The 72,089-nt window shown below is 36.5% G+C and overlaps 1 long non-coding RNA gene across 2 annotated transcripts; it reads right to left on the reverse strand.

Moving 5' to 3' along the window:
• Positions 1-1,608: 1,608 nt before the first annotated feature.
• On the reverse strand, positions 1,609-55,706 carry LOC117076853. 2 transcript variants are annotated; one of them, XR_004434497.1, is made up of 5 exons: positions 55,421-55,706; positions 53,172-53,326; positions 50,767-50,814; positions 24,538-24,646; positions 1,609-1,757 (listed from the first exon to the last, which is right to left on the reverse strand). It is a non-coding gene; the product is annotated as an uncharacterized LOC117076853 (long non-coding RNA). The 2 variants fall into 2 exon arrangements; XR_004434496.1 differs by lacking the exons at positions 1,609-1,757; positions 24,538-24,646 and adding an exon at positions 44,221-44,463.
• Between the last annotated feature and the right edge of the window lie 16,383 nt (positions 55,707-72,089).

A 72,089-nucleotide genomic window follows, 5' to 3' on the forward strand; every position in this document is an offset into this window, starting at 1 on the left:
CCTAACAGAGCACAGAAGATCTTATGCAACTTATTTCTAACCTATTTCTTCAGCCTCACCTTGATTTCTCCCCAGGCTTTTACTAAATAGATTTATCTTTCTTTGTAGAATGACAAGATGCCTTGACCAGAGTTCTCTGTCTGGAATACCTTTAACAGTCTCACCTTCGTAGCTCATTCTGAGCCATTTTCTGAAGCCTGCCGTGAATACCTTTTCTCTGACACCAACAACAGAACTAATTTTTACTCTTTTGTAATCTCATGCTATATTCTGTACATTTCTCCCTTTGTCATTCATTCAATTGTTACATGATATTACCCATGATTGAAAAAAGCAACTTGAAGAAAGATCCCAGTTGTATTCAATTTTGTATCCCCAGTACCTAGTTCTTAGTAAGTGTTCATAAACCCTATTGAGGTAAATTGAACTATTTTTATAAAATAGTCAGTGCTGTTGTTAGTCTTCTTTAGCAATACATTTCAATCCACCATGGATGTATCGCACAATTAAAATATGAACTTTAAAATTCACTACATATTTATAAGGATGATAATTATAACTTATTTTCATATTTTCATTAGCATGTCAAGGTATCTTCCTAATAAATAATTACAAAAAGTTTTAAAAATCCTCCTCATCAAGGATGAAGAGATTATCCACTATTAGCTAAAATATGACTTTGACTTGTATTTAAAATTAACAGCAGGTATATTGGCATAATTAATATGATGGTATTTAAAATACTTAAAATAGATATTGTTTTCCATACCAAGAAATAGATTGCATCATGCATCTATAATTTTTTCTGTAAATTATATTAAAATATGACTTTGTGAATATCCATAAATTATAATAATTGTATATTACTAGCAAGATACAGAGGACAGACAGAAGAGTCACAGCGATGGTCTACGCATTTGTAGGATGAACTCCTTTGAGGCTCTGTGGGATGAATGCAAAGACACCCTCTATACATTTGTATTTATTTTGTATAAACAAATCCGGAAACCAATTCCAAATGTATGCTCTAAACTATTTTCTGTATATCTTGTATGCTTGTGCATTTTTCTGGAGACACGCATGGGGACTAAATAAAATTATTCAAAACCCTTAACTCTACACTTATTATATGAGGTTATAATGACCGAGGCTCACTTTTCACACACTTCAAGCCCCTTGTAGTATTCTATATCCATTAGAAGTATACTGCAATTCATGAGTAACACTAGAATTTTAACACATTCTTAGAATCTTCACACACTTAGTTTCATTAATTTTGTGTTTTTTCTTTTTTCTTTTTGATTCTAATTATGCTGGTAACTAGACCATTCTTTGACATACATATTTCTAAAACTTTTCTCCCTATTCTTTCTTCTATCTTTCAGTCTCAGTATAATAAGTTCAATTGAATTTATTCCAATTGGATTTTTTTTTCTCTTTTGGTCCGTGTGGATTTAGTTGTCTATGTAACTCTGGAAAATTGCCTGAGAGAGGACTGCATCATTAGTAAAAACAGGTGGAGTGGTTTACCGAAGGAATGCATTATTTCTAATCTCCTCCATTGTGTGTCAAGCAACATCTTGACTGATGTTGCTGGATTACCTTTAACAAGACCATTTGCAGTTGCAATTTGAAAGTGATGTATTCCATGAAGTTCCTGATACTGCTAAGAGCAGAGGCTGGGTTTCTGTGGCCATGATGATTGTTAGCCAAACACTTGAATTACTGAACTTCATCAATGTATCATTCTGTAAAATCTGAGGAAAGAAAAAACAACTTAAGAAGATAGCTACATGTACTTTTAGGAAACATTGGACCTTGACAAATCATTTCAAAGACATCTCAAATTAATTAAAGTCTCTTAGTTCAAACCTCAAGAATACTATATTCCTTTATGTGTTAGATTATAGGAAAAGCCTAAAAATGCTGATCTAACTCTAAAGTGGTAGAAAGTAAATCTTTAAATAGAAAACAAACAGTAAAAAATCTCAAAACACTATTTTGAATTTCATTTAAAAATATAATAGTATGCTTCAACAATAAGATTTTTAAGCACTTCAGTCAAACAAATGGTAAAATACACTTCCCTTTTCACTTTTTCACTAGAAGCAGAACAATAAAAGTAATTATAATTAGTTCTTTGCATATGTGGACTACAGTGATGTCATTCATGGGTTAAGGATTTTAACTTTCTCTGCTGTGTTTATCCATTTCGCATGAACTATCCAGCACCTAAGCCAGAGATATTGGTTCCTTTTCCTTCATGATCGCTGGCCTTACAGGTATGTCTAGTTCCTGAGGAAAGATTCCTCTACAAGTCCAGAGATAGAAATGCTCTGTCTCACATCATAGAGTAGAAGCTTTATTGCTTTGCCCTCATTTTACCATAGCTGTGAGATGTCCAAAGCTAAATTTTATTCTCCATTATCCTTTGCTCTTGGATTTTTAAAGATAATTTTCTTTGTTTCTTAAATGATTCTTATATTTTTATCTAAATTTTAATTGTTTTATCTTTAAGCCATTCCGTGAAAACCATCTTAAATCATTTTTGAAAACTTGGTTATTACAAATAATTTAATAAATTTGCAGGAAAAAGAAGTAGGAGAGCCTGCCTCTGTTAAGCTACAAGCGAGATTTCGAAGAGCTGTCTGCACAGAATATTTTCTCTAGTGACATTCAAAATTCCACTCTTGTTAAAAAAAGGTAACAAAGAAAAATAACATTCTTTCTTCAGCCATTCTCTGTATATGAGTTCATCAAATTCATCTCCTTAAGTGACTAACAGAATCAGGCAGCCAATGAAGTGTCTTTGATGAGATAGGCCGAAGTGCAAAACCCAGACCAAATTAAACCAAACCAAAGCACAAATCATGGAATAGTGGCCCCTGAAAAGAGAGGAATACAGAAGAAGGAAGACATACTCTTTTCTTTTTTTTTTCTAAGATTGTCGCCTCCCTTCCATTACTACATAGTAGTTTCTAGAAAGTACAGAAAGAATAACTTACTGAGATTTTTTAAAAAAGAAAGAAACCATCGTACATTGTGGGATAAATAGAAGGATAATCACAAACTACCGCCATGTAGGGACTTCAGCCTTACATAATCATCTTATCTTCATGAAGGAAGATTCCACGACTTTCAAACTCCATGTTACATTATGCAAACTCTATTTCAGACCAATAGGTTAATTTGTTAATAATTTTTATTGGTGGTGACACATCTTTAAAAATGTTCCTTGAGGACTCACATGCATGTTTATTTTAGTATTCAAAAGGGCTAGGTATGGGAAAAGCCTTAAAATTTGGTCAGCTTATTATGAAATTTAAATCATTGATCCTAAATGTAAAAGGTATTTATTTCCTATCTTTTGTTTATAAATCTATATTATATTTTTACTCTTGGCCTTAGAAAACTTTATTAATGTAATAATGCTATGGTCTCATGTATATAAAAATGTTTTCTCCAAGTTGCTGTTGGCTGTAGCCTGCTTTTCTTTCTAAGTTCCTTTATCTCTGTAGTTTGGATTCAAAATTTACAGGTAAAATCAGATTACTCGTTCAACTTCCATTTCCCTAGTAAAAAATTGACCCTGTACAACTAAAACTAATTATTTACCGGGCATTTCCTTGAGCTAAGCAATGTGAAGTACTAACTCAGGCCCCAGAGTACCATATCACACAGTGAAACACTCACTTTGCTTAATGCCCTAGTGAATTGAAGAATTAATACATTGCTTAAGTGCCAAATATAATCCCATGTGTTAGATCATGTTTTGGGGGAATGTAGTTCAATTTGAGAAAAACAACTTGGTATTGGCACATAAAATAAGTAGTTTGTGAAAAATAGAAATAAAATATATCCCTAAGCAAAAAATTTATTATTTCCAAGAGAAGTTTGTTGAATAATAGTGACAATTTATCAATTATAGTATGCTCTAGGGCTAGTTTCATACTTATTGTTAAGAAAAGTATTGGGCCCTTCCAAGATGGCTGAATAAGAACAGCTCCGGTCTGCCGCTCCCAGCGAGATCAATGCAGAAGATGGGTGATTTCTGCATTTCCAAACTGAGGTACTTAATTCATCTCACTGGGACTGGTTGGACAGTGGGTGCAGCCCATGAAGGGCAAGCCAAAGCAGGATGGGGCATCGCCTCACCAGGGAAGCACAAGGGGTCAGGGGATTTCCCTTTCCTAGCCAAGGGAAGCTATACCTGGAGGAATGGTACACTTCTGCCCAAATACTGTGCTTTTCCCACAGTTTTAGCAACCAGCAGATCAGGAGATTACTTCCCGTGCCTGGCTCGGTGAGTCCCATGCCCACGGAACCTTGCTCACTGCTGGTGCAGTAGTCTGGGATCAACCTGGGAGGCTGAAGCCTGGCCGGGGGAGGGGTGTGAGCCATTGTTGAGTCTTGAGTAGGTAAACAAAGTGGTTGGGAAGTTCATACTGGGCAGAGCCCACTGCAGTTCAGCAAGGCCTACTGCCTCTCTAGACTCCACCTCCATGGGCAGGGCATAGATGAACAAAAGGAAGCAGACAAATTCTCCAGACTTAAAGGTCCCTGTCTGACAGCTCTGAAGAGAGTAGTGGTTCTCCCAGCATGACATTCAAGCTCTGAGAATGGGCAGGCTACCTCCTGACCCCTGTGTAGCTTGACTGGGAAACACCTCCCAGAGGGGCCGACAGACACCTCATACAGGTGGGTGCCCCTCTGAGACAAAGCTTCCAGAGGAAGGATCGGGCAACATTATTTTCCTGTTCTGCAATATTTGCTGTTCTGCAGTCTCTGCTGGTGATACCCAGGCAAACAGGGTCTAGAGTGGACCTCCAGTAAACTCCAACAGACTTGCAGCTGAGGGACCTGACTGTTAGAAGGAAAACTAACAAACAGAAAGGAATAGCATCAACATCAACAAAAAGGACATCCACACCAAACCCCATCTGTAGGTCACCAACATCAAAGACCAAAGGTAGATAAAACCACAAAGATGGGGAGAAACCGGAGCAGAAAAGTTGGAGATTTCAAAAACTAGCGTGCTTCTTCTCCTCCAAAGGATTGCATCTCCTCATCAGCAATGGAATAAAACTGGACGGAGAATGAGTTTGATGAGGTGACAGAAGTGGGCTTCAGGAGGTTGGTAATAACAAACTTCTCTGAGCTAAAGGAGCATGTTCTAACCCATTGCTAGGAAGCTAAAAACCTTGAAAAAAAAGCTTAGATGAATGAATAAATAGAATAAACAGTGTAGAGAAGACCTTAAATGACCTGATGGAGCTGAAAACCACAGCATGAGAACTTCGTGACACATGCACAAGCTTCAATAGCCAATTTGATCAAGTGGAAGAAAGGATATCAGTGATTGAAGAACAAATAAATGAAATAAATCGAGAAGACCAGTTTAGAGAAAAAAAGAGTAAAAAGAAACAAAGCCTCCAAGAAATATGGGACTATGTGAAAAGACCAAATCTATATTTGTTTGGTGTACCCAAAATTGACGAGGAGAATGGAACCAAGTTAGAAAACGCTCTTCAGGATATTATCCAGGAGAACTTCCCCGACCTAGCAAAGCAGGCCAACATTCAAATTCAGGAAATACAAAGAACACCAAGAAGATACTCCTTGAGAAAAGCAACCCCAAGACACATAATTGCCAGATTCGCCAAGGTTGAAATGAAGGAAAAAATGTTAAGAGCAGCCAGAGAGAAAGTTCAGGTTACCCACAAAGGGAAGTCCTTCAGACTAACAGCAGATCTCTCAGCAGAAACCCTTCAAGCCAGAAGACAGTGAGGGTCAATATTCAACATTCTTAAAGAAAAGAATTTTCTACCCAGAATCCCATATACAGCCAAACTAAGCTTCATAAGTGAAGGAAAAATAAAATCTTTACAGAAAAACAAGATCAAACAAATTCAACAGTTAGCAGAAGTCAAGAAATAACTAAGATCAGAGCAGAACTGAAGGAGATCAAGACAGAAAAAACCCTTCAAAAAAATCAATGAATCCAGGAGCTTCTTTTTTGAGAAGATCAACAAAATAGATAGACTGCTAGAAAGCCTAATAAAGAAGAAAAGAGAGAAGAATGAAATAGATACAATAAAAAATGATAAAGGGGACATCACCACCGATCCCACAGAAATACAGACTACTATCAGAGAATACTATAACACCTTTACACAAATAAACTAGAAAATCTAGAAGAAATAGTTAATTCCTGGTCACAACACCCCCCCAAGACTAAACCAGGAAGAAATTGAATCTCTGAATAGACCAATAACAGGTTCTGAAATTGAGGCAATATTTGATAGCCTACCAACCAACAAACGTCCAGGACCAGATGGATTCACAGTCGAATTCTACTAGAGGTACAAAGAGGAGCTGATGCCATTCCTTCTGAAGTTGTTCCAATAAATAGAAAAAGAGGGACTCCTCCCTAACTCATTTTATGAGGCCAGCATCATCCTGACACCCTGGCAGCGACACAACAAAAAAAAAGAGAGTTTTAGACCAATATCCCTGATGAACGTCGATGCAAAAATCCTCAATAAAATACTGGCAAACTGAATCCAGCAGCACATCAAACAGTTTATCCACCATGATCAAGTGGGGTTCATCCCTGGGATGCAAGGCTGGTTCAATATACGCAAATCAATAAATGTAATCCATCACATAAACAGAACCAAAGATAAAAACCGCATGATTATCTCGATAGATGCAGAAAACATCTTCAATAAAATTCAACAATCCTTCATGTTAAAAACTCTCAATAAACTAGGTATTGATGGAATGTATCTCAAAATCATAAGAGCTACTTCTGACAAACCCACAACCAATATTATACTGAATGGGCAAAAACTGGAAGCATTCCCTTTGAAAACTGGTGCCAGACAAGGATGCCCTCTCTCACCATTCCTATTCAACATAATGTTGTAAGTTCTGACCAGGGTAATCAGGCAAGAAAAAGAAATAAAGGAAAAGAGGAAGTCAAATTGTCCCTGTTTGCAAATGACATGATTGTATACTTAGAAAGCCCCGTTTTCTCAGCCCAAAATCTCCTTAAGTTGATAAGCAACTTCAGCAGAGTTTCAGGATACAAAATCAATATGCAAAAATTACAAGCATTTTTGTACACCAATAACAGACCACCAGAGAGCCAAATCATGAGTGAACTCACATTCAATTGCTAAAATGAGAATAAAATACTTAGGAATCCAACTTACAAGGAATGTGAAGGACCTCTTCAAGGAGAACTACAAAGCACTGCTCAACAAAATAGAAGAGGGCACAAATGGAAGAACATTCCATGCTCATGGATAGTAAGAATCAATATGGTGAAAATGACCATACGGCCCAAGGTAATTTATAGATTCAATGCCATTCACATCAAGTTACCACTGATTTTCTTCAGAGAATTAGAAAAAAAGTACTTTAAAACTCATATGGAACCAAAAAAGAGCCCTCATAGCCAACATAGTCCTAAGCAAAAAGAACAAAGCTGGAAACATCATGCTACCTGACTTCAAACTATACTACACGGCTACAATAACCAAAATAGCATGGTACTGGCACCAAAACAGATATATAGACCAATGGAACAGAACAAAGGCCTCAGAAATAACACTACACATCTACAACCATCTGATCTTTGACAAACCTGACAAATACAAGAAATGGGGAAAGGGTTCTTTATGTAATAAATGATGCTGGGAAAACTGGCTTACTTGTGTGGAAAGCTGAAACTGGATCCCTTCCTTACACCTTATACAAAAATTAACTCAAGATGAGTTAAAGACTTAAATGTAAGACCTCAAACCATAAAAAACTCTCGAAGAAAACCTAGGCAATAACATTCAGGAGATAGGCATGGGCAAGAATTTCCTGACTAAAGCACCAAAAGCAATGGCAACAAACACCAAAATAGACAAATGGGATCTAATTAAACTAAAGAGATTCTGCACAGCAAAAGAAACTATCATCAGAGTGAACAGGCAACCTACAGAATGGGAGAAAATTTTTGCAGTCTACCATCTGACAAAGGGCTAATATCCAGAATCTACAAAGAACTTAAAGAAATTTACAAGAAAAAAACAAACAAACAACCCCATCAAAAAGTGAGCAAAGGGTATGAACAGACGTTTCTCAAAAGAAGACACTTATGCAGCCAACAGACACATGAAAAAATGCTCATCATCACTGGTCATTAGAAAAATGTGAATCAAAAGCACAATGAGATGCCATCACACGCCAATTAGAATTACAATCATTAAAAAGTCAGGAAACAACAGATGCTGCAGAGGATTTGGAAAAATAGGGATACTTTTACACTGTTGACGGCACTGTAAATTAGTTCAGCCATCGTGGAGGACAGTATGGTGATTCCTCAAGGATCTGGAACTAGAAATACCATTTGACCCAGTGATCGCATTACTGGGTATATACCCAAAGGATTATAAATCGTGCTACTATAAGACACATGCACACGTATGTTTATTGCAGCACTATTCGCAATAGCAAAGACTTGGAACCAACCCACATGTCCATCAGTGATAGACTGGATTTAAAAAATGTGGCATATATACACCATGGAATACTATGCAGCCATAAAAAAGGATTATTTCATGTCCTTTGCAGGGACATGGATGAAGCTGAAAACCATTATTCTCAGCAAACTATCACAAAGACAGAAAACCAGACATGTCGTGTTCTCACTCATAGGTGGGAGGTGAACAATGAGAACACATGGACACAGGGCAGGAAATATCACACATCAGGGCCTGTCGGGGAGGGGGCTGAGGGAAAGATAGTATTAGGAGAAATACATCATGTAAAGGACTAGTTGATGGATGCAGCAAACCAACATGGCACATGTATACCTATGTAACAAACCTGCATATTGTGCACATGTACCCTAGAATTTAAAGGATAATAGAAAAAAAAAGTTTTTACAAACTACAATTTTAAAAAGTGATATGCAATTTATTTTAAAGAGACAAATGAAGCACAGTTGATTATTACTTAAGTCCTCTCTGTTGCATACCAATATGTCAGATTGTAAGCATGGCTCCCCAAACTTCTTGAGGAACAAGTAATGAGTTCTGCTATGAAACCAGAAAGTGGAGACCGTGTACAATGTTAAGCAGATGATTTTATACGTTTTTGATGAAAACGGTATCAATCTACACCAATTCTGTAATTTCTTCACAATAGAAAATATCTTGCTAGGATGATCTCTATTTAAAAACATAAACAGGTTCAAGCTCAAATATGACATCATGAGTCACTCATCAACAAAACTGGCCCATCAATACAAAGCAATTAGTAACACTGATTTTTTAAACTGATTTCTATTAACTGCACAGACCTAACTGGAAATTAAAGGGTATACTCCAGATAATTGCTTTGTTCACAGAACCTTTGCTCTAATAAAGACATCTGTCTTATTTTTTCTCTAGTATTTCCTGTACTTCCTATAAACCAAAATTATTATTAATCCTAAAGTATTATAGTTTTCTATATATGCAACAGACATCCACCTGAAGCTTCAGTGGAAAATAACAAAAATTAAATTAATACAAACCCATATACTATCTGTCAAACAAGAATAATGAGCTAATGGTTAATTAAGAGTTTATTTTTTAAAAAGATGAGGGGAGTTTGGATTGTTGGGGGGAAACTGACCTTGAGTGACATCTAGTGGACTGCTGCAAAATGACATTTTTAAAGGTTCCTTTATTTTTTAATAATTTCAACTTTTATTTTAGATTCAGAGGGTACACATTTTTTAAAGTTGAAGCTACTACAGATAGAGTAGCTGTAGCACCTTAACACTTTGCATTTGTGCAAGTAAAATAATAATCTACTCAAACTTTATGTAAGCCATAAAATTATTCTCAAAGGGAAATTACAGATGACTCAGAAAAACTATAAATGGAAAAAAGAAAATCTTAAATTTTAAAAATTTCCTATATGTATAATTGCTTATGTTGTAATATACTATTATTGGAAAAATGTTTTTAATACTTTTGAGTGCCACTAATAGCTAAGATCTCTATTTTAAGTAAATAAAAATATATACTCTATATTTTTACTCTAAAACCTCAATCTTGGGATCTTTAAATTTTTGTTTTATTGATAAATTAAGAAGCTAATTTGTTTTACCAGAAACATTTATTTTTGCTGTATAATTTCACTTGTGATTATTTGAAATGCAAAGTTGTAGTCTTTTGTTAATAGTGGAACATTGGCATATTTTCTCATTGTTCCTTGACTATCCTTTTTCAGTAATATATAGCATAAGAATATTATGTCTGATTTCCATTGCTTTATTTCTATTTAGCTCTTTGCCTTTGAGGCCACACTGACCTTATATTGTGTTTTGTCATCTCCATTCATAGTATATCTATTGGTAAGAGATTTGGTGCTTGACCTTCATTTTGTTTCAGTATCACTTTGTAAAATTTCCTCTCAATTCTGTTTTTTGTATGCCTTCTACAACCCTGTTCATCTCATCGGAATTTTCCTTTCTGTGTCGTTTAGTTCATGTACCTTCTGATGTATTCTAAACTGCCTTGCATTATTCTTATCACCTTAATACGGTCTCTGTCTGTTTAAATGTTTGCCACTAATCCTAACACTCTCACAAGAGAGAATAAGTTGTGAGCTTTCATTATTTTCCTTAATAAATCCTTTTCTCTCTATTCAAACATTGTTTACTCATTTGTCATATCCACTTTCCTGCGGTTCCTAAGGTGATAATTGAGTAATTAAAAAATTAATTTTAATACTTCACTTTAAGAATATTGACATTCGCTGAAGGGAATTTCCTTAACTAGCTTTATCACCATGTCTGAAATTAGCAAATTCAAGTTCTTTTAGGGTTACTGAGGAAATATAGCTTGTTGTCTATGCCCTGAAATGATTAATCTAATGATATCACATGTGAAGCAACAACAGAGAAGATAATAAATAATCAAGTGCTAAATTTTGTAGTATTAACATAAGTGTTATGTTAAACATTTAGAGAAGGTAGAGAACAAGAAGGAAAGAGTGGTATTAAGGAACTCATGGAAAGAGTAGAACTTACTTGCTATCATTTTAATGTTTGTATCCTCCTTAAATTTCTATGTTGAAATCCTAAGCCCTAAGGTGATTGCATTAGGAAGCAGGGAGACTCTTGGAAAATGCCCAGACCATGAAGGTGAAATTCTCATGAATAGAATGAATTTCTTTATAAAGAGGCCCCAGAAGGCTTCCTTATCTCTTTCACCATGTTTCTACACAGCAAGAAAGTGCCCTTTTTAAACAAGAAAATGGGCTCTCACTAGAAACCAAATGTGCGGGCACCTTGATCTTGGACTTCCTGGCCTTTGCAACTGCAAGAAATAAATTTATATTATACAAAGCTATCCAATTTACAACGTTTTATTATAGCAGCTAGCAATCTAAATGGACAAAGTCTTTAAATCACTTGAAAATAGAAATAAAACATGTATAATTCATTTGTTTTTCATAGTTACCTACATTTTCTTATAAATAAATGCTTTCCCCCATAAATCCTACTTCCATAGTATTAATTTTATGTCTTTTAATATATAAATAAGAGATGAACAATAAACTTGTATTTAAGAATATTTTATCGTAAAAATAATTAAGAAAGAATTAAGCAAAGTTCATTGTCATTTTCTAGCATTCTAAACATTTGATGTGATTTTAATATTCCTTGTCTTAGACTACATAAAACAATAATATAAATTTTAGATGTGTTGATAATTAGGTTCTCATTTTTAAAAGTTTGAATATCTGAATAGTGATTGGAGAGAAGTGAAGAAATCAGTGAACTCACAGAGAAAAGAGAGGAAACTAGTGAGCTCATAGAATTCAGGACAAACATAAGACCAAGGGGAGAAGAAAATAGAATGTGCCTGAAGAAAGGTGTAGCAAACAACTTAATTAAACCCAGAAGCATATATGGGGAGTAAAAAACAAAAAAAGCAAAACAGGCAAACAAATAACAGGAAAGTCCTTGAAACGATGAAAATTTTAGCATCAGGAGAAAAAAAAAATCATCTCATAAGTAGTAAATGTGGTCATTATTATTTTTACCAAGGAGCCACTAACAGTTTTTAGAAGGTGGAATAACTTGATCAAAGTACTATTAAATGCAATAAAGCTGATCATGGTACTTATTGGAGAAAATAAACCAATAGATTGGGAGATCATTAAGCAAGCATCACACAGGCCCAGGTCTGAAATCCTGGTGAGCCTTGTCTAAGATGCAGAGTGGTCAGTTTAGAGAAGGAAGGATAGAAAACAGACATTTCAAGAAGAAGCTTAATAAAACTCTAAGATTAGTTGCAATTCTATCAACATAGGTTTTTATTTGAAATCGCAAAATGAAATTATCGCTGATTAATTAGTCAAGAGTTAATTAAACTGCTTCTGTGTAGCTCACAGGATCATTTAGAAACCTGGAAGTAGACTCAATCCAAAGCTTCCAGGAGCAATATCTAAAAAAATGGTGTTTGAAGAAATCATTACTACTGGTGTTACTCTGTGAGCACTGGAGAACACAGCTTGCTATGTTGCCTTTCTCCAGCAAAATGTGTACATTACACTATTTTATTTCATAATGTGGATTTCCAAATTAAGGTTTCACGTGGACAAGTCTGACTGGCAAAGTCTTCATCACATGCTTATAGGTTATTTGTAAAATAGACTGGGGAAGTGAGATGAGATTCATAAAGGTTGTCACTGATCAAACAGCAAAAATACTCAGAACAAGCTGTTCTTAGTATCTTCTTCTAGTGATAGTGAAGTATATCGTTTTGAACCAAACTTCTTACTGAGAACAACTAGAAAATATGGAGAAGATTCAACAAAAGTTATTGTTTGAGGGTCAGTTTACAGGATTGGAACCTGAGCAGAAGTTTGACATATGTCAAAAGAAAAATCGGCCAGGCTTGGTGGCTCAGGCCTCTAATCCCAATACTTAGATCATCAGACGTCAGGAGTTTGAGACCAGCCTGGCCAATTTGGTGAAACCCTGTCTCTACCAAAAAATACAAAAATTCGCTGGGCATGGTAGTGTGCATCTGTAATCCCAGTTACTCAGGAGGCTGAGACGGGAGAATTGCTTGAACCTAGGAGGCGGAGGTTGCGGTGAGCTGAGATCGTACCACAGCACACTAGCATAGGTGACAGAGTGAGATCCTATCTCGAAATGAATAAATAAATAAATAAATAAAAAAGGAAAGAAAAGGAAAATCAAAATTTGATATCTTCCTAAAAGGAAGAAAAGATTACATTCTACAGAGTCTTAAATTACCTCTGTAACTTTCAATCTACAGTATCTTCTGTTCATTGAAGTACATAGAAATATAAGTTAAAAACTAGATAAACTTTCAATAAAAATTAAGAGAAAACTTATATAATAGGAGAGGACCAGGAGTAGGGCAAGATATTTAAGTTATCTGAGACAGTATTTAAAATTAAATGTTCAAATAATTAAATAGGAAGATAGAGAATTGGGGGAAAAATGGAAACTCTAGAAATATCAAACAAAATCTAGAAATAAAAAGTACAGTAGCTGAAATTAAAACAGGATAAATGGCTTCAGTAGCAGATTCGATATAGTATAAAATATGTAAAAACAAAATAGCAGAAGCATAATGAAACAAAGAAATACAGAACAAATAAAATAGTATATGCAGCATATGGGTGAAAATATTTAACACATATGCAAATAGAGTCCTAGAAGGGAGGACTAGAAGAGAAGCAGTCAATATTTAAAGAAAAGACTGAGAATTATTTTTTTTTAACTAAACTGTTTTTTAAAATGTATGTGGGTACATAGGTGTGTATATTTATGGTGTACATGAGATGATTTGATACAGTCAAGCAATGTGAAATAAACATATATGGAGAGTGAAGTAGCCATCCCCCCAAGCATATGCCCTTTGAGTTACAAACAATCCAATTACACTCTTTATTTTAGAATGTACAATTAAGCTATTACTGATTATATTCACCCTATTGTGCTATCCAATAGCAGGTCTTACTCGTTCTTTCTAGCTTTTTTTTTTTTTGGTACCCTTTAACCATCCCCACTTCCCCTCCAACCCTCTGCTACTTTTCCCAGCCTCTGGTAACTGTTCTTCTACTCTCTATTAATATGTACATGAGTTCAATTGTTTTGACTTTTATATCCCACAAGTGAGTGAGAACATGTGTTTGTCTTTTTGTGCCTGGTTTACTTCACTTAATATCTCCAGTTCCATCCCTGTTGTGGCAAATGGCTGGATCTCATTCTTTTTTATGACTGAATAGTACTCCATTGTGTGTACATGTACTACATTCTCTTGATTCATTCATCTGTTGATGGACACATATGCTGCTTTCAAATCTTGGCTATTGTAAACAGTGCTGTAGCAAGCAGCAGTGCAGTTATCTCTTTGATATACTGATTTCCTTTATTTGGGGTATATACTCAGCAGTGGGATTGCTGAATCATATGGGAGCTTAATTTTCAGTGTTTTGAGGAACCTCTAAACTGTTCTCCCTAGTGGTTTTACTAATTTATATTTCCATCAACAATGTACAGGGGTTCCATTTTCTCCCACATCCTCGCCTGCATTTGTTATTGTCTGTCTTTTGGATATAAGCCATTTTAACAAGGGTGAGGTTGTCTGATTGTGTTTGTGTTTCATTGTGTTTGATTTGCATTTCTCAGATGATCCAGTGATGCTGAGCACCTTTTCATATGCCTCTTTGCTATTTGCATGTCTTATTTTGAGAAATGTCAATTCAAATCTTTTGCCCATTTGTTAATTGGATAATTAGATTTTTTTCCTAAAGAGTTGTTTGAGGTCCTTATATATTCTGGTTATTAATCCCTTGTCAGATGTGTAGTTTTCAAATATCTTCTCCCATTCTGTGCATTGTCTCTTCACTTTGTTGATTGTATCCTTTGCTACACAGTTGTTTTTTAACTTGATGTGATCCCCTTTGCCCATTCTTGTTTTGGTTGCCTGTGCTTGTTGGTCCTTGCCCAGACCAATGTGCTAGAGAGTTTCTTCAATGTCTTCTTGCAGAAGTTTCATAGTTTGAGGTCTTAGATTTAAGTCTTTAATCCATTTTGATTTGATTTTTGTAGATAGTGAGAGACTGGGGTCTAGGGTCATTCTTTTGTATACGGCTATCATTTTTTTCAGCACCATTTATTGAAGAGCCAGTCTTTTCCCTAGTTTACGTTTTTGGCACCTTTGGCAAAAACGAGTTCACTGTAAGTGTGTGGATTTGTTTCTAGGTTCTCTGTTCTGTTCCAGAAAGTGATTCTGCGAGGAGGTGCTAGCCAGGCTTCCTGAGTCGAGTAGGGGCCTAGAAACTGTGAAACTTCTTGCATCAGGATTTCTTTCGGTCCTGGATAAATAATATTAAAGACACATGCTTCAAATATTCTTAACACTGGGATTTGTGCATGTGTTTTCTTTCTCAAAAAAGCTATAAACAGCGAAAATGTTGCTGTAAGCTTCCCTGTGTCCTCTCCCCTTCTCTCCCTTCCCCCTCCCTTGAAAGGAAAGCATGTTAAATGACCGTTTCTCTGTGATCAGCGGACCTTATCTATGCTTCCAATTCCAATTCCAATTCCTTAAAAACATGCTTTGCGAAGTCCTGTAAGATCCTGTCTCCTTTGCCATGTCGCTGTAAATCATAAAGTAGATAACACCTAAGTTGTAATTCCAGTTTTCCTCAAAATCTAAGACGTGTCACAAAATAATGTACTGCCTTTATTTCTCGCTCTAGTAACATTTTCCTGCCCCACATATTTCCCGCCTTAAAGAGTGTAAAAGGCAATGACCCAAACCAACAGTGGCTACCTGCTCAGGACCCCTTCCATGCTGTAGAAGCTTTGTACTGTCACTCTGCTCACTAAGCCTACAGCTTTTTTTTCTCTTAGTCCCTATCTCCATCACTTGCCCCAAGCAGCTGCCACACCAATTCTTTGGCATGGCTAGGGCAAGAACCTTTAGTGTTACAATTTGGCAAGCCAGCCAGGAGATCCAGGAAAGGCATCTAGATCGTCACACGGTGAGTAAAATTGAACCTCTTTCGCTTGCTATTCTGTCCTGTCCTTCCTTCGCATGAACAGGCTAAATACCAGGCACCTGACGACCATTTAAAGGCGATTAGCATGGCCACCCGACTAAAGATACAGGTGTCAGGCTGTCTGGAAAAGGGCTTTCTAGCAACCCCTGACCCTTCCGGTTAGGAGCATTAGTTAGCCTGGACCCAGTTCTAACTCTTTCACGTTCCGAGGTACACTCTGAAGTGATCAGGGGACATCTTAGTCTCCTAGAGATCCTGGCGGAGACCATGGCCCCACAGGAGGCTCCCCCTGCAGGGGTTGCTGAGCCTAAGGCAGCCACAGCTCTGACCCCTGCCTCCTAGGTCCTAATGTCCGCCAGTTAGACTTCTTTTCTCATCTGATAAGCAAGATTCTTCCCGCTAGGCAGGATCGAGATTCCCTATTTAGAAGTCTTAAATTCTACAGGTGGCAAGCAGAAGATCCCTGTTCATGGTGCCCTCTAGGCAAGTGTGGCCATTGGATGGCTATTTTGAAGGGTCAGTTCCCCACCATCGTGTATGGTCCCCCACATCAGGACAATTTAACGACAGGTCTGTAGTTTTCATGTGGACAGTAGAAGCCTTAAGGCATTTCCTCCACTGCTGGCCAGATAGACTTTCCCCTTCCTTGGGCCCTCTCAAGTACAATCTGTGGTGCATGGGGACATCGTACAGCCGTTAAATTGTTATTTCAATTATTCAACAATTAGTATTGGAAGGAAGAAAATACAGTCAGTTAGTATACAGTCCCTCACTAGCCTAGAAAGTTCCCCTCTGAAAGACACCACAGCTGAAAGGCCCCTTCTTCACCCCTAACCTGCAGGAAGTAGCCAGAACGACTGCCGCCCAGTTCCCAACATCAGTTAAGGTGTTCTGTTTAGAAGGGGGACTGAGAGGAGGTGCTAGCTGGGCTCCCATGGTCGAGTAGGGGCTCAGAAAGCTGTGAAACTCACTCATTTCCTGCATCAGGACTTCCTTTGGTCCTGGAGGAATAATATTGAAGCTACATGCTTAAAGTATTTCTAACACCAGGATTTGTGCATGTGTTTTCTTCCCCAAGGAAGCTATAAACAGCGAATATTTTGCTGTAAGCATCCCTGTGTCCTCTCTCCCTCTCTCCCTTCCCTCTCCCCTGAGACTAAAAACAATGTTAATTGCCCATTTCTCTGTGACCAGCAGACCTTATCTATGCTCCCCATTCCAATTCCTTGTAAACATACTTCCTAAAGTCCTGTAAGATCCTGTCTCCTTTGCCACGCTGCTGCAGTCATAAAGTAAATAAAGCCTAAGTTGCAATTCCAGTTTTCTCCAAAATCCAAGACATGTCACAAAATAATTTACTGCCTTTGTTTCCCATTCTAGTAACATCTTCCCGCCCCCGCACGTATTTCTGCCTTAAAGGATTTAAAAGGCAATCACCCAAAACAAACAGTGGCTACCCGCTCAGGACCCCTTCCATGCTGTAGAAGCTTTGTACTGTCACCCTCCTCAATAAAGCCTACAGATTTTTTTCTTCACCCAAAACAAACAGTGGCTACCCGCTCAGGACCCCTTCCACGCTGTAGAAGCTTTGTACTGTCACTCTGCTCAATAAAGCCTACAGATTTTTTTCTCTTAGTCCATGTCGCCATCACTCACCACGGGCAGCCACCACACCAATTCTTTGGCGTAGCTAATGCAAGAACCTTTACCATTACAATTCTTCAAATTTTGTTCTTTTTGCTTAGGATATGTTTGATTATTCTGGGTCTTTTGAGGTTCCATATACTAAATTTGGTACTAATTTAGTTCCAAATACTAAAATGTATTATTTTTCTATGTTTCTAAAGAATGTCATTGATATTTTGATAGACATTGCATCAAATCCCAAAGATTGTTTTGGGTATTATGAACATTTTAATAATGTTAATTCTTCCAATCCATGAATATAAAATATTTTTCCATTTTTGGTTCCCTCTTCAATTTCCCTTGTTAGTGTTTTATACTTTCCATTATAGATATCTTTCACTTCTTTGGTCAATTCCTAGCTATTTACTTTTATGTGTGGCTATTGTAAATGGGATTACTTTTTTATTTCTTTTTCATGTTGTTTACTGTTAACATATATAGATGGTACTGATTTTTGTATGCCGATTTTGCATCCATAAACTTTACTGAATTTGTCTATCAATCCTTACAGTTTTTCTTGTGGAGTCTTTAGGTTTTTCTAAATGTAAGATCATATCATCTGCAAGCAAGGATAATTTGACTTTTTTCTTTCCAATTTGGATGCCCTTTATTTCCTTCTCTTGTCTGATTGTTCTAGCCAGAACTTCCATTAGTACGTCGAGTAATATTGATGGCAATGGGCATCCTTGTCATGTTCCAGATCTTAGAGAAAAGGCTTTGAGTTTTTCCCCATTCAATATGGTACTACTGGTGGGTCTGTCATATACGGCTTTCACTATGTTGAGACATGTTCCTTCTATCCCTAGTTTCTTGAGGGTATTTTTCATGAAGTTATGTTGAATTTTATCAAATACTTTTTCATCATCAATTAAAATGATCATATGGTTTTTATCCTTATTCTGTTGATACAGCTTTGCTTTTGTTTTTCTAGGTATTTTAGATGCATCACATGGTTTTCATCCTTCATTCTGTTGATATGATGTATCATGTTGATTGATTTGTGCATGTGTAATCACCCTTGCATCCCAGGGATAAATCCCACTTGGTCATGATGGATGCTCTTTCTAGTACATTGTTTAATTTTGTTTGTCAGTACTTTGTTGGGGATTTCTGCATCAATATTCATCAGTGTTATTGCACTGCAGATTTATTTTATACATGTGTCTTTGTCTGTTTTTAGTATTAGGGTAATACAGGCCTCATAAAATGAGTTTGGAAGTGTTCTCTCCATTTTTTGGAATAGTTTGAATCGTATTAGTATTAGATATTTTTTAAACGTTTGGTAGAATTTAGCAATGAAGCCATCAGGTCCTGGGCTTTTCTTTACTGGAAGACTTTTTATCATGGCTTTGATCACGTTACTTGTTACTGGTCTGTTCAGGTTTTGCATTTTTTTTTTTTTTCCTGATTCAGTCTTGGTAGATTGTATATATCTAGGAATTTGTCAATTTCTTCTAGATTTTCCAATTTTTTGGCATATAGTTGCTCACAGTAGCCCGTAATGATCCTTGAATTTCTGCAGTAACATTAGTAATGTCTCCTTTTTCCTTTCCAGTTTTGTTTATTTGGATCTTCTCACTTTTTTTCTTAGTCTGGTTAAAAGTTTGTCACTTTTGTTTAACTTTTCAAAAACCAACTTTTTGTTTCATTAATCTTTTGTATTTTCTTTTCATGTAAATTTCATTTCTTTCACCTTTGATCTTTATTATTTCTTTTCTTCTGCTAATTTTGAGCTTGGTTTGTTGTTGCTTTTCTATATCTTTTAGATGCATCATTGCATTGCTTATTTGAAATTTTTCCTCCTTTTATAGGTAAGCTCTTATACATATAAATTTTCCTCTTATTACTGTTTTTGCTGTATCTCATACATTTTGGTATGTTATGTTTCCATTATCATTTTTCAATTTACTTCTTAATATTTTCATTGACGCACTGCATATTCAGGAGCATATTGTTTGATTTTCATGTATTTGTATATTATCCTAAATTCCTCTTTTAATGATTTCTAGTTTTGTTCCATTGTGGTCAGAGATGATGCCTGATATTACTTCATTTCTTTTAATGTCTTAAGACTTATTTTGTGACCTAACATATAGTCTTCCTTGAGAATAATCTACATGTTGAGAAAAATAATGTGTATTCTGCAACTGTTGGATACATGTTCTGTAAATACCTACTAGATCTGTTTGGTCTATACTGCAGAGAAAGTCCAACATTTCTTTGTTGATTCTTTCTGGAAGATCTGTCCAGTGGTGAAAGTGGGGTGTTGAAGTCTCCAGCTATTATTGTATTGGGACCTGTCTCTCTCTTTAGCTCTAATAATATTTCCTTTACATATCTGGGTGCTCCTGTCTTGGGTGCATATATATTTAAAATTGTTATATCTTTTTGCTGAATTGATACTTTACCAGTATATAGTGACCTTCTTTGTCTCTTCTTGTTGTTTTTGTCTTGTACCCTATTTTGTATAAATATAGTGATTCCTGATCTTCTTTGGTTTTCATTGGCATGGAATACCTTTTTCAATCCCTTCATTTTCAATCTATGTTATCTTTACAAGTGAATTGTATTTCTTGTGGGCAATAGATCAATGAGTCTTGTTATTTTATCCATTCAGCCAGTCTATGTCTCTTGGTTGGAGAATCTAGTCCACTTACAATCAGTTATTAATGATAAGTAAAAGAGCTTACTCTTGCCATTTTGTAATTTGTTTTCTGGTTGTTTTGTGGTCTCCTCTTCCTTCCTTTTCTTTCTATCAAAGTACTCCCTTTAGCATTTCTTGTAGGACTGGTCTGGTATTGATGAAATCCTTCAGTTTGTCTGGGAATCAATTGTTTGTCTGGGAATCAATTGTTTGTCTGGGAAATCCTTTATTTCTCCTTCATATTTGAAAGGTATGTTCACTGGATATACTATTCCAGGGTAAAAGTTTATTTCCTTCAGCACTTTAAATGTATCATGCCACTCTCTCCTGGCCTGTAAGGTTTCTGCTGAAAAGTCTGCTGCCAGACACATTGCAACTCCATTATATGTTATTTGTTTCTTTTCTCTTGCTGCTTTTAGGGTCCTTTCTTTATCCCTGATCTTTCAGATTTTGATTATTAAATGCTTTGAGGTAGTCTTCTTGGGGTGAAATCTGCTTGTTGTTCTATAACCTTCTTGTACTTGGATATTGATATCGTTCTCTAGGTTTGGGAAGTTCTTTTTTTATCTTTTCGAATAAACTTTCTAAATCTATCTCTTTCTCTACCTACTCTTTATGGCCGATAACTCTTAGCTATGCCCATTTGAGGCTACTTTCTGAATCCTGTAGGCATATTTAATTAGTTTTTAGTCTTTTTCTTTTGTCTCCACTGACTGTGTGTTCTCAAATAGCCTGTGTTCAAGCTCAAGCTCACTCATTCTTTCTTTTGCTTGATCCATTCTGCAATTAAAGGACTCTGATACATTCTACAGCATGCCAATTTTCTTTTCAGCTCCAGAATTTATGTTTATTTTTTAAAATTTATTTCTATATCTTTGTTAAATTTGTCTTACAGAATTCTGAATTTCTTCTTTGTGTTATCTTGAATTTTGTTGAGTTTCCTCAATGCAGCTATTTTGAATTATCTGCCAGAAAGGTCACATATCTCTGTTTCTCCAGATTGGTCCCTGGTGTCTTCTTTAGTTCATTTGTTGCTGTTATTTTTTCATCAATGGTGTTGATGTTAGTATATGTTCTTCAGTGTCTGAGCATTGAAGAGTTAGGTGTTTATTGTAGTCTTCTCTGTATGGCCTTATTTGTAGCTATCCTTCTTTTGAAGGCTTTCCAGGTATTTGAAATGACTTAGGTGTTGTGATCTAAGCTATTTCTGCTTTAGAGGGCACCCAAAGCCCAGTAATGCTGTGGTTCTTGCAGACTCATAGAGGTACCTTCTTGATGGTCATGGACAAGACCCAGGAGAATTCTCTAGATTACCACGAAGAGACTCTTGTTCGCTTCTCTTACTTGCTCCCAAGCATTCAGTTTTTGTCTCTGTTCTAAGCCACCTAAAGCTGGGGATGGAGTGACACAAGAGCCCCTGTGGTCATCACTACTATTACTGCACTGGATCAGATCTGAAGCCAGTACAGCCCTGGGTCTCACCCAAGGCCTGCTGTCACCACTCCCTGGCTACTGCCCATGTTTGCTCAAGGCCCTGGGGCTCTACAATCAGCCCCAGGTGGCAAAGCCAACCAAGTCAGTGTTCTTCCCTTTAAGACAGTGAGGTCCCCCCAGGCCCCAGGTTGGCCCAGAAGTGTTGTTCAGGAGTCGGGGACTGTAGTCAAAAATCTTAGAAGCCTACTTGGTGTTCTATTGTACTGCGACTGAACTGACGCTCAAACCAGAAGACGCAGTTCTTCCTACTCTTCTCTCCCCTTTCCAAAGGCAAAGGAGACTTACCCCATATCCACTGCCCTCCCTGGCCATGAGGAGTACTGCCAGACTATATCCATGTTCCCTTAAGGACCAAGGCCTCTCTTATGTCAGGTTGTAGTGAATGTCCTGGGACTCACCATTCAGGGTACTGGGCTTCCCTCTGGCCCACAGCAGGTGCAGAAATGCCATCCAAGTATGAAGTCTTGAAATTGAGAACCCCAGGAGTCTGCTTGGTGTGGTACCCTCCTGTGGCAGTGTTGGTACCCAAAGTGCAATACAAAGTCCCTTTAACTTTTCCATCTGCTCTTCCGAAGCAGAAGGAATTTTGCCTATAGTCCTCACTGCTGGTAATGCTCTGACTCTTATCTGAAGCCAGAAAGTCTCAGAAGCTCACCAAAGCCCTTCATGTAGTACCTGGGTATCACTGATGGTTTTTAGGGCCCAAGGGCTATTCAGGTTAGCAGGTGATAAATGCTACCAAGACTGGGTCCATTCCTTCAAGGCAATGGGTTTCCTTCCGGCCCCGAGTGCGTCTAAAAATGTTGTCTGGGAGCTAGAGAGACTGAGAATTTTCTGAAATTGTCTAATGAATAGTTTTTAAAAGCTGATTTGATACTTAAAGCATTATAAAAGAAACCAACTACCAATACAGGATATTATATCCTTTAACATAGCTTTCTTTCCCCCCTTTCTTTTTTTTTTTTCTTTTTTTTTTGAGACTGAGTCCTACTCTGTCACCCAGGTTGGAGTGCAGTGGCTCTATCTCAGCTCACTACAACCTCTGCTGCCTGGGATCAAGTGATTCCCCTGCCTCAGCCTCCCAAGTAGCTGACATTACAGGCACCTGCCATCGTGCAAAGCTAATTTTTTTTTTTTTTTTTTGTATTTTAGTAGAAATGAGGTTTCACCATCTTGGCCAGGCTGTTCTTGAACTCCTGACCTCGTGATCCACCTGCCTTGGCATCCCAAAGTGCTAACATTACAGGCATGAGCCACACTGCACCAGGCCTAAAATAGCTTTCATAAGTTAAGCTAGTAAATATATTTAAAGAAAATAAGTTGAAAATATGAGAGAAGTTCTCACCAGCTGATGGGCACTAAGGAAGTCTCCAGGCAAAAGGAAAATTATTTATACAAAAAACAAAATTTGTAGAAACAAATGAAAAGCAACTTAAAAGGTAAATAGAAGAGTAAATACGAATTGATGTTAACTGACTATGAAGCCCTAAAGGATAATATTAATATTTCATGTTGTTTAAAATCTATAGAATAAGAAACCTACAAACTATTTTCAAGAGTGGTACTTTTAAGAGTACCACTTTGTTTCCTCCATTAGTGTACAAGCGATACTGTTTCTCTGCATCGCAGTCAACATTGGATGTTATCCCTGTTTTCTACTTTTGTCATTCTGATAGGTATGCAGTAGTATCTCACTGTGGTTTACATTTTATTTCCCTAATGGTAACTGTTATTAAATATCTTTTCATGTGTATTTTTGTTGCCACTTTTATAACTTCTCCACTAAAATGTCTGTTTCTATAATTTGTTATTTTCTAATTGGCTTGTTTATTGTTGAGTTTTGATAATGCTTTAATAAAGTACAAGTCCTTTGCCAATTATGTGATTTTTGCATATTTTTGCCTAGTCTGTCTGTACCTTGTTGTTCTATCATCTTTGCAAGGGTTTTGCAGAAGAAAATTTTTAATTTAGATAGAGTTTAATTTAGATAGGGTCCAAATGTCCCCCCCCCCCTTTTTTTTTTTAAGATGAAGTCTTGCTCTGTCACACAGGCTGGAGTGCAGTGGTGCAATCTCATCTCACTGCAAGCTCTGGCTCCCAGGTTCATGCTCTCCTGCCTCAGCCTCCCGAGTAGCTAAGACTATAGGTGCCTGCCACCATGCCTGGCTAATGTTTTTGTATTTTTAGTAGTGAAGGTATTTCACCATGTTAGCCAAGATGGTCTCAATCTCCTGACCTCATGATTTGCCCACTTCAGCCTCCCAAAGTGTTGGAATTACAGGCATAAGCCACCATGCCTGGCCTAATTTTCTTTTAAGAATCAGTCTTTTGGTGTTAAGTTCAAGATTTCTTCACTAAGTCTTAGTTCCCAAAGATTTTCTTTAGAGTTTTCCTAAAAAGACATGTACTTTAACATTTTAAAATTAAGTCTATGATGAATTTTCAGTTAATTTTTGTGTAGAGTGTGAGGTTGAAGTTAGGGCTCTTTTACAGCTTACCATATGACATAGCAGTTGCATTTTTGCAACTTTTGGCATTATTTCAGTCAGCTTAGGCTGCCATAACAAAATATCAAGGACTTGGTGACTTAATCAAAAGGATTTATTTCTTACTGTTCTGAGGATTGTGAAGTCTACAATCAAGATGCCAGCCACTTCAGATCCCTAGTGGGGCTCTCTTCCTGCCTTACTGGTGACCAGCTTCTTCACATGGCACATGTACCTTCACATGGCACAAAGAGAGAAAGCAAATGCTTTGTTGTCTGTTCTTATAAGAGAACTGATTCTATCATGAGGTATCCATTCTCATGATATGATCTAAACATGATTATGTCTCACAGGTGCCACCTCCTAATATGAACTTTGAGAGGACACAAACATTCAGTCCATAATAAGTATTTTTTTCCAGGAAAATGAAAACTTATGTTTACTTGAAAACTCACATTCAAACGTTCATTGTAGTTTTATTATAAAAGCATCATACTGGAAACAATTCAAATGTCCTTCAGTGGGTGAATGATTAACCAACTCTGCTACATCCATACTACAGAATACTAGTAATAGAAAGGAAAGGACTATTAATATATAAAATGACCTGATAAATCTCAAAGGCTTTGCACCAAGTGACAAAAGTCCATTTTAAAAAATTACATACTGTGTAATTCCATTTATATAACATTCTCGAACTGACAAAATTATAGAGATGCTGAGAAAATTAGTGGTTGCCAGGAACTAAGGACCAAGGGATAGAGGCAAAGATTGATGTGGCTATCAAAAAGAATCCTTGTGAAGATTGTACAGTTCTCTATCTTAACTCAGGCAGTTACATAGATTATACATGTAACAAATTTGTGTAGAACTAAATGTGCATATTCATGCGAGTCAATTTGAGAAAATACTAATAAAGTTGGTGTACTATACCAATGTCGGTTTTCTAATAGTAATATTTTACTATTGCTATGTTGGATGTTAGCACTGGGAAAAACTGTGTAACGAGTACAGGAATCCTCCATGTATTATTTCTCAAAGTTGTGTGTAAATCAATAATTATTTCAAGATAACATAATACACACACAGAATAAAAATACAGAAAAATATAGAAACAAAATATAGAAAGACAATAATTTTAAAAGAGAAAAGCAAACCTTGTGGAAAGATAGAAATGAAAGCAACGTTTACAATAGTGACTGATCAAAAAATAACAGCAACCAGAGCATAACAGAAAGAATCAAAATTAGTAAAAGTTGCTTCTCTGATACACAATGAATTTATAAAATTTTGTTAAGACTGATCAAGAATTTAAAAAAATACAAAGTCAATATTAGGAATTAAAAACAGGAACATTACTACAGATAGTCTAAATGTTAATAATATAATAAAGAGACATAATGAGCAACTTGATGCCACACATTAGTGAAGAAGCATTCTTAGGAAAACTCAACTTACTCAAAATGACACAAGAAGATAATTAAAGAACCTGAATAGTCTTGGATCTAAGAGGAAATTGAAATGTCTAATAAAAAGCCTTTTTTTTTTTTTTTTTTTTTTTTTTTTTTTTGAGACAGAGTCTCGCTTATTTCGCCCAAACTGGAGTGCGGTGGCTGGATCTCAGCTCACTGCAAGCTCTGCCTTTCGGGTTCACGCCATTCTCCTGCCTCAGCCTCCTGAGTAGCTGGGACTACAGGCACCTGCCACCTCGCCTGGCTAGTTTTTTGTATTTTTTAGTAGAGACGGGGTTTCACCTTGTTAGCCAGGATGGTCTCCATCTCCTGACCTTGGATCCGCCCATCTCGGCCTCCTAAAGTGCTGGGATTACAGACTTGAGCCACCGAGCCCGGCCATAAAAAACCTTTTAACAGGTAAAATGTTATGATCAACTGGCTTCACTGATAAATTTGACTGATTATAACATAAAACATAGAAGGAGGGAAAAGATGGCTATGACTAGACACAGACAGGAAGTACTGCTCCAAAAAGAGAGAGCAAAAATTTGAATAAACCAACATAATTTGAATAGATCTTCAGAGAGAAATTGGCAAAAGGAGATGGAGACACAGCATGGACACTGAGGCTAAAGAGGGAGGAAGCCAGGAACCCTCCATGGGGTACCCAAACACTAGGGCTAGTTCCAAGGTCCAAATTCGTAAGGAAGGGGTGAATGAATGAATTGTGGGGCTTCCCATTATTGCCAAGGATTTCTGGGAATCTAGCTAGACATGACTGCATAACCCCAATGGACATTCGATCTGGCTGGAGGATCTTCCGGGAGAGCAGACAAAGACAGGGCTTCAACTGGTGTGGAGCCAGGGGCCTTTGAATCCAGAGGCACCCATCCCCCAGGGTTCCTCATTTCCCTCTAAGAAACTCTAGCCCCAACTAATCGCTAGACCATGAGGAAGTGGGCCTAGTTCCCCCGTGAGACTGCAGCACATTTGTTCTGCAGGCCCTCCTGCTCAGCGTTCTCTCCCAGGGTCCCTGTATGCCTCCCATCAGGAATGTGTGGGCAGGGCAGCCTCTGCCCTGGGATGCAAGGCAAGTTCAACATACACAAATCAATAAATGTGACTCCCCACATGAACAGAATTAAAAGCAAAAATCATATGATCATCTCAATAGACATAGAAAAACCTTTTGATAAAATCCACCATCCATTTATGATTGTACAAAAAAAAAAAACCCTAAACAAACTAGGCATTTAGAAACATATCTTGAAATAATGAGTCATCTATAGCATACCCATAGCCACCATTATACTAAATGAACAAAATCTGGAAACATTCCCCTTGAAAACTGGAACAAGACAAGGATGCCCACTCTCACCATTCTGATTCAACATAGTACTGGAATTACTACCCAGAGAAATCAGGCAAAAGAAAGATATAAAAAGCATCCAATTAGGAAAGAAGAAGTCAAACTATCTCTCTTCATGACTGATACAATTTTATACCTAGAAGACCCAAGAGACTTCAGCAAAAGTCTCCTGGAACGCATAAACAACTATAGTAAAATTTCAGGATACAAAATCAATGTACATAACATCCAGGCTAAGAGTCAAATCAAGGACACAATCTTATTTACAATAGCCACAAAGAAAATAAAATACATAGGAACAGAGCTAACAAAGTAGGTGAAAGATCTCTACAAGGAGAACTATAAGCCACTGTTGAAAGAAATCACAGATGAAGTGGACAAATGGAAAAAACATTTCATGTTCATGGATTGGATGAATCAATACCATTAAAATGGCCATACTACCCAGAGCAATTTATAGATTCAATGCTATTTCTTTCAAACTACCAATGTCATTCTTCACAGAATTAGAAAGACACTATTCTAAAATTCATATGACTCCAAACAGAGCCCAAATAAGCAAAGCAATCCTAAGCAAAAGGAAACAACCTGGAGGCATCACAATACCCAACTTCAAACTATACCATAAAGCTACAGTAACCAAAACAGCATCATAGTGATACAAAAACAGACACATAGACCAATGAAAGAGAGAAAAAAAACCTCACAAATCTCTACACCCACACCCATCCGATCTTCAATAAGACCTAAAAAAAACAAACAGCAGGGTGTTGCAGGAACTCAGGGACCCCAAACAGAGGGACTGGCTGAAGCCATGGCAGAAGAACATAAATTGTGAAGATTTCATGGACATTTATTAGTTCGCCAAATTAACACTTTTAAAATTTGCTACGCCTGTCTTTACTGCAATCTCTGAACATAAATTGTGAAGATTTCATGGACACTTATCACTTCCCAATCAATATTCTTGTGATTCCCTATGCCTGTCTTTACTTTAATCTCTTAATCCCATCATCTTCGTAAGCTGTGGAGATGTGTTAACTGCACACATTGTTTGTAGAGCATGTGTATTTGAACAATATGAAATCTGGGCACCTTGAAAAAAGAACAGGATAACAATGATTTTCAGGGAACAAGGGAGATAACCTTAAAGTCTGGCTGCCTGTGGGCCACATGGAACAAAGCCATATTTCTCTTATTTCAAAAACAAATAGGAGAAATATTGCTGAATTCTTTTTCTCAGCAAGGAACATCCCTGAGAAAGAGAATGCATTCCCAAAGGGAGGCCTCTGAAATAACTGCTTTGGGAACGTCTGTCTTTTATGGCTGCAGGTAAGGGATGAAATAAGCCCCGGTCTCCTGTAGTGCTCATAGGCCTATTAGGACGAAGAAATTCTCATCTAATAAATTTTGGTCAAACTGGTTATCTGCTCTCAAACCCTGTCTCCTGATAAGATGTCATCAGTGACGATGTGTGCCCAAAACTTCATTAGCAATTTTAATTTTCCCCAGTCCTGTGATCTCACCCTGCCTCCATTTGCCTTGTGGTATTTTATTACGTTGTGAAGCATGTGATCTCTGTGACCCACACCCTATTTGTATACTCCCTCCCCTTTGAAAATCACTAATAAAAACTTGCTGGTTTTGCGGCTTGGGGGGCATCATGGAACCTACCAACATGTGATGTCTCTCCCGGACACCCAGCTTTAAAATGTCTCTTTTGTACTCTTTACCTTTATTTCTGAGACCAGCTGACACTTAGAAAAATAGAAAAGAACCTATGTAAAATATCGGGGGCTGGATTCCCCCATATCTGGTGCCTACGTGGTCTTTCTTTTTTCCCAAGTACATGTGGGAACCCGATTCCCTTTGGTAGGTGCGGAGAAACATCATAGATTTGTTCCACAGATATTCGTGTTTGACTCCCTGACGACAGGTGAGTAGTCTCTGTATGGTCCAGTTTAACTATGGGTCACACGGAGTCTAAACATCATGCTTATCTCTGCTATATTAAACTCTGGTTAAAACAGGGTGGTGTTCCAGTGCCTATGCGAAATATGGTCACTCTATTTAGGGCAGTCCTTGGTTTCCTGGAAAAGGAACCTTAGATGTAGAACTATGGGATCATATTGGTGCAACATTCTGGGAACTAGTCTCCACAGGAAATTATATTCCCGTCACTGTTTGGGGTGATTGGGCCTTAGTCCATGCCATCCTGATGACATAACATTCCCATGACCCCCTATAGTTACCACAATTTTCTGAATCTGATAATCCTCCACCTCTTTTTCAACCTTCCTCTCCCGCACAACCTTCTTATCTGATAAGCCTCACCCTTCGGCTACTCCTTCCCCACCTGACGATGTTGAGAATTCAATGTCTAACTCCGGTGACTTTGGATTACCGTCACCCTCTGATGATCTTATTTCTTTTCATGAAGATCCAGTATTTGTAGCTCCAGCAGCCCCGATTCACATAGCCCAGGACCATATATATGCTGATTCTTCTCTTTTCAAACCTCCGAAGTCACCTAATGGCTCAGGGACCAAACTACAATTTACTTATAATTTTTCAGGTGCTCCCCCGTCCACTTCAGCCCCGCACCCTCCTGTCGTTTTGGTTCCTCAATCAGTCACTTTGCCATCAACTCAGCCTGCTTCTCTGTACCCTTCTTCACACATGAACACCAGTAATCACCAGTATGCTTCTGCTCCTTCTGCTCCCCCAACGCCCCTTTCTCACACTCTTATTCCAGTCCGACCCTCTCACCCTCAGTTTCCCTTATCTACACATGCTTTCTTTGTCACTTCTATGCTGACTCCATCTCAGATGCCTGCTCTTGACACTTCAATGCAATGCTTATTACACCAAAACAAAGAAACAAGTGGATTAGATACATGGATTTATCTGGTTGCGCTAGACCCACCTAACTTCCAAGGGGTACAAATGCATCATTATGTACCTCTTAATCTTACCTTTTTAAAAGAATTTAAGGATGTTTGTACTTAGTATGGTCCTGCTTCTCCTTATGTTAAAATGGTATTACAAACTTTTTGTACCGAGGTTACTTTACTTCCTTTAGAGTGGGACCTTTTGGCAAAAGCTGTTCTGACCCCATCTCAGAATTTACAGTTTCGAACTTGGTGGTCAGAAGAGGCTCGTTTGCAGGCTCAGCTAAATCGGACTAATGGCATTCTAGTTACTCAGGCTCAGTTCACAGTCTCTGATAGTTTCTCTGATACTTATGCTCAATTAGGCTTTCATGCGCTTACCACGAAACAAGTAACAAAAGTGTGTATGAGAGTTTAGGATAAATTAACATGCCCCAGGCCAAGCTCCTGCTTCTTTTACTACTGTTAAATAAGGTCACTGATGTTTTTGTTATTTCCTCTAGTTTATGGCCTTCCTCCTGGCTTAAACGCCCTGCTAATATGGCACTAGTAGGTGTTGGAAAAGCCAATGAAGTTTATGAGAGCACATTTATCTTGTCTTACATTGGTCCTGATGGTCAAAAGCGTATGATTCAGCCTTATATCATGCCAATCCCCATTAATCTTTGGGGTAGAGATTTACTGGCACAATGGGGGATGAAGTTAATATTCCACATAACTCTTATAGTGCTTCCAGTCAGCATATTATGTAAAACATGGGGTTTGTTCCTGGGCTCGGCCTTGGTCCAAAGCATGAAGGCATTACTAAACCCCTCCCAATTACTATCAAATAAGACAATAATGGTTTAGGTTATCCTTTTTAGTGGCAACCACTGCCACATCTCCTGATCCTATCCCCTTACAATGGAAATCTGACACACCCATTTAGATTCAGCAGTGGCTGCTTTCTAAAGAAAAACTAGAGGCTTTAACTCAGTTGGTTTCTGAACAGTTACAACTTGGAAATGTGGAACCTTCTCTTTCCGCCTGGAATTCTCCTGTGTTTCCAGTAAAAAAGAAATCAGGCAAGTGGCGGATGGTAACCGATTTAAAGGCCATTAACGCTGAAATTAAACCATTTGCGGCTGTCCAACCCGGCATGCCTGCCCCTGATTTAATACCTAAAAATTGGCCTCTCATAGTTATTGATCTTAAAGATTGTTTTTTCATATTGCTTTACATGAATTGGACTGTAAAAAATTTGCCTTTACTTTATTATCTCTCAATAATCAGGAGCCTGCAGCTCGTTATCAATGGAAAGTACTTCCTCAGGGAATGCTGAAGAGCCCTACAGTCTGCCAGCTTTATGTTGGGCAAGTGCTTTCACCAAATTCCAGCCCAATTTCCCCAGGCCTATATTCTTCATTATATTGATGATATTTTAATTGCTGCCCCCACTAATAAACAATTAATTGACTGTTATCAAATTTTGAGCTGCCGTGTTACAGAGGCTGGATTACACATCACTCAGGATAAAATTCAACAGACCACTCCTATTCAACACTTAGGAATGGTGGTCGATAAACAATGTATTCAACCTCAAAAAGTTCAAATTAGGAGAGATTCTTTGAAAACTTTAAATGACTTCCAAAAACTCTTGGGTAACATTAATTATTTAAGACATACTTTAGGCATTCCGACCTATGCGCTGTCTAACTTGTTTTCTGTGCTGCGGGGAGATCCCGATCTCTGCAGTCCCAGGACTTCGACCCCTGAGGCTTGACTAGAACCGGAATTCATAGAGGAAAAAATCCAGACCGGCCAGTTATCTAGAGTACAGTCATTTCAGCCTTTTCAGCTTCTGGTTTTCGCTTCATTACACTCCCCTGCTGGACTAATAGTTCAACATAATGATTTAGCGGAGTGGTGTTTTCTTCCTCATGCTGTGTCAAAAACTTTGTCTGTTTATCTGGACCAAATATCCCATCTTAATTGGACAGGCTCAGTGTAGAATACTTCAAATTTCCTGATTTGGTCCGAATTTAATTGTAATTCCTTTAAATCGGCTTGAAGTTCAAGCCGCCTTTCAACATTCCATACTGTGACAAATTCACTTGGCTGATTTCACTGGTGTTACTGACAATCATTATCCAAAGAACAAATTGTTTGATTTTATAAAAATGACGTCTTGGGTGGTCCCTCGATTAATCAAAGACCAGTCCATTCCTGAGGCCATTACAGTGTTCACCGATGGCTCCAGTAATGGCAATGCTGGTTATGCAGGTCCTACAGACAAGCTGATTTCTACCTCTTATACCTCTTCTCAAAAGGCAGAGTTAATTGCTCTGATTACTGCCTTACAGGATTTCCCCAAACCTTTAAATATTGTCTCTGATTCTACTTAATGTGGGAAAGAGGATATGCTTGTGTTTCACCAGGAGATCATCAAAAGAAAACCACAGAGAAAAGACGTCCATGTCAGAGACCGCCCTCAGAGATCTGAGGTCAGATCTGTGCCAACTCCTCAGAAGCTGGCACACCAAATCACAATGTGTCTCCTTCAGTCCTCCCTGATGGCAATGGAGACCCATCTAACTCATCCCACATCTCCTGATGACCTTTCTTTTTCTCCTTATGCACCTAAAAATCTCATCATTTCTATTAGCCTGAAAATAACATCCCTCTGCTCTCTTCCTCCTTCACTACTCAATCTCACTTACAATGGGTTTTATTTAATGATTCTCTTCCTTATGCTTCCTGTCTCACCAGTTTCCTCTCAAACCGATGTACCTGCTACACAAAATTATTCTTGTTGGGCTTTTGTGCGTTTTCCTCCACTTATTCAACCTCTCACCTGGATGGATGCTCCTGCAGAAATCTACACTAACGATAGTGTGTGGATGCCTGGAGCTACAGATGACCATTGCCCTGCTCAACTAGGAGAAGAAGGCAGTGCATTTAATGTTACCATGGGTTATAAATACCCTCCTCTGTGCCTTGGACTTGCACCTGGTTGTATCCATGTAGAAACTCAAGTCTGGGCTGCTTATCTTCCGGAGAGATCCACTAGAGAGGAACCTGGACATTTGGTCTCTGGCCTCTCCCTTTCTCCTTCAAAGCAAATGAAAAGGGGGAGTCATGGGAGATACCCCATACTTTCAATGTAAACCTGCAGGAAAACCATGCCCTAAAAATTTTGAGGGTCCATCTAAAACTTTAATTTGGGAAGACTGTGTTAACTCACATGCAGTAATATTAAAAAATGACTCGTATGGTTTAGTAATGGACTGGGCACCAAAGAGCTATTTAAAAAACAATTGCTCCTCTGGTGGAAGGTAATGCCTGGAGGCTAGTTATTGTATTTCTTTTTTATTTTTTATTTTTTTATTTTTATTTTTATTTTTATTTTTTTTGAGGCGGAGTCTCGCTCTGCCGCCCAGGCTGGAGTGCAGTGGCCGGATCTCAGCTCACTGCAAGCTCCGCCTCCCGGGTTCCCGCCATTCTCCTGCCTCAGCCTCCCGAGTAGCTGGGACCACAGGCGCCGCCACCTCGCCCGGCTAGTTTTTTGTATTTTTAGTAGAGACGGGGTTTCACCGTGTTAGCCAGGATGGTCTCGATCTCCTGACCTCGTGATCCGCCCGTCTCGGCCTCCCAAAGTGCTGGGATTACAGGCTTGAGCCACCGCACCCGGCCATAATACGAGAAGGAGAATCATCATTCTACTTTGCAGAGGAGGTTCAGCTCATTCTTTCCTATAAAATGGGAAGATAAGGGCATTACCCCCACCCCGCTTGCCGAGGCCTCGTATGATACTCCCCATTCTGCGCCCAGAACACCCAGAACTCTGGAAATTGGCTATTGCCATGTCTGGACCACGAGTATGGGAAGGGGAAACTATTCTGTCTGTTGTTCCCGCTACCGCCCCGTCTCTCAGTATCAACGTAGATCCAGACATTCTGCTTTACTTACCTCCAACCTGACTGTTCACATACAGAGCTGTGTTAAGCCTCCTTACATGCTGTTAGTGGGAAATACCAAAATTTGGATGAACAATCAAACTGTCCAATGCATTAATTGTCATTTATGCACTTGTATTAACTCCCATATTGACTCCAGGAAAAGTGTAATGTAGGTTTGAGCTCCAGAAGGAATCTGGATTCCAGTAACTTTGCCCAGACCTTGGGAATCCTCCCCCTCGATACATTTAATTAATGAAGTGTTACAGGAATTCTAAAAAGATTTAAGAGATTTGTTTTCACTTTAATTGCTGTGATCTTGGGTCTAATTATAGTCACTGCAATGGCCACCACTGCCGGAATGGCGTTACACCAATCTATTCAAACGGCTCATTTTGTTAATAATTGGCAAGCCAATTCCACGCAAATGTGGAATTCTCAACAAGGCATTCATCAAAATTTGGCTAATCAAATTAATGATTTAAGGCAGTCTGTTATTTGACTTGGAGATCAGGTAGTGAGTCTCGAACATCACACGCAAATGCAGTGCGATTGGAACACTTCAGATTTCTGTGTCACCCCACATTCCTATAACAAGACTGATCATTCATGGGAAACGGTCAAAGGACACCTTCTGGGTAGGGAAGATAATTTATCATTGGACATAACTAAATTAAAGAAAGAAATTTTTGAAGCCTCTCAAGCTCACTTATCCATTGTGCCTGGAGCTGAGGTGTTAGATCAGGTGGCAGAAAATCTTTATGGACTAAACCCCATGACTTGGATTAAGTCTATTGGGAGCTACATTGTACTACATTTTGAAGTTATGTTTCTCTGTTTAATCAGCTTGTTTTTAGTGTGCCAGACCAGTAAAAGAATCCTGTGTCAAAATCGAGAGAATGAACAAATCTTCATTGCCATGGCACATTTATATAAAAGGAAAGGGAGAGATGTTGCGGGAAGTCAGGGACCCTGAATGTAGAGACCAGATGAACATAAATTGTGACGATTTCAGGGACATTTATTAGTTCCCCAAAATAATACTTTTATAATTTGTTATGCCTGTCTTTACTGCAATCTCTGAACATAAATTGTGAAGATTTCATGGACACTAATCACTTCCCCAATCAATACTCTTGTGATTTCCTATGCCTGTCTTTAATCTCTTAATCCCATCATCTTTGTAAGCTGAGGATGAATGTCATTTCAGGACCCTGTGATGATTGCGTTAACTGCACAAATTGTTTGTAGATCATGTGTATTTGAGCAATATGAAATCTAGGCACCATGTAAAAGAACAGGATAACAGAGATTTTCAGGGAACAAGGAGATAACCTTAAAGTCCGGCTGCCTGTGGATCGGGTGGAAGAGAGCCATATTTCTCTTCTTTCAAAAGTAAATAGGAGAAATATCACTAAGTTCTTTTTCTCAGCAAGGAACATCCCTGAGAAAGGAATGTGTTCCTAAGGGGAGGCCTCTGAAATGGACGCTTTGGGAATGTCTGTCTTTTATGGTTGCAGATAAGGGATGAAATAAGCCTCAGTCTCCTGTATCCCTCACAGGTCTATTAGGATGAGGAAATTCTCACCTAATAAATTTTGGTCAAACTGGTTGTCTGCTCTCAAACCCTGTCTCCTGATAAGATTATCAACGACAATGTGTGCCTGAAACTTCATTAGCAATTTCAATTTCACCCTGGTCCTGTGATCTCACCCTTCCTCTATTTGCCTTGTGATATTTTATTACCTTGTGAAACATGTGATCTCTGTGACCCACACCCTATTCGTACACTCCCTCCTCGTTTGAAAATCACTAATAAGAGCTTGCTGGTTTTGTGGCTTAGGGGCATCATGGAACCTGTTGACATGTGATGTCTCCCCTGAACACCCAGCTTTAAAATTTCTCTTTTGCACTCTTTCGTTTTATTTCTCAGACCAGTTGACACTTAGGGAAATAGAAAAAAACCCACATGACATATTGGTGGCTGGTTTCCCCTGACAATAGGGAAAGAACACCCTATTCTATAAATGTCACTGAGATAGCTGGCTAGCCATATGCAGATTGAAACTGGATCCCTACCTTTCACCATATACAGAAATTAACTAAAGATGAATGTCAAATTTAGATGTAGGATCACAAACGAAAAAAATCCTAGAAGAAAACATAGGTAGTATCTTTCCTGACATTGGCCTTGGGAAAGAATTTTTGGCTAAATCCCCAAAGGCAATTGCAACAACACTAAGAATTTACAAGTGAGACTTAATTAAACTAAAGAGCCTCTGCACAGCAAAACTATTAACAAAATAAACAATATAGAATGGAAGAAAATATTTACAAACTTCATATCTGACCAAGGCTTAATATCCAGAATCTATAAGGATCTTAAACAAATCAAGAAGCAAAAAACAATCTTATTAAAAATGGGGCCAGGTGCAGTGGCTCACACCTGTAATCCCAGCACTTAGGGAGACTGAGGCAGGTGGATTACAAGGTCAGGAGTCTAAGACCAGCCTGTTCAATATGGTAAAACACTGTCTCTACTAAAAATACAAAAATAAACTGGGCTTGGTGGTGGGCACCTGTAGTCCCAGCTACTTGGGAGACTGAGGCAGGAGAATTACTTGAACCTGGGAAGTGGAGATTGCAGTTAGCCAAAATTGCACCACTGCACCCCAGCCTGGGTGACAGAGCGAAACTCCATCTCAAAAAACAAACAAACCAAACAAAACAAAATGAAACAAAAAATGGACAAAGGACATGAACAGACACTTTTCAAAAGAAGACGTACAAGAAGCCAAGAAACATGAAAAAATGCCCAACATGACTAATCACCAGAGAAATGCATCAAAACCACATTGAAATACCATCTCATGCCAGTGAGCATGGTTAATCTTAGAAAGTAAAAAACCAACAGTTGCTGAATATGCTGCAGAGAAAAGACAATGCTTACACAGTGTTGTTGGGAATGTATATTAGTCCAGCCACTGTAAAAAGCAGTGCAAAGATGTCTCAAACAATTTAGAACTACCATTCAACTGAGCAATCCCATTACTGAGTATGTACTCAAAGGAAACTAAATCGTTATACCCAAAAAATACATGCATTTGTGTTTTCATGGTAGTGCTATTCACAATAGCAAAGATGTGGAATCAACCTAGGTGCCAATTAATGATGGATTGGATAAAGAAAATGTGATACATATACACCATGAAATACTACACAGTCATGAAATATAAATTGTGTCCTTTTCCAGCAACATTGATGCAGTTAGAGGCTATCATTTTAAACAAACTAATACAGGAACAGAAAACCAAATACCACATGTTCTCATAAGTGGGAGCTAACCATTGAGCACACATGGACATAAACATGGGAATAAGACACTGACGACTCTTGGGGAGAGAGGGAGGTAGAGGTCTGTGGGTTGAAAAATTACCTACTGGGTACTATGCTCACTGCATGGGTTTAGGGATCTGCACCCCAAACCTGAACATCATACAATATACCCATGTAACAAACCTGAACTTGAACCCCCTGTATCTAAAGTAAATTTTAAAGTAAAAGAGAAAGTGTGGTACATATGCACAATAGAATACGATCCAGACACAGAAAACAATGAGATCCTGCCATTTGCAACAACGTGGATGGAAGTGGAGGACACCGTGTTAAGTGAAATAAGCCAGGCACACAAAGGTAATCTTTGCATGTTATCACTCATATATGGAAGCTAAAAATTAAAACAATTGAACTCATGGAGATAGAGAGTAGAATGATGATTACCAGAAGCAGGAAAGGATAATGGGCTGAAGTGGAGAGAAGTAGGAATGGTTAATGGATGTACTCATCTGTTCTCACATTGCTATAAGTTCCCAGTAAGTTCCTCATTTCCATCTGAGACTTCATCAGACTGGCCATCTCTGTCCGCATTGCTATCAGCAGTTTGGTCACAACTATTCAACAAGTGTCTAGGAAGTTCCAAACTTTTCCTCATCTTCCTATCTTCTTCTGAGCCCTCCACACTCTTCCAATCTCTGCCTGTTACCAAGTTCCAAATTCACTTCCATATTTTCAAGCATCTTTATAACAATACCCTGTCCTCAGTACCAATTTTCTATATTAGTCCATTCTTGCATTGCTATGAAGAAATGCAAAGTTTAATTGTTTCATGCTTCATGTTTCCTCAGGCTGTGCAGAAATCATGATGGCTTCTGGGGAGGCCTCAGGAAATTTTCAATCATGGTGGAAGGCAAAGAAGTAGCATGCTGTCTTATGTGGCTGGAGAAGGAGGAAGAGACAAGAGCAGGGAGGTACTACATACTTTTAACCTATCAGATCTTGTGAGAGCTCTATCATGAGAATAGTGCTAGGGGAATGGTGGTAAACCCTTAATCCCCATAATCCAATTACCTCCCACCAGGCTCCACCTCCAGCATTGGGAATTACATTTAAACATGAGATTTGGGTGGGGACATAGATACAAACAATACCAATGGCTATAAATAGAGTAAAAAAGTAAGATCTAGTATTTAATAATACAGTAGGGTGACTATAGTCAATAATAATTTATCGTACTTTTAAAAATAACTAGAAGAGTGTAATTGGAATGATTGTAACACAAATAATAAATGCTGGATGGGTATCCCATTTATCCTGATGTTATTATGCACTGCATTCCTGTAACAAAATATCTCCTGTGCCCATAAATATATACACTTACTATGCATGCATAAAAATAAATTTAAAAAAAAAACAAAAATATACATGATTTTTCCAGGATATAAAAACTGTTGCATAATTTTCAACTTAATTCCTGAGGCAAGGATAATCAATAACATAACCTGATGAGGACATTACAAGTAAGAAAAAACATTGACCAATCTTTCTCATAATATGAAGTGAAAAATCCAAAAGATGATACTGAGGAGGAAAATCTAGAAATAGGTTTTAAAAACATGTTTAAAAATACAATTTTATTTTCTATTGCTATCCATAATAATGTGAATTAGTCTCACAAATGTATTGTTGAGAAAAGGAGGACATAAAACTAAATAATACATACTGTGTAGTTTGTGTATGATATAAACAGAGAAAACTAATCTATGGATTTTAATGTCAGATTTTTTTATAACCACTATGAAGAAGCAGAAAATAATGATTGAAAGAAACCCCAAAGGGACTTCTAGAAATATGGTAAATTTCATTACTGGCCGGCGGTAGTGGTTACATACCGTAAATATGAACAATGCTATGCTATATTATACTTTATTTAAAATACTTTTAAAATTAAATGAATATAAGTATTGTGTGCCTAGAAAACCTGGCAAGCATTTACTTCTATTGAAGAGAAAGTGAGTCAAATGTTATATGACAGTGTGGCAGAGGTAGTGCATTAAGACAAATGTTTTTTGAGAAAAAAAGACAATTCAGGAATATATTGAAGTGATGGATTTAAATAAGTCGTTCTTAAGATGATATTCTAGTACCTCCCCCAAAAATGTTCCTTAGGCTGTTGGAGATTGCACCAAAATAAGAACTTAAACATGCTTTTTATAGGTGGCATGTAAAAAAGTATATAAATAAAAGTTGAGAAAGTATACTTTTGAATCCTTCCTCTAGGGCAGAAAGGGAAAGCAAGTCAGCAAAGGAACCATTTCTTAAAATCAAATTGAAAGTAAAACAACTATAATTTATTACTGTCTTTTTTTTTTTTTTTTTTTTTTTGAGACGGAGTCTCGCTCTGTCGGCCGGGCTGGAGTGCAGTGGCCGGATCTCAGCTCACTGCAAGCTCCGCCTCCCGGGTTCACGCCATTCTCTCGCCTCAGCCTCCCGAGTAGCTGGGACTACAGGCGCCGCCACCTCGCCCGGCTAGTTTTTTGTATTTTTAGTAGAGACGGGGTTTCACCGTGTTAGCCAGGATAGTCTCGATCTCCTGACCTCGTGATCCGCCCGTCTCGGCCTCCCAAAGTGCTGGGATTACAGGCTTGAGCCACCGCGCCCGGCCTGGTAGCATGGCTTTTAGAGAAAAAATACAAAGTATTTGTGATCTCAAAAGACTTCTTGGAAGATTAAGGAATTATTGGAAAGGAATACTATTAAATAGATAAGAAGAATTCTAAGATCTTGCAGATGATGTTCTGCTACATTTTGTTTGTGGGGCTGTAAGTGATAACAATCATACTGGTGATCATAGTTCATATTAAGAACAGTGGGAAATTAAGTTTGCAAAACATTATTAAAAATAGATCCTGAAATATTCTAGTTTTAGCAATTCTCTGTCTTTCCAGCCTCATGTATTATTTTAGTCAAAGTATCAATTACTTATTGAATGGTGGGCACAATGGAACCTACTTTTGCAAAAGTGTCTTTTTTTAATGTAAAGCAGAGTTATTAATTCTTTTTTATCACTTTCCTTCCTTATATCATGCTGGATATTACTTATTTTCTCACTAGACTCTCACAGATCTTATCTGTCTTCAGGGTACAGTGGGGAAAGATGGTGTGGAAGAAAATAAAAGAAAATAACAACCTTTCTTTATAAGTTTCATGCTCCCAGGACTAAAATCTCCTCTCTGTAGAAAGTCTGCTTTCATGAAGGGGGATTAGAGCAAACCTTTCATATTCCAGAGCTCCATGGGCTGCGTCCTCTGCTTTCAGGGTCTTAATGTTATTGGCATCTGCTGTGTTCTGGTCACTGGTTATATTTGTCCAAATATCCACCTAGAATCAGTAGTTTTTCAAGGGATTTGAAAAATTTCTTCTCAACTCTCTCCACCTATCTTTTTTTTTTAAAGATCACTTATCAAGATTATTTTAAAACTCAGTCTCATTTTCTAAATATTATCTCTGGACCTCTAGCTGAAAGATCAGAGTGCAAAAAGGCCTTCATGCTTGTCTTCACATTTTCTCCCAGCTTCTTCTTGAACATAGGACTTGTGTGAATAGGACTGACGTTTATCTAAAATCATTGCAACAGACGGATGCTGAAAAGCTTTCTAAATTTAGATATTTTTTTGTTTGCTTATTTTATTTGGCAAATAAAAGAAGAGAATAAATGGAAAGATCATCCTTATTTCCTAACACCCAAAATAGCCATTTTGTTTCTCAAAAGTAGAGGTCTATTTAACCACGTTTTCTGTGTGGAGTGACTCTACAGCCCTGCTACCATTGCAAATGTCTGATGTATATACCACACTTAACTCCAAATTTGAGATCAAATATGTTAAAAGTTTAAACTGTAGCCCTCTAAATAAACAAGTTGAACTGATCCACACTGCAATGGCCTTTTTCTTGAAAAAGCAAAATGTGAACATAGACACCAAATGTAAGTCAGGTTTTCACCTTTGAGCTCGTTCTCATGGTTTCATACAATCAGTAGTGATTCTGAGGGATAGCCATTAAACTGCTGATGATACTATTTTGTGGACAGGTGGAATGTATAGATAGTATTTCAACAACGATAACAAAAATGTTACAATGAAATTAAATTCAGTAAGATGCAGATAAATTTTTAAATGTAGGTAGTATTTAATGGGATAAGTTTAAATCAATGCTCTCAAAGAGAAGAAAAGCAAATAATGGGAACCAGTAGATACCACAAGGCATGTTGCACAGCAGGCTCGACGTATTTGTTTTTCCTTTCTTTCATTTATTCACTATTTAATGTATATAGCGACGACAGATCATTAAATTGAAGCTTGTTTCACCAAAATACCAGGGTTTGGTCTAGGTACTGCTGCTCCCTGCACAGAAAGCCAACGACTGTGAAGAGGAGTATTGCAGAAGAAAAAGGCTTTGATCAGGTGCTGCAGCCCAGGAGATGAGAACTCAGTCTCAAATCCATCTCCCTGACTGACTAAAACTAGCGGTTTATATAGCACGGAAGAAATGTAACAATGTGTAAGAAAACAAGAGCTGGGGGATGGGGGATGCAAGGGGGGGATCTGGTGCTCTGATCTTGTGCAACTCAGTAGTTGGCCAACCATTCAGAGTTATTTTTCACCATTTTAAAGCATTTGGATTTTAAACTCAAAGCAATCTGGGAAAACGGAAAGGTATTAAGAATCATCACTGTTGGCCAGGCGCGGTGGCTCGGGCCTGTAATCCCAGCACTTTGCGAGGGCGAGGCAGGCGGATCACGAGGTCAGGAGATCGAGACCATCCTGGCTAACGTGGTGAAACTCCGTCTCTACTAAAAAACACAAAATAACTAGCTGGGCGTGGTGACGGGCGCCTGTAGTCCCAGCTACTCGGGAGGCTGAGGCAGGAGAATGGCGTGAACCCGGGAGGCGGAGCTTGCAGTGAGCTGAGATGCGCCGCTGCACTCCAGCCTGGGGACAGAGAGAGACTCCATCTCAAAAAAAGAAAAAAGAAGAAAAAAAAATAGAACAATCACCGTTTCTAGTTTGAGTTACTGTAATCACTTACTAACATACTTGTTGTCAGGACAGAGTAATACGTTTAAATACCCAATCCTGCACATGCTGTGCTATTTGACAATATCCAATAGACCATCAGTCTAAAGACCCTGTGCATCCTCCTGTGAAAACATTGCACAGTAATTATCTTGTCACATGTCTTTTCTCACCATGAACCTCTTGAGGGAGATTATCTAACCAGCATATTACTAGCATCTACCTCCATGTCTGACACATGGTAGTTGCTCCAACTTAATAATAAATTTAAAGATGATTAACATTTGACTTAGAGAAATGGATTTAATACCTTTAACATTATTTTCCAAACTGTAACTGCACAACTCAAATTGTCAATAACGATAATTTGATCCCTGGATCAGCAGCATCAGCATTACCTGGGAACTTGCTAAGAAAAGCAAGTACTGGGTCGGGCACTGTGGCTCACGCCTGTAATCCCAGCACTTTGGGAGGCCGAGGCAGGTGGATCACGAGGTCAGGAGATCTACACCATCCTGGCTAACACAGTGAAACCCCGTCTCTACTAAAAATACAAAAAAACTAGCCGGGCGTGGTGGCGGTGCCTGTAGTCACAGCTACTGGGGAGGCTGAGGCAGCAGAATGGCGTAAACCCAGGAGGCGGAGCTTGCAGTGAGCTGAGATCCGGCCTCTGCACTCCAGCCTGGGCAACAGAGCAAGACTCCGTCTCAAAAAAAAAAAAAGAAAGAAAAAAAGGAAAGAATGGAAAAGAAAAGCAAGTCCTTGGGCCTTATACTAGACCTACTGGTTGAGAAACTCTGGGGGAGTGCCCAGTGACCTGTGTTTTAATAAGCCCTCCAAGTGACTCTGATGCCTACTGAGGTTCCAGACCACTCTTTATACAATAGATGTCTCTGTAGGGAATGGGTTGGTTTTGCAACATAATTGGGCCACAGATATAAAACTCTAGCATATTACTGATAAGTTGTTTTTCATTATTCTTCAGGGTATGGCTATGGCTTACACTTCTGCTGGTGTTAATTGGGATTTTTTCTGGAGATTCAATAAGAAATTTTTTTATATTTATGTTTTAAATTTATGTTTAAAATTTGCAAGTTGACTTAATTTATTTGCCCACTTCCATTATTCTTTGTAAGACATCAGGCTGAGTTCAACAACTGATACAAATTCAGAAGCCAGGACCTTAATTCAATAATTTATCGACTTATCTATGCAAATGATGGAGAAATTTGTTATAGAACAGTTTTAGAGCTATTAATTAGCAACAAAATTCAGATAAGGAATGAGAAATGACAGTTATGAACTCAGAAAGTAGAAGAAAACACAGTCTGCTTTATTGATTCAGGCATTTCTTGGACATCTGGATCGGTGAGTCAGGCATAACATAAATTATAACAATAATTTTATTTTTCCATAACTGGTTATCAGTATTTATGGGTTTCAATTGCTGCCTTTGTTTGTTTTCTTGTTCACAAATTTGTTCTGGCTTCTTGTCCTCTCGATTGCTTTGTAAGCATTGTTTAAAAAGGTAAATGCATTAAGAGCAAATTGAAAGAACAATGTCACATTGAATACTATGGTCAACATCCTGTTACTAATTCCTGTTTCATAATGATCAATTAGATAATTTTACACTAGCAAGCCTTTTCAAAATGTAATCAATAAACTATTTTACGTTTCTGTCGCCATTGAAAAATATAAATCAAATCAAACCAAACAAGAACAGAAGCAGAAGCCTTTATTCTCCATGTCAGTATATACTTATGTAAAATATATCAAACTACGGTGCTTTCAATTAGATTTTCTTTCTTGCTCAATAATAGGGAATTATAAGATACAGTCACTCACAAATCATCTGGATAGACTCAAAGCATCTTGGAATGGAAAATATTATACATTTTTTCTTTGCTTTTTCTATATTATCTTCATGAGTTATTCGAAATCCAGAGACATTAAGTGACTTTTCTGTGGATAGTTAATTTGTGACAGAGCCTTAAGTAGAAAACAAATGTATTTACTATAAGTTTAGTGCTGGCAAAGGGAATATTTATTAACTTGTATATATATATGTATATATATGCTTAATTTATATACATTTACAAACATCTAGGTAACATTTAAGAGACTGTAGATAACAGAGGAAAATTAGGAAGTCATTTAAAAATGTTGGATAGTTTGATAATTTTTGTAAGTATTTCTAAGGTTTTAGTTCTATTTCCAATTTTCTATTGTTTTTAAATCTATATTAGAGGTAAAAGTTAAGAAGGACCAAAAAGGAAGAAACAGTTCAGAATACGATGTTTCACTTCTGTTTGTAGTAACGAGAGTCAGTTTATTAAATATGGTAACAGACTTTCAAAAAGGAAAATAGTGATCTACTCAAATGTTCTTTATATTTAGAAAGGTTATATTATTCCTTCAAAAAATATGTATAAAATCCTAAGAAGTTCAAAGTACTACTTGTGGTGGTGAAGATACAGAAGCTGATAAAACACAGACAAATTCCTGCTCTAAGGAAGCTTGGAGTCTAGTGGAGGAAGTAGGGTAACGGACAAAGGCATTGGGAGAATGCATAGTGTATAACACGGTAATAGATGGAAAAATTAACACATAAGAATAATAATAGGAAGCATAGAAATAATATGGGATATATTTGAAATAAAATGGTCAGATGATACTTGGAAAACACCTAAAAGAAGTATGAGAGCAAGCAACATGTATTTCTGGGATAAACACGTATTAGAAAGTAAAGCAAGTACAAAAGCTGTCGGGCAGGAGGAGGCCTGGAGTGTTCAAGGAGCAGAAAGGAGGCTGATGTATCAATAGAAAAAGAAACCAAATGGAAATTCTGAAGTTCCAATATATAATGACTGACACAATAACGCACTAGAGAAATTAATGATAGATTTGAAGTGAAAAGTTAAAAAAATCAGCAAACTTGATTATAGATCAAAAAAACCATGCAATCTAAGAAACAGTGTAGAATAAATAAAACATAAACAGTGCCTCAAACAAATATGGGATATCATTAAGTACATTAATGTACATATGAAAGGATTACTAAAAAAAAAAAGAAAAAAAACATGAAGAAGGCCAAAGAAATAATGCTTGAAAACTTTCCAAATTTGCTGAGAAGCATGATGTAAATGTTATACTGTAAATATACTCAAAAAGCTCAACTAAATTAAAGTAAACTCAAAGATTAATACTCAGAATATCACAGTACAATTGTTTTATGCCAAAGACAAAGAAAATTTTGAAAGGAATAAGAGTAAAATGACTCATTGTGTACAAGAGAATCACAGTAAGACTAACAACTAACTTCCCATGAAAAACAAAGGAGGCCAGAATGCAGTGAGCTAATACAATCAAAATGCTGACACAAACAACCAAAAAGTCCATCAATAATCTCATGTTCATCAAATCTACATTTCAAAATTGAAAAGAAAATAAAGAAATTTCCAGATAAATAAGAACGCGGGAAGTTATTATTAATAAGCAGTGCAGAGGAAGCCAGAGGGAGAGATGAGAGCGTCAATCCATTACTGCCTTTCACATATTCCCCTTCTTGAATTTTCTCTTCCCCATTGATAAGGTAGACAGGAACACGTCAAAAGGTGTAAAGTAGGCGTGGTTTCAGAAAGCTTTCCATATTCACCAGACTCTCAGAACTGGCCTAGAAAATCCCCTAGGATTATTTGCCATCTAAACCACATCATTTTGCTCCTAGAAATGCTATTCCAGAGTAGAATCTCTGGACCAGTTTTCAGAATTCCACGGATGCCAGATATCACCAAAGATACAGTCAGTAGATCAAGAGTAGATAGCCTCCTTAGATAAGCTGGCTGCTGACTATATTTAAAAAAAAAAAAAAAGACTTGGCAGCAAATTCTGTTTTGTTTTACAATTGAATCTGGAATGAAACCTAGAGGATTTAAAACTGGATAAAATGCAGAAAATTAAAGTGTTATTTGATATTTGGCAAAAATGCTGGAACTTTACTTTTATGTTATTTCAAATGTTTTCTTCTATTAATATAAATATTGTTGAGAAGTTGACTGTAAAACAATTATATAGTCTTTCAAGTATTTTGAGAGTTAACCAGCTAAATACTAGATTTTCTTTTTCATGTCATATATTTTATATCATTATTTTTAGTAAAGCATTTTTTTGAAGACTAGAGTCATAGAAAAATTTTAAAAATTCTATATTTTTATTTCACTGCACCCTCTCAAAATGCTTTCATAGATGGTAAAATTAGCTGACATCTCCCACATGCAGGTCACAGAACGTAAGGTGAAATTTCTGGAAACCACCTAGGTTTTATCTCAGCTTTATCCTAACTTAAATTTAGTTGTTTATTTGTTTGAGTGTGATGAGTTCTCATGGCGTTAGTTCTAGAAATGACTAGAGGCTTTTGGATCAGATTCCTACACTCTAATTACACTTTCGCCTTACAATCTTGTGAAAGTAATTTAACCTCTTTACGTAGCAGTCTTATAATAATTAGAATGGGTTATAACTATCAAGTTCATTGGAGTAATACAAAATATATAATGATACTATATACCTCAATAGTATATGATAAAGATTAAATGAAAGAACTATATATAAATAATCACCACAATGATGGTTTTATGTAATTATTTTTAGTAAGGAATTTTTTAAGACCTATTTCAGCATGTCTAGTGTTATGAGTGCCTTCAGTTGTTGGACACTCAATAATTGCTAGCTGTGATAATTAACAAATGTCTTCCTTGCTAAACATTGAGTTTGCTTTTACACATTAGACATCTTTATTTTAATTATTGAATATATTCAAGTATTTTTCAGAAATATGACACTCATTTTATGTTCTTCTCCATTTACACAACATAAATTGTACTAACAACATATTGATACCTGAACTACATCTTAAATTTTCAGCAAAGGAAACTGTGGCCAAAGAGGGACAGCATCTCAACCTCATTAGAAGTTGTGTTTTGCTTTCATGCTGGGCCAAACTTCACACTTCAGCAATGGCAAGGTTTTTACTTTTCCCTATAAATTATTGGTAATATTAATAACAACAAGATGATACTATTTAATATGAATTAAGAGTTTTCAGGGCACTTTCACATTTATGGTTTTATTTGATGTTTTACAGGAACTCTGTTGTATTATTAGTGCATTCTCACTCTGCTATAAAGAAATACCTGAAACTGGGTAATTTATAAAGAAAAAGGTTTAGTTGGCTCATGGATCTGCAGGCTGCAAAGGAAGCATAGTGGCTTCTGCTTCTAGGGAGGCCACAGGAAGCTTCCAATCATTGTGAGCGAGTCATCTCACATGGCAGGAGCAGGAGCAAGGAGTGGGGAGGGGTTACACACTTTTAAAAGACCAGATGTCATGAGAACTCACTCACAAGCACAAGGGCAGTGCCAAGGGGATGCTGTTAAAGCATTAATGAGAAATCTGCCTCCATGATCCAATGACCTCCCACCAGGCCCTACCTCCAATATTGGGGTTTACAGTTTGACATGAGATTTGGGCAGGGACAGAGATCCAAGCCATGTCATCTACCATTCTCAGTATTCAAGTACTTTTAGTTTCTCAGTCGTTAGGGGAGTAGCCCAAATTTGAGCAGGTAATAGCCAGTGGCTCTAACACGGAAGCCTCTATCTTCTGACTCCTTATCTGAGTTTCTTTCTACCCTGCCATATTACTTCTACTTCCCATGTGAAAGAAAATATTTGGCATCATGTAAGGACAGGCACAACAGACTTCATATTATGCATGGAAAGAAATCTGAGGGAGATAAAGCTTAACAAAATTGCAAACTTTATTAGTCTTCTTCAAACGATACCTGTCGTTTCATACTGTTATTCTCCAATTAGCTTTGAATTGATAGAAGGAGAGATACTAAGAATACACTAGATTAAATTGCTGGGGTCAATCTAGTAAAGTGATAATGTTTCTAATCTTTATTTGAAAAAATATACACATAAGTATGTATACATCTTTACTTTTACATAAAAATGCATTGTATGTACATAAGCATGTATGTATCTTTACTTTTACATAAAATGTATTGACAGAAAGAATAAATTATGCATATATTTGGGTATTCATAAGGATTTTCCAACTTTTATTGATTTTACTATAGTTATAAGTAAAAGTTGGAACTGAAAATTTTCAATACATATTTTCTTTACAAAAATATATTCAGAAATATTTACTTAGGTTAATGGATTACCTTAAATAAGGCAATGAGTGGATATATGTGTCAGTGTGTGTATGTGTGTGCATGTGTGTACATAGCCACATATTTGCTAGAAACATGTGGATGAGAAATAAACAATTTAAGCTAATTGCAAGGGGGATATTTAAAGAAATACAGCATTATTAGTCCAAAGAGAGAGGCGACATGTGTGCACCAGCAATTACTCAGGGGACACAAAATTCTTGGAAGTAGACTCAGGCTAGCCTTAGAGGAGGTAGAAAAGAAAAACAAACAATCCAAGAAAAAAAAAAAAGGAAAGAGGAGAGGAGGAGGGGGGGAGATTTAACTTAAAGCAGTGAGTTCAAACTGACCTTTCCCCTCTTGTAAGTATTGGAAGCAGATGGCTACTCCTGTAATTTAGTCCTTGCCTGCTCTGATACAGAAGGTTTAGGGTTCTCCCCCTCCTATAGCTCTCTTTGCTATAGTTATAGTCTCTTTAAAACGGAAAGACCAGGTTTAGGTGTGCATTTGTGAATCATGTAAGATAGCATTTTCTAATTTATATTTAAAAACTGGCAGCGAAAATGCAAACAGAAAAGGCACAATGAAATACAGTTCAGATTTAATTTGAGATGACACATCAGCAACTCATGGACTGATTCAATCACACATTAGCCTACTGAAATTTTTAATTACAATTGCTTTTAATGAAACAACATCACTGGAGCTTGGATACACTCCATCAATTAGAAAGGAATGGAAGAAATATAAATACTATATAGGCTATGTAAATTTTTCATTTTTAACATGCTTATATGTTTGCATGAATCACAATGCATGTATTTGTAAATTAACTTAAAATAGGACAAAGCTGTTCAATAAACCAATTATTTAAGCAGCAAAGCTTTAAAGATACTCAACAACAAAAACTCCACCAAATAACCACTGAAAGAATAAACTGCATAATGAGAATTAAAAGTTTCAACAATACCCATTAGGATATTCTACTGCACCATTGATTCCACTACTATCAATTGCTTTCAGTTAGCTGAACCTTTGAGTGCTTATTGGAAAGGACTAATAAACCACAGTCAACTTTCTTTTTAACCTCACAAGGGTAGCTTGACTGAATTAAATGCTTTTCCCCGTTTTCCATTTCAGACACGTAAGTAGCAGGAAAATCTTAAACGTGGCCTTTTATAAGTCTTTTCTCCCGTAAATAAAAACCAGAAAAACATATGTGTCTATTCTGTCTATGATGAAAATATCAGCATTTTCCTCATGCTTTAGATCATTATTGTACCTATTAAACTTTACAGATGTGCTTCTCTTTGTTTCAGGTGCAAACAAGCAAAAAGATGAGACCACTAAACAAATTTGGTGCTGCCCATTAACGAATTCAATTTGCCTCAATTTTATTGAGGTGACAATCTGCATATTCTAAAAAAGTAGATAGATATATATATAAATAGATAAACAAATAGATAAATGGCTTATATGTCCAGCATCAATACTTTCAGGTATTTGGCAATTGCAGAGCAAGATAGATTTAAACTGATAATTCCTTAGTGTTTGTGAAAGGATGTTGTGTTACCATGTCAAAGGACAGGACGTTTGTCTCTGTACTAAAGATACAATTAAAATTTGTTCATAAAATATAATAAATTATTAGATTTTAAATTACTAGAAGTATATAGATACTATGATTATTGCTGTTCACATTTTTTACTCCTAATTTGCTCTAAAATAATTGCATAACTTTCAAATATTAAACACAATGCTTAAAATGAACTTTTAGAAAATTCTGAAACTATTTAGAAGAGAATTAAACGTTTTTATTTTGTCTTGAATGATTTAAATTGTTAGAAGAATGTAGCTGCTAATAAAAATCCAGTTATTTTCGGCTGAAGATCAAGTGATGAAATTTTGTTAAATGTGAGGCTGAGATGTTCCAAATTTACCTGAAAATCTTTCTATGAAAGACAGTTTCGAAGGACATTATTTTTATATTGTATAACATTATTTTTATATTGTGTATATAATTATGAAATAAAAAGACTTATTAATTTTAAAATAGAAAAATACTGACTTACAGCCATCAATGTTTCAGCCAAAATCTCAGTTGTCAGCCTATAATATTTCTGTAAAAGAAGACATCAGATTTGTACATCATTGCTAAAATTTGGGCCCACTGATTTTTATTCAGAACTATCTGAGTTTAGAAATTTCGTCTTTTCCTAGATATATACTTCATGAACTTACTGGAATCTTGAGATAAATTTGAGTGGCTCACTAACATGTCAAATTCTTATGCATGAATACAAAATTTGATTCCCTGGAGCCTAGAATGTGTTTGTTGCATAGAAAATTTCTGTTGATTGCTGTTGGCTTGCACTCTTTCTTTTCCTTCAACTTTTATTTTAAGTTCTGGGGTACATGTGCAGGATATGCAGGTTTGTTACATAGGTAAACGTGTGCCATGGCAATTTACTGCAAAGATCATCCCATCACCGAGGTGTTAAGCCCAGCATCCGTTAGCTGTTCTTCCTGATGATCTCCCTTCCCCCACCCCCATTGACAGGCCGCAGTGTGTGTTGTTCCCTGCAGTAAGTCCATGTGTTGTCACTGTTCAGCTCCCATTTATAAGTGAGAACATACAATGTTTGGTTTCCTGTTCCTACATAAGTTTGTTGAGGATGATGGCTTTCGGCTCCATCTATGTCCCTGCAGCGGACATGATCTCATACATTTTTATGGCTGCATAGTCTTCCGTGGTGTATATGCACCACATTTTCTTTATCCAGTGTATCACTGATGGGCATTTGGGTTGATTTCATGTCTTTGCTATTGTGAATAGTGTTGCAATGAACGTACATGTGCCTGTATCTTCATAGTAGAACGTTTTGTATTCCTTTGGGTACATAGTCAGTAATTAGATTGCTGGATCTAATGGTATTTGTGCCTCTGGATATTTGAAGAATCACTACATTGTCTTCCACAGTGGTTGAACTAGTTTACACTTCCATCAACAGTGTAAAAGCATTCCTTTTTCTCTACAGCTCACCAGCATCTGTTGTTTCTGGACTTTTTAATAATCGGAATACTCAGTGATCATTTTAGGATTTTGGGGGAGTGTGTGGTTTGAAATTGTACATTGAAAATAATGTGTAGCAAATTATGATGAGATACAACCTAACAAATCACAACACAGGGTGGTTCTCAGTTTGTGAAATCTTAGTAGGACACATTCAGTAGTGTGCTAGCGATTCTTAACAACCGGCTCCCCTGCCCATCTTTTCTCTCAGACAGCCTGCTTTCGTGCTAAAGGTCTTGACCTGCTGGTTATTTGTACAGCAATAAATATATAGCAGTTGAGAAGTATACCATCAAATGTAGATTTCAGCATGAATGCATATTTAATATGCCATCCATGCATGATTATGTGTGAGCTCAGCTCTCTTAAACTAATTATCTCAGAGAATTAAGATGAATTTTTGTAATAATTTCTGAAGTATAATCACAAGAAACTGATATAATTTACCAAATATGTTAACAACTAACTCCAAAGAAAATTTTCAAGGACATTAAACACACAGGACATGGTTTACCACTGAGAATTTACTCATTGAAATTGAGAAACTTCATCCACTTTCCATAAATAAATATCACTGTGGTGACAGACAGAAAAGTAAATTTCTATCTATACTGAATAATAAGTCTTTAGGAAAACTGTCATTTGATAAAATGTCAAGCCGTTCATTTAAAATGAACATAGTCTATGAACTGATAATCTTTGAAAAGTTGTCAACAATTTTTCAAAGATTAATTTATCAGTTTTTGATTCTCTCTAAAGCATCCTTGCTTTCCTCAGCTACACAAACCACTTCTGCCTGGAGGGAAAAATACTAAAATGGCTACAGCAACTTGAGCTTTTCAAGGAATGGCCACTATAATGAATGAATGCTCATGGTTAGCCCCTCTCCCAGCGTACCTGCAGGGAGACTGAATCATAGTTGTGATAAAGTAATGATTCTACTTCACATTGTTTCAGGCCCTGCGCTGTAGATGTTCCCTTTTAATCTGTGGAGGCTGGAAACTCATGAACCACTGTAACATAAGATAATTTTGCTGAGTCTGTGTTGAGGGAGGGGCAGACTCTAATAGTAACTAAGGGTGAATTTACTATCTCTAAATGAAAGGAAAATAGAATTGAATATTTAATCTACCCTCAAGTCCATTTGACTGAAACTTGCAGTCGGATAAGTTATTTAATCATTGTGTGCATGTGTGCACTGTGTGTGTGTGTTTGTAGGCATTTTAGAAAACTACAAATTCTCAAAACAAATATTTCCTGACGATTATCTCTGCTCCTCTGCTTGTTTACCTTGGTTCCCCATCTTACACACAATAGACTCATAAACATTTTCCCGGACTATTACTTGGAGTGGAAAATTAAAATCATAGATTTTCTCCCATATTATTACCAAGTCAGTAATACCTTTGGTCTTAAAAACTATCTCAGAGGAAGTATCAGAAGTATTAGTTTGGAAACTAATGCAGTCTTCAGCATGTGAATTTTTGAAGGCAGAGTCTTGATGCAATTTGCATCATCAAGCATGGAGTGGTTGACTTTTCTCAATCTCTTCTTTGTGCCTAAATGTAAATAAATTAACAAAGTATCAACACTATAAGTCATTCATGATGGTTTTATAAATGTATGTATTTTATATGAATGAATTTGATATACCACATACAATATGCAAACACAAAATTTACCCATAAATGTTTGAAATATATTTTTATCCACATCACAAGTATGTAACAGCTATGAGACCAGGTATAGACCATAATGTTGCTCAAAAGACTCATCACACAATCTGGGGCATGAGGATATGTGTAAAAGAGCAATAGATACTACATGTGCTAGCAGAGGTTTTCTAGAAATATTTGGGAGAGTCAGAAGTGATGGTCAGAGATCTCAGAGATGGGGTGGTATTAGAGCTGAGGTTTTAAAGGGTACCTAGTAGATCTCCAAGCTATCAAATAAAGGAAGAGTAGCATATTCATGCCACATTTAGAAACTGTAATTAGTTAGCTGTCATTAAAGGTTAAGATTGACAGGGGGACAATCTGGAAAGAAACGTTTCAATATAATCTGCATTTTGGACTTAATACTGGGTCACTGGAGAATGAGATAGGGTTTTTAATGAGGAAGTTTATGTAATTAGTCATTTTTTAAAATAAATGTATTTTGACAACAGGAGAAATAAGAGTCTACAGGCAGAAAAAGTAGATAGGAAGCTATTTTGATAGCCCAGAAGGGAGATGAAGTCCATGAAGGTAAAGAGTCTAGTGCAAGAGGTAAACATATTGAAGACTATGAAAGGAGGTATGAGACTATACAGATGTAAGCTTGCTTTCACTACCAAGGACAAATTGAAAACACTCAATACAAACACACACAGAAGCACATACACATAAAATCAACTTGCCAAAGAGAAAATGAAAAAATTTGGAAATTTGGGCAACAAATTGGTCCTAGCTTCATTTTATCCTTTTTATTACAAGGCTTTTATTCTGAAAATTCATTTAAACATATAACAAGTATTTATTATAAGTTATTTGTGTGCAAATGTCCATTCTAGGTGCTGAGATTTAGAAACTTAGAGACAAATTCCCTGCCAAAATGGAATTTGTATCCTAGTAGAATGTCATTGATATTGCTTCACTTTAAGCCTAAAAGATAAATCAATGGAGGAAATTTAATTTAGAAGACTTAGCTCTGTAATAACAAATAGGATCTGCTTCTATGGGACTTTTTCCTAAGAGAGTAATGATTTCTTAGTAATTATAAATAAAAAGCACCCTGAAATTTATTGTTTTACAGAAAATACTTACAGAAGTAAAACTCTTAAAAATTAGACAAAATAAAAACAGAAATAATAATGCCATAGTATTATTGTATAACTCAAAATCATCTTTGAAAAGTTGACTTAGAAAAGATAATTATAATGGAAATTGGACTATATTTATATTTTTCATAATTTGGGTTAAAAGCCATCTAGAAAAAGAATCTGAATGTACTGGTTCTATCATAAATATTCTAATTAGGAACAATTAAATTCAATAATTAAATTACATTAAATTCTAATCTCCCCATACTACATAAATAAAATATGTATAAAACTATATAAATATGTACATATGTTATGAGATATATTTATGTACACACATATAGATATATATCACTTCTGTTTCCTGATTCTAGAAGCTTTCTGTCAGATTTCTTGTTTCCAAGTACATCAAATACAAAAGCAAAAAAAAAAAAAAAGACATCATTTTTACAGACCTCAGGCCAGTGACCCAGGTGAAAAGAGAAATGAAACAAAGCTTTCTTGATGGAAGAATAAGAGCTTTCTCATCATTCTGCACCAAGCTGTGAGCCATGTATAAAAGGTAATTTATTTTCGGAGAAAAAAACAATGAAATTACTCACTGGTGAAAACACAATTGGAGAACTAGAATTTGGGGAGACAGACACCCAGATATGTATTCTCTTGAATCATTACACACACGATGTCTAGATGCCAAGAAATTGCAAGGAAATTTTAAAAAGGGTATATAGAATTCCCAAAAGTGCCCCTTATTTCTCAGTTGTTTTCACTAGTGAAATATATCTTTTTAAACTAGTTAAACCAGTTAGTGGATACTTTTATATGCCCCTGTAGTTAAGTGAGAGTTTTTTACCTCAAGCTGTCAATTAGTACTGCTCTAGACACACCAAGCGGCTGATATCTCTCACCCTGTGTGCTCTATTTACTACCTAAATGTTTACATCTTGAATACTTAATGGATCTGTTCATAGTTCTTGACTCATCTCCTTGTCCTCTATTCAGCATGTTCCAAGAATGCTCCTGTTCTCCAAATATTATCTACGTGTCTGGCACTTCCGTTCCCGTATATCCAGTGAGTTAGCTGCCAAATACTTAATCTAGAATTTACTCATGTCAAAAGGGAGCAGCCCTGTACTGACCTCCCAGGGGACCAGATGGTGCAGGCAAATGTCACAATAGCAGGTGTCACAATACAAGTATGCATAAAATACTTAAGTTAAAACAATATTGGAATGATAGTGTGCATATATTTTATATGTATTCATTTAATGAAATAAAACATTGTGTAATTGGTACACAAGGAGGTTTTTACAAAGCACAGATATACAATGGAGAACGAGGTCACACTTTTAAAGTAAAAAGGATCCTATTTATGTCCATCCAGCTTCTTCCTCAGTCTCTCCTGATTTTAATGTCCAAGTAAGTTTCCCCAAGTGAGTTTCAAAGTGAAACAGGAAGAATGAGCACAGACGTTCTGTGCGCCATTGAATAGCTTTTCGGATTAGTTTTGGATGAATGCTTTTTAACGTGAATACTATATTTAGGTGCTCAGCACAAAAGGTCATTCCATAAGCACTCCCTAATAGAGTAATTTGTGTTACTTTTAGAGAATTCAGAATTCTGTCACCATCTCAAACGACTTAATGCTGCCTGGCAATTCTACTATTAGACAAAGGATAATTATACCCTTCTCGTTACATCTTCAAGAGGCTCACCACAGCTATGTTTTGTTCAATTTTATTTAAGGCCTGCATAGTTTAAAAGTAACCATTCATTATAATTTTAGTTAACATTTACTTTAAAATCTTGCAGATTTTTTTTTATAATTCATACAACGCCAATAATAATAACTAATAAGAAACAGGAATTAGCATCAGCTTTTTTATTTTTAAAAACATTTTGCTTTTAAGACTAACAAAGGAAAGACTAGTGACATGAACTTTGAAATAAATTTTTTAAGGATCAGTCAAAGAAGAATAGTGTCAGCAAGAGTTTTCAAATGATAAATGAGAGCATTTGAGCTTGTTTCATAAAAGTAATTAACAGACTAATATGACACCATGTCATTTAAATCTTGCATCTGAGATTGCTTCCTGTGTGATTTTAAAGAGGCGGAGTAAATAAAGAGGCAAAAACGTGAAGCATTTTTTAAGTCAAATAAGAAAATTTTAAAAAGCAAGCTTCTTAAATCCTTAAGAAAAGGACTGCAGAATTTGTAAACTGTGATAAATCTACAATTCACACATAGTCATGGCTTTTTCAAGTTTTACTAGGTGATCTTGACTGGGTTAATGAGCAGTAATAGACACAAGCAGGTTTTTGGATAGATGGTGTTCGTTATTCATGTGTGTGTTGTCCTCATTGTTTAACAAAGAACCTTACAGGTAGTAAATAGTCAATGAATTTCCGTTTGATCAAATTTTGAATAAAAACTTTTTACCCATTGTTAATTGCTGATCAAATCACAGAGTTTCGTTTTTTGTTTGTTTGTTTGTTTTCCCAACAAATTTACTATTGTGGTATTGAGCAGGGAACTCTTAACTCTTTTTATGTTTTTTCTCTTTTTTTGACAGAGTCTCACTTTGTCGTCCAGGCTAGAGTGCAGTGGCGGGATTCTCGACTCACTGCAACCTCCTCCTCACGGGTTCAAGCGATTCTCCTGCCTCAGCCTCCCGAGTAGCTGGGACCACAGGTCCAGCTTTGTATTTTTAGTAGAGACGGGGTTTCACCACGTTAGCCAGGATGGTCAGGGTCTCCTGACCTCGTGATCCACCCGCCTCGGCCTCCCAAAGTGCTGGGATTACAGGCGTGAGCCTCCGCGCCCGGCCCAGTGAACTCTTAACTCTGTAAATGTAAGGGCTTCACACTATTACCGTGTCTGTGTGTGTGTGTGTGTATGCAATAATATATAAATAAGCAATTAAACTTATTTATTTGTTACATTTTACAAAGCTCAATCTAAAATGATATTCTTATGACACTTTATTTCAGAAAATTATTTTATGGAAATAAAGTGAGTTTAAAATAACACATATTATTCCTTATTATGTGAAAAAATTAAGGTTGATAACAATTTAAGTATGAACAACCAACCACTCACAGTGACAGACATGATTTACAATAATGATGGCAGCATCGAAATATAAACATATAATTATTTTAAGTGGTCAAGAAATTAATGCTTTACTTTCTAGCAATCATCATATCTACTTTTCCTATGGGTTTAGGCAATTCTAAGAGTTTGCTTTCCCTATCATAAACAATATGAATATTCATGCTAAAATGAGAACTATTAAATCAAAGCATGAATTATTTACTGTTGCCCAGAGATGCATTAACTTCACGGAATATTACTAATTCACAAAGGTTTTGAACATCTACCTGAAGTCAGTTAAACATTCATAATACATAGTTCTAAAAATAACATTCCCCAAAGTGTGCACTTTTAAGTTGAAAAAGTCAATACAAATGTGTGATGAACAGTAAGAGAGCATCCGGGTCAGAAAAATGTATTTCTTTCCTCTCTGCAGGTTAAGAATGAAATAGTGACTTCTAGACACACCTCTTGTGAAATAGAAACAAGGGACTTGTTCCTGAGTGTCCTCACCCCTATGGACTCTTCGCAGCAACTGCAAGAGGCTGGGATAATGATGTTTCCTGCTGACATTTTGATGGCACCAGTGTCCCATCATGGCACGGTGGGGAAACTCAATAGGGAAGGATTAGATAATTTTGCAAAAGATAATGAAGGGAATCTTTTCTTCTGGTTCCCAATTCATGAAGTTGGGACTGTGTTAGAAACCTTCCCTTACCTTTAGAGCTAGTGCGGGGCAGTGCAAAGAACACAAATGTGAAGCAGACTCATCTGTGTAATTGTGTGCAAATAAATGAATGTTTCCAAATTCTTGGTTTTCTGTGTTAAATAACTACATCCTAGGGATGATGGGTATATTAAATAAATTAAAGCATGCTAATTACTTCTTATAGCTCCTAATGAGTTAATATGAATTTACAGAATTGGACTTTTGGGATCAAACGATCAGTCTGGCTCTTGTGTATTTTGGTAATTTAGAGGAAGCTATTTAATTTTTCTCAATTCCATTTTCCTCAGTTGGGAAATGGAGATAATAGTATCACCCAATATGGTGTATTGTTGTTTGGGTTAGGGAGTGAATTCGCATCCTAAATAGCATACCATAACATTCAATTTAGGTTAACTTTTATTTTATAATCAGTTATTTTCATTTCTATGATTCACTTGATGATAATAAAATTAAATGACCCTACTGATTGCTAACATTTCAATTTTAGGGGAAAGATGAAGTTTTAATATTTGGAGAAGGAATACACAATGAATATCTAGCATGAATACTGACAAATTTACATTAAAATTATTTTAAAGTACTCATTATTCTGGGTTACTGAAGCCAAATATGTGTCTTGGTCTTCGAGAGGCAATAACAAAATATGAAAAATCTTTTAGAAATTTGTTAGTTTTTTAATTTTTTTAGATACAGGGTCTCACTTTGTGGCTCAGACCGGAGTGAAGCGGTGCAATAATAGCTTAATGCATCTTTGAACTCCTGAGCCCAAAGATGCCTCAGCCTCCCAAGTAGCTGGGACTACAGGTATGTGCCAGCACATCCAGCTGATTTTTGTATTTTTCAAAGAGACAGGATCTTGCCATGTTGCTTCCAAAATGATCCTCTTGCCTTGGATTCCGAAAGTGCTGAGATTTACAGGTATGAGCCATAATGCCTAGCCTAGAATTTTTTACAAGACTTGTAAGAAGAGCATATGACAAATTGCATTGCTAATTCTTTGGCTAATCTCGGTTCTATTAAAGAAATAAAAGAGAAAGTTTACGTTAAGCACTTTTGTGGCAATCAGTCAACAGATCCGAATTCAGAGCTCCTCTTAATGAGGTATAAAATTCAATTTATTTATTCAATCATTATAAAGCTCCTTATTAGGTGACCATTGTGTTTGTCCAATACTTTTCTAAACTTTGAGCATGTAGCGCTAAAATCGTAGGCAAAAATCTATGCCCTTAGAACATTTTTTTCTGGAAGAAAGCAATATTTAAGAAATACTTAAACATGGTATAGGATAGATGGATGTAAGTGATTAAGAGTAACAGATGGTTAGCAGGATATGACATAGCAGTGAGGTGCTGCAATTTTAGATGGAGGTTCTGGGAAGGCCTCGTGGAGAAGGTAACATTTCAGTAGAGACCTGAAGGAGATGAGCGAGTAGTTGTGTGAATCTCTGAGAAGAGTTGTTCTAGGAAGAGAGAGCTGCAAGTGCCAAACCTTCAGTAAAGCATGTGTCTGATGTGTTGAGAATGATGACCGTTCCAGAAGGATATGCTTAAGTCTGCAGCCTTTGTAGGAGTCCCTAAGCTACCAATCTTTGTTATCTGCCTACCTTAATTCATAGCTGGTGCCAGGAAGAGAAAGCTTCAGTCTGCAGTTAGAGAATGCCTGCCAAGACCACACAGAGACTCACATAGGAACACTTTCCATCACCAGCCCAGAGATTTCTGTTTCTTTGTTTTTAATTTCCCTATATGCACATACATGTCTTGTTACCAAAAATAGATGAAACATCTCGTTCCCTACCTTCTCAAGTTGTTTATAGGATCTTCCTTTACATATAAAGAATGTTGTCTTTTTAAGGGAGGGAAACAGGAAAAATAAATAGAATAGCTGGTAAGTGGCAAGGGAGTGAGTTTTCTCAAAGGCTGTTTCAGCTTGGTATTTATGTAGTGATAGAAGGATTATTTAATACAGTTTTATGTGGTATTATCATAAGAAGGAAAGGAGAGACAAACATTTTATCTTACCATAAAATAGCTCACAAAACTGCTCAGCAATAGAGAATTGTTATCTGTGCTAGGAGACTGCCTTATAGGTAAAATACCTGTTCCTCCTGATATTATAATAATTAGCATCCCACTTAATAGGTTTAAAATTTTCTACTCTTTATAAAATTTATTAAATAATCTGTATAAAAACAGAAGCCTCAAATTATACTTATTTAAATAAATAAAAAGCCCACATTGAAAAATAATGTTTGGTTAGAAGGTGGAAAATTAAAAACAACATGTTAAGAGTGGCTATCTTTGGGGTGGTGGCACTTGTAATGATTTTCTTCCTCTGTGCTTTTGTTTGTCAAATTTCTCCAAAATGAATACAAAAAAAAAAAAAAGTAAGAACAAATAACTCAAAAACCTTTATGCCAGAAATGTAAATGCTTAGGCACTGTTTAGATGTAAAAATAAATAAATAAATAAACCCTTCTACATTATTCTGGTCCAGATGACACTCAGTTTGTGTTTTCTATGCATGACATTTGAAAGATAGGACTTTTAACATAAAATAACGATAATAATAATTGTAATAGCAGCAATCTCATGAGGTCCGCCAGATTCCAGCTGGGTTACTTGAAAAGTGAATGAAAGCAATGCCTGCCTTGTGCAATTTAACTGATCAGTTCAGGAACCATTGTTATCGCTGCAACAACCAGATGTCACTGTAGACTGTGAGAAAATGTCAGAGAAAATGAAGCAAATCTAAGTAGTAGTAGAAATGAAATCTCACCCTTCAAGTATATTCTTTCCCACCCTGAAGATTGTCAATTTGAAGACTCTTTTGTTCATTTTCAGCATTTACTCTGACTGCAACTCGTAGTCTGAAAATATTTCCATTTATCTCGAACCAGTATCTCAGCTCCTCCACAGGCTCATTAGGCTTGGAGAGGTCTGACCAAAATACAGGTACTTCAGAGTCTGATAAAAAGAAGCATGAAACCTTCCCAGGTGCTGAGGGTTTCACAGAAAGGGGAGGGTGGGGGAAGTGAAGAATGTTATTAAGTTGCAGCATAGAGTATGACATATCGTTTTCTGGATAGATAGACAGAGTAATGCATGTGCTGATCTCAGCTCTGCAGGAATAAAATACGTTTAGTGCAATCTGGTTTTTACTGCCATTACAACAAGCCTTCTAAGGACTTTTTCATTAAAAGTGAAAGCCGACCATCTCTAAGTTTAAGTTTGGAATTTGAAAGTACAATCCTTTAAAGTCAGACACTTAATAACAGGGGAGTGGAATCTTCTTTCTGGGGCTAGTTTTCTGGTCACTCAGGCTGGAGGGTATTTACCTTTTCACGGTGAAATACTGTGGCCTGGTAACAAAATTCTATTTCTTCAAATAAAAACAGCTTCATAAAATATCCTTATGGTAGGCCTGGTGCGGTGGTTCAGGCCTGTAATTTCAGCACTTTAGGAGGCCGAGGCGGGTGGATCACGAGGTCAGGAGATTGAGACCGTCCTGGCTAACACGGTGAAATTCCGTCTCTACTAAAAGTGCAAAAAAAAAAAAAAAAGAAAAGAAAAGAAAAGAAAAAATTAGCCGGGCGTGGTGGCGGCGCGTGTAGTCCCAGCTACTCCAGAGGCTGAGGCAGGAGAATGGCGGGAACCCGGGAGGCGGAGCTTGCAGTGAGCTGAGATCGCGCCACTCACTCCCCTGGGTGACAGAGCCAGACTCCGTCTCAAAAAAAAAAAAAAAAAAAAAAAGATCCTTATGGTACACATTCTTCAAATTATAATTTTAGCAATAAAATGAATCAATAATGTATGCATGTATCATACTTGTTAAATTGTTATTAATAACTGATGTATTCAACTTTTAAGATATACTTCAGACATAAACATAATTAAAATAATGGTGTGCATCATGTCTGTTGGCTTATCTTATTATGATAACTCTGATCAAATTTTGACAGTGGTAAAATGTTATAAACCATAACTCTGAAGTGAAAACAAAATAAAATCTGAGGACCAATGAAATGGAAAATTAGTACAACGAATTGAGGCAATTATAAAGTTCATGGAAGGTGGAGATACAGAAACAGTAAAGAAAATGACTCATTTTCTTCCCATGAAAACACTTTTTCACAATTTCATTGGAAATTGATTAATTGTAGATGCAATTTTTGTCAAAGCTATTATCTCACAGAATACTTCAGAGCAGTAGTTATAGAGAGAAAACCACTGGATAACATGTCTCAGCTCAGTTATGCGTGTTGTGGGTTCCTAGGCCAATCATCTAACATCCTGGCATCCTCATCTTCAAAATGAGGTAAGAACACCAGAGGTGCTGGTAGGACATTGCCTGCAATGATACGCACCCATGCAATTTGTAAACGACGTGTTAAAAATGTAAGTATGAATTATTGTATGTCAAGTACTCAGCCCATTGGAATTAATAAATGTGCGTTTTAGTTGTCGTGTGCCGAGTCAAAGAATGTGCAACTTGACTCAGTTGCAGATCTTGGTGTGCTTGTCCGTGGTGTGAGACCTCAAAGCTGTGAAGAAGCCGAGCGCATCTCCTAAGATTGGAAACATATTCTCTTATTAGTGCCTTAGTTCTCTGCTGTAGGGCTTTAAAAAAAAAAAAAAAAAAGACAAGGATTTTCTAAAGCAACAAAGATAGATAAGTCTGGTTTTATAATTAAGGGCGCTCACAGCTTAGGTTCAATAAAACAAAGAATCTGAGTTGGGAGGAAGAAATGATTTCTCTCTTATAATTAGGAAACCTATTTCCCAGAAAGAAGGGCAGAATGGGAACGCATATTTCTGATTTCTCACTTTTTCCATCCTCCTTACCTCCTTTACTGTATAAATTAGCAGATTTGCATACATAAAATATATCTCAAAAAACTCAACGAAAGCATGATTTAAAAATATGCAGCTAATTATATGAGAATGTTCATCTCTTCTTCCTATAAGGCAAATGAATATTTATCAAGTTAAATTCCAAGACACTTATTATCTCACTTGCATTTTGAATATAATTACATTGGAAGGCAATTGTTCTGATGGGTGTAGGCAGAGATTAAAAGATTTGTATGCACTTTTTAAAAATGCAAAATAATCATAGTTGTTTTATCATTAACAGAGTAGCTCAACCCTTCCCTTCAGATGAAAAGTAAGTTAACATTGAAGCACAGTAACTCTAAAATTATTACAGCAAATGAAGATGGTCAAATAAAAATAAGGTTGCGATTATTTTTAGGAAGTTCAATTTTTAAACACTAGGAAAAATGCCTGAAATATTTAAAGGGACTATTTAACCTGGTGTTTTAAAATTCAGATTTATAAATAACCGTCCCTAAATTATTTCACTAATACAATCTAGATAAATAATATAAAATTGAATAAAATTTATAAAATAACAAAGTCGATTCTCTTTAAATTAATAAAATGGTATAAAAACAAGATTTTATATATCTATATTCATAAAACGTTTATACCTTTTTAACTGTATCTCTCATGACACTTATAATAAACAACAACAAAATTCAGTTATTCACATCTGTCGTATTTCCCCATTTATCTCTGAGCTTCCAGAAACCATGGCTTATGTATTATATTTATTTCATTGAGTCCAAGTTTCTTTCAAAATGGCCTTACAGCTACTTAGTATTCCATAAATATGCTAACTCTAAACAAAAAAAAAAAAACATAGAACATTTTTAACACTGTAGCCAATTATATATAACACTGGATCTAATTACACTACAAAGCAAATACCTGGTCTACTAGGTATGCCTTGTTACATATACAATCTATCTTTTCATATCATAATTTTGTTCTTTGATATATCTACATGTGTTAGCAAATTTTGTTAAGTGTTTTTCGCGATTAAACATTGGATATAAACAATAGCTAAAGCTGCTCAACTGCAGGCAAGCAAACCCTACTTTCATGTTTGACCAAAACTCTTTAATAATTGTGCTAAAAGGAAAACTTCAGTTAAATTAAATTTAAAGGAGTTTAACTGAGCACTGAACAATTCACTAATCGGGCAGCCCTCAGAATCACAGGAGATTCACAGAGACTCCAGTGCAGCCACATGGTGGAAGATAATTTGTAGATCAAAAAAAGGGAAATGATGCACAGAAATTGGAAGTGAGGTATGGAACTGTTGGATTGGTTACAACTCAGCATATGCCTTATTTGAGCACAGCTTAAACACTCAACAGTGTATGAATGATTGAAGTATGGCCACTGGGATTGGCCAAGACTTAGCTGTTGTTACAGGTGCATACTCCTAAATTCAGTTTCCAATCTTGTCTATTAAGCTAGGTTACAGTTCATCCACAAGGACTCAAACATAAAAGTATGGAGTCCTTCTCTGGCTATATTTAGTTTGCTTTAACAATTGTGAGGAGTAAAGCTAAAGTGTTGGGTGGTGAAATTTGATAGAAATTCATACAACAACTGCCACTGAAATAGTGAAACAAAGTCTCAAAAAGACAATAAGTTTTAACTTAGATTATCTCTGGAGAATTTTATGGCCAAATAGGAATAGAAATATATTGCTGTTTAGAAAAGAGTTATCCATTTTTATTAAAAATATTATATGTACATGTAGTTTGTTTGAATGAGGAAAAAAGAAAAAAATCTTTTGGACTCTGGAGTCCTTTTATAAAATTTCTAATTAATTTTGATAAATTCCTTTGAATATGGCAAGGAGTTCCACTCAGGCTTCTCAGTTTAAGAGTTATACTCGTACTCAGTGGACTAGAAACTGCCCTCAGATAGTTATGCATAACACCTGCTAAAGTTAATAGATATTCCACATGAGTAGCAGATTTTGCTATAGAGTCATGTGGAATTAACTAATAATGAAATTTGGCTGGCACTATCTTTGCTTTTTCCATTTAAAGACTCTTTATTACCTTGGATTGCCTTCTTATATAATTAATTATTTTTGATACGCATTCATTATATTTCAGATGCGTCATCAATATTTCCCCGATGCTATAAAATTAGGCAAAAAATATTTCTAAAGTCTTATCTCCTAATTTTTATTACAAATGTGGTAGCAGCATACTAATACACACATAGAGTATACATTTAAGAAAACTTGTTAATGGACAATATATTGTTTTTGCAAAATCCCTGTGGACTCTGAAAGGCAAGGGTATGTCCTTTTGAAAAGAAATATAGTTATCGGTTTAATAATGTAAGTACTAAAATTTTTAGAGATATTATTCTTGGTAAAAAAAAAAAAAAAATTGGGGTAAACAGAAATGCAGGCATGGCTGCCCTGCTTGAATTTAGTCACCCTCACAGTACTGCTTTCTTTTTCTGGGTTCACACCCCCATATACATTGCTTGTCTCTCTTGGAAAACCCTTTCATTGCTTGTCTGTCTTGGAATACCTTTTCTTCAATTTCCTTTACACAGAATTTTTAGAGTTTAGGTCTTGACTCACATGCCTGGTGCAGTCTTTCCAAACCTACAGAAGTTACTCTTTCCATTACATTGATTCCTCACTTATTAACATGTAGTTTACTTAGAACAAACTGAGATTATATCCGATGTCTGTGTCCCTTGTTTTGTTATTCAAATGGAAAGTTCCGTAAGCACAAGATGTGTTCTTACATCCAGGGTTTCTTCTTAGGTCCTTATCTAGTAAATAATGTTGAGGAGGTGTTTAGAAAAGAATCGTGCAGAGTGTTTTATTTATATTGATGCAATTGACTGAATTAGTATGAATAGGAATTCTGTATAAGGTACTAGTGTGATGCACTTAATCTGGCTAGCAATACCAAGCACTATTTTCCTGTCTAAATATAATTCCTGTAAGATGAAGAATACTACCATAACATACTCCTCATATATCAATTTATTGAAAAACAAACTAGTTGCTGATATATATGTATACCAACTGCTGATACATATGATGTTTGTCTAACAGTTGCTGATATATGTGTACATATGTACATATAGAGAAAAAAGTCCATATATGTACGTATATCTACACATATATATACACCTATACTGTTATTTCTGCTACTAAAGTCCAGTGTTTTCAAATGAAAAATTTCAAATATATATAGTTTTTGAGATGAAATTTCGCTCTTTTCATTCAAGCTGGAGTGCAATAGTGTGATCTTGGCTCACTGCAACTTCTGCCTGCTGGGTTCAAGCGATTTTCCCACCTTAGCCTCTTCAGTAGCTGGGATTACAGGCACCCACGACCATGCCCAGCTAATTTTGAATTAGTAGTAGACACGGGGTTTCACCATGTTGGTCAGGCTGGTCTTGAACTCCTGACCTCAGGTAATCCATCTGTCTCGGCCTCCCAAAGTGCTGGGATTACAGGCATGAGCCACCACACCCGGCTAATATTACTTTTCTATATATCACTTCTTAGGGTCCATATTTGTATCCTTTTATTTTATATTTATAAATATTTATTTTACATAATATACTGTGTACTCAGCACATTCAAGGCTAGAAAGAACTTAGAGTTGTAATTATTTCTCCAGGGAATTTCAACTTTTATATGATAAAAATTAACATCTAAGAAAATGTTGTAATTATCTGAAGCACAAAGATAGTGAATAATTGTTCTTGGGTCTACAAATAGTTCAGGGAAATGATGCCATGTGCTCAGACAAAAATGAAGATATTCTAAAAAGGCATATTAGATTTCATATGTGAATGAGGGATCTGAATAGGGATATTCTAGGCAGATGTTGCATATCCTCTGAAGAGTGGATCATCGGAAGCAGGATATGAATCGGAGGGACATCAGCAGATTGGTGGTGGTTAAATCCACTTGAGTATACACATTACCAGAATGAATGTAATTAAAGATGATTAGAGAGTCAAGTACCAAAAGTTCTGGGACAGTCACTCTCAACAAGCAAAGTAGGATTTAAGGGGGGGTGGGGGCAGGGAAACCTAAGCTGAGAAAAAGCTAGCAGAGAACAGAAGCCCAGAAACTAACAGAGAATTTCAAAGACATTCATCAGTGGATATTTCTCTAGCTTTCTCAATAGGTCTCTTTCACTCTATACACTTTTCTTTGTGATGTCTTTAATCCACATCTCTTTAATCACCACATATTGTCCTCTTCACTTCAGGTCTCTTTTCCAACTCGTGAACCTGCATGATCAGCTACTTTCCAGACATCTTGTGCTTGTCTTCCAAAGATATCAAACTTGACTGAACTTGGCTGTGGCAGAGATAGCTAGCTCTCTCTTGTTCCTTAGTAATAACATACCCAAAATATTTCCAGGCTCATAAGCAACAGGAATAAAATCTACGTTTCTCATTCCCACTGGCAAGTCATTGTAGCCTCCTGACTAAGTATTGGCCAAGGGGGTGGAAGCAGGAACGTGCAACTTCCCCTATGTATATGTAAATAGCACAAGCAAGCCATCTTCTACTCTATCCTGTTTTCTGGCTGTCTGAAATACAGATACTATAGTTGAATTTGGAGCTGACTAAGTGATACTAGATTATGAGATTGATCTGAGAGCCGAGGCCATGAAAACAGAGCAACAAGATCAAAGGAGTCTTAGTTCCTGACACTGTGATGGACTCTACCAGCTATGGACATATAATTGAACTTTAATGTGAGACAAGCCTGTGTCTTGGTTAAGTTACTATTATTTGGGGTCTCCTGTCACTATCCAGCAAAAAAAAATTCTAATTAATACAATATATTTAATTACATTTTTAAAACTTTGAATGGTACCACTAGTCATTCAGGTATGCAAAACAGAGCCTTTTCTTTTTCCCTCACTCCTCAAGAAACCGACACAGGTACTATCTCTACTGCCACTGCCTTAGTTCATGCTCTTGTCATTTCTTGTCAAGATTATTTCAACACCTGCTACTTCCCATTTCTAGTTTTGTTCCCCCTCAATCCAATATCCAATATCTCTATTCTGCAGCAACAGTTATCTCTTTTATAAGGTAAAAAAATCTTGGCACTCCCTTGTCTAAAATCACCTAAGGGTAATATGTAAATTTCCATGTATTATCTCTATCAGCTTGTTCCTGATTGGCCACTTGCCTATGATTCTAATCCCATTGTTCATAGGTTTTCAATCTTCTCCCTGCACTCTAATCACTTCGAATAGTTTACAGAAAGTAATTTGACTTTTCATCATTTCCTATGACTGTTTCATTTGCATAAAACTCTGTTTCTCCTTCTGTGCGTTATTTAGGACACTTGTACTTGCCGTTAAGTCTCTGTGCAACAATCTTTCTTCTGGATACTTTGGACGAAGACTGTCCACCTTGTGTACTCCTCGCTGTCCCACCACATTCTGGGAAAAGTTCAACCTGATCTCATTCTTCTGTGCATCTCATATCTTGAGAACCATCACAGTGTAGTTGATACTTTACTAAACAGTTTACAAAGTGAAATGTAAAGAGGGAAAAACTGAAGTTTGTCTTCCTAGAGACAGTTTTAAAGCCTGGTACTTTTATGATTTTTACAGTACCCCACACACAATCTCATTTTTTTTTCGCAATAACCCTTTGATTCAGATATTGCCATTATTCCTCTGTAGATACAAAACATAAGGCTCAAAGAAGCCATGATTTATTTAAGCCTATTAATTTGCATATGCATATAGGAGGTACTGTAGTTTCATTTCAGAAATCTAAAGACTAATAGATGTGATGAGTGGAAATTATTAAGAGTAATATGGAAAAAACTATTTGCTTAACCAAGTTAAACATCCATATCATTGTCTTCATTGACAGTTTTTTATAAAAATAAAACCTTTAAAAAGAACTGAGTGACATTTTAATCACTCTATTTGTAAAATCATGCATGATTAGACTGAGAGTTAAAGAACTCCAAATAATCGTGTATATGTATGTACTTATCTCAGTCATTTTTAACTGCTTAGTCTAATCCTTATTCATTCTCCAGATTTGAAGAATACATGGCCCCTTAATTCAGCCTTGAATCTTTAGGGTTGTATAAAGAGTGTGAGTGTCAAGTGATGTAGAATATTTTTCTTGTGTGGCAAGAAATCTTTTTTGTTAAAATCTTACATTCACAGCTCCATACATGGATCTAGTCTTGGTGCTTGGGACTTGAGGGCATTCTGGTGTCAAGAGCCCTTCAAAATCCTTCTACTTAGCCTTTAATCTTTTCTCTAGATGGAGAGATTTGACTACTTCTAACTTAATAAGAATGTTGGATTTGGTTTACTTTATAGTTCCTCCAATTAGCTTTTGGAGTGTTTTTTTGGAGCCTTTAATCTTGCCTAAACTTGTGGGAAAGTAGAGAGAGGAAAAAAAGAACACTCTTACTTAACAAAATATATTACAATTAACTGTCAGTACACTTGACTTAAATCATCTCATAATTTGACTATGTGGAAGTTACTTTAATTATATGATAGGTGTCATTATTTCTAAATGAAAGGCATTTTTATTAAGAATTGGATAGAATTTGAAACTGAATTGAAGGAAAGTTCTATAATGAGACCAATGAAAATAAAATTGTAATAGTATCAAATTCAGTATTTTCAATATTTCCAAAACTCCCCCCAAATTAATGCTGAGTTAGGGCTATTTCATTGTATATCTTAAGCCTACATGGAGATATATATATGTGCACATGTATATGTCTTTTTTTTTTTTTTTAAGAAGAGCTACAGTTTGCGTTTCTGTCTGTGATCAGTAAACCAGAGTCTGCTGTTTTACGTCAACTGAGTGACCTACATGTCACTAACGCTTTACCACTACTAACTCACATGGAACTTCATTGGTCTGGAAATATCAAAGCAAATTTCACAATAGGTTAGAGAACTGAGTTAATACAGAAACGATTTATATAATTATATATTTGTCTCCAGGGACATCACAATACAGTTAAGAAATTATTTGTTCAGATTTTAAGAAGGTAACTGCTTTATTTTTTTGAATTATGTTAACTTTTCCCTAAAATAGTTGTAATACTAGTATATGAATTACACTCCAATTTGATAACCAGAATCCTTTAACCTACTAGAAGCAGCTCAAAAAGTATCTAAATTAATAAGAATCCACAGGTTTGGGTACTTCAGCAACAGGAGTAATTGTATCTTCTGTAAACTTGCCTCTCTGGAAACCTATAGAAAAAGCATATAGTTGTTTATGACAGGTATTTTAAACCACTGTTTAAATGCACCTTTTTTTCAGAAGAAATACATGGAAATACACAGCTTTCACAACAAATAATGAAGTAATTATCAGAAAAGTGCTAATGCTAGGGAGGCTTGAATGGGTTTTATGCTTGTCTAAGCCCTGTTGGATCAAGCTCAAGACAGAAGCATACATCCACAACTTGGCAAATAGTTGCCAGGCCTTGGCCACTCAACTCCACCCTGAGGAGTTACCCCATCAATGAAAAGTGACCTGTTATTCTTGCCTATAGGCCAGGTGAACAAGGATATTTGAAATCTGTCATAACCATGCATAAGGGAAATAAATCACAGGTAAAAAATAGAAGTCTTAGTCCTGCCTCATGCGTAGCTGCAGAATCCAAATTAATACTGCAGCATGAGCATGATGTAGGAGCCCAAGCCAATCAATTAGCATAAAACAGAATGGTTTACATACAAGAGCTCTTGAGGAGGAAAAATAATCATCTCTCTCTCTCTCTTTTTTTTTTTTTTTTTTTTTTTTTTGAGATGGAGTCTTGCTCTTTCACCCAGGCTGGAGTACAGTGGTGCGATCTCGGCTCACTACAAGCTCCGCCTCCCGGGTTCAGGCCATTCTCCTGCCTCAGCCTCCCGAGTAGCTGGGACTACAGGCGCTGCCACCAGGCCCGGTTTTTTTTTTTTTTTTTGGTAGAGATGGGGTTTGACTTTGTTAGCCAGGATAGTCTCCATCTCCTGACCTTGTGATCCTCCTGCCTCGGCCTCCCAAAGTGCTGGGATTACAAGCATGAGCCACCGTGCCCGGCCAAAATCATCTCTTTAAAACTTTTCACAACTCAGGGATCATAGCAGTCTGAGAGGAAACAAATCTCATTGAAAGAGAACTAGCAATGTTGCCTTAAAAAAGATGACCAAAAATTAAAATTAGAATTAAAAAATCAAAGGAAGGTGGTAAATAAAAATAGAAAAATTGACATTTGCTTTTAAATAATCAGAAATGATGGAACCATTTGAAAAACATCATAACATATATGTTTTAGATGACTAAATATATAAAATAGATGTGTCAACAAAATATAGAACATGAAATAAGAACAAGTCCTTTGAAAGATAGCTAAGCAAAATTGCAAATATATTTTAGAAACAAATGAGTTGTTATTTTTAAAATCCTATGATTTAATTACAGTTAAAAAATAAAATTGTGTCCTCAGTGGCTGTATCATCCAGAATGACATACTGGGATATATATAGGTGTGGAAAATGTTAAAGAAGCTAAAGAATATAATGAACAAAAAAGAAAACATATCTACTACATGTTTATTAGAACTTCCAACTTCATATTAATCTATGTGTCTTTCAGAATATTCAATAAATCTTAAATAAATAGATGGATGAATGGGCATTTGCTTAAAAAGTTAGTGAACAGATATGATAAAACTCTATGCCTAACAATCAGTAGTATGATACTTTGTGATTAATTTATCTTTAATAGAGTTATTTTTAATCCATTTCATCACTTTTTATAACTTTTGGCCTTTATTTCCTGATAT

This window comes from Trachypithecus francoisi, unplaced genomic scaffold, assembly GCF_009764315.1.
Source record: "Trachypithecus francoisi isolate TF-2019V2 unplaced genomic scaffold, Tfra_2.0 Lachesis_group0, whole genome shotgun sequence".
NCBI lineage: Eukaryota > Metazoa > Chordata > Mammalia > Primates > Cercopithecidae > Trachypithecus > Trachypithecus francoisi.